This window comes from Xenopus laevis, chromosome 2L (genome assembly GCF_017654675.1).
Source record: "Xenopus laevis strain J_2021 chromosome 2L, Xenopus_laevis_v10.1, whole genome shotgun sequence".
Taxonomy (NCBI): domain Eukaryota; kingdom Metazoa; phylum Chordata; class Amphibia; order Anura; family Pipidae; genus Xenopus; species Xenopus laevis.
The window spans coordinates 168,716,404-168,771,823 of record NC_054373.1 but is presented as its reverse complement, the minus strand read 5'-3'; the positions used below and the strand labels follow the sequence as shown (position 1 = coordinate 168,771,823).

General features: G+C 39.6%; 1 protein-coding gene across 1 annotated transcript; it reads left to right on the top strand.

Annotated features, from left to right (window-relative positions):
* The first annotated feature begins 12,746 nt into the window (after positions 1 to 12,746).
* tmem123.L (transmembrane protein 123 L homeolog) lies at positions 12,747 to 47,287 on the top strand. Its single transcript, XM_018247756.2, has 5 exons — positions 12,747 to 12,982; positions 31,372 to 31,527; positions 39,224 to 39,331; positions 43,545 to 43,695; positions 44,612 to 47,287. The coding sequence occupies exons 1-5, from the start codon at positions 12,889 to 12,891 to the stop codon at positions 44,634 to 44,636; spliced, it is 534 nt and encodes a 177-aa protein (XP_018103245.1). The 5' UTR covers positions 12,747 to 12,888; the 3' UTR covers positions 44,637 to 47,287.
* The last annotated feature ends 8,133 nt before the right edge of the window (positions 47,288 to 55,420 follow it).

The window sequence follows — 55,420 nt, the reverse complement described above, 5'->3', positions numbered from 1 at the left end:
GACGCACTACAGTTTTGCCACGAGCGACTATTCTGACGCATGTCCAAATTTTTTTGCCGCTGGTGAATTTTTGCTGCAGTTTCTCAAATGTATTTGTCAGCTGCGAAATGTGGAAATTCGTGACAAATTTGCACCTGCCCAATTTATTCCCCCATCACTATTGGGCACTGCTGCACCTATTGGTCAGGAGGTGCCGGTAGCTCCATGGTCCCCTCAGTGTCCTATGTCATTGGCCACAGTGAGTGCAGTTGGTCCAACAGTATTGGGCACAGGTGTCACTCAAACGCCAAACTCTGACGGGCAGACTTAAAAAATATTCAGAGCAATTTGCACCCAATTTGCAAAGAAGTGCACATGCAGTTGCATCTTTGCACCAAGATCACTGGCAAGATCACTGTGCCTAGGCTGGAAGCTTAAAGTCTAAAAACTTGTTAAACATATTTGCAAGACCAAGATTACGCACATGCTCAGTGTGGTCTGGGCTTCATTTGGGAGGTTAAGCTTAGGGATCGTCAAAAATAATCAAAAAAGCACAAGCCAAATAATATCTGCCATAGAAGTTGATACAGCAAGACTGATTAATAATCAGAATATACAGACTGCAGTGGGTCTGCGGATACAAATCTCTACACGGTCGCCGCCTGCTTTACAGGGAAACAAACAAAGCTGCTCGAGGTCAGGGAAGTAAGGTGGTGGGGGCTCCCCCCCCCCACTGTTTGAAAGTATGATTGTTTCCCTGCAGAGCAGTTAGGGACCATCTGAAGTTTCCTATCTGCAGCTGTCAGAGTAAGTAAAACAAAGGGAGAATTTCACTGCATACAGTCAAGTTTATTATAAAAATGGTAGACATTTTTTAAAGTATATTGGAGATATTGCTCAAGGAATGGAAAGAAGGCACTCCGGTTAGATAAAAAAGGTGGTTTATTCCATTCCATTCCTTGAGCAATTACTATTTCAGTGAGGACGCTGATGGCAGAGCACCCGGACTACAACAACTAAAAAATGGAGCTACACTAAGAAGAACACACAGGGGGTGAGTTTGGAGTGGCCTAAACCTTTTTTGTACAATATTGGAGATAGATTTCTTTTTCATTAAAGAAAGTAAAAATGGGATTTTATATTTTTGCCTTTACATGCCCTTTAAGGAGGGTAGCCGAAGGGTGATTATATAAGAAAACCCATTCCCATTTTTTTCTACCCCCTCTTCTACTCATTTGTAGACTGTATTGTATCCATTTCTATGTTATACGCGGATAAACTTATCATTAATCAATGCTGAGCACAAATACAGCAGATAAATCATTCTTTTTCCAGGACTGAGAAATAGCTTTGTTAGACTTATTTCATGTGCCTTTTTCCTTTCTTGCAGTAGAACACAAGCCGGATGGGGCCAATGTCAGTGCATGCATGTAATTTATAGGTTTACACAAGTCACGGCAGACCTAGTTAACATGACTGATCTTGCCGAGGTCATTGCCACAAGGCAACAAACAGAACTGGAGACACAGTTGCTGAATGATTCTCCAATTTAGTTTGTGATTAACCCCTTTCACTTCTGTTTTAGCTCTCTGATTCTTTTCTTCCTCATTTCCCTTCTTTCTGCCGAACTCCTCTTCTGTCTCTAACATTTCTTTATCCCTTCTGCTTTCTCTCCTGCTCTCCTCTCCTCACTATATTATATATATTATATTATATTATATTATTATATATTTGCTCTCACCAACGCCCTTACCCTTTAGTCTTCCTTTATGCTGTCCATACCTATAGTAGTCGTTGAGATTAATAAAAACACATGGTCATCTGGTTTAACTTTGTGCTCAAATGAATCCTGCCAAACTCCTGGATGATAAGGTAAATTATCATGGAAGGTAAATTCTAATGTTAAATGCTCCAGTCTGGTGTTCAGTCTGGCAGCTCAGTGATTCAGATGCAGATTCTGAACTGCATTTGCTGCATTAGTTGATACATTTCTCAGCAGCATCTGTGAAGTACTAGTGACTATTGTATCAATTCTAACAGCTGCTTTTAATGAAATTCAGGGATTCTGCTCAGCAGGGACAAAGATAAGAAATGTATCAACTAATGAATCCTTTTGAACAGTTACAGAGTCGGTGTACCCCCCCCCCCCACCGTACAGCTGCTTTAGAAAAATGAAACTTTAAAATTCATTCCAGCCTTCCCATCATCTCTGGCATTGAGCTTTTCTCCTTTATGATTCTCTCACCATCATCCATTCAACATTCTAGATCAGTAACAAGATAATTTTCGCCTGCTCGCTCTTTCCTAATAGCAATAACTGTTAGGGGCACATTTACAAAGCTCGAGTGAAGGATTCGAATTAAAAAAACTTCGAATTTCGAAGTGTTTTTTTGGCTACTTTGACCATCGAATGGGCTACTACGACCTTCGACTACGACTTCGACTACGAATCGAATGATTCGAACTAAAAATCGCTCGACTATTCGATAATCGAAGTACTGTCTCATTAAGAAAAACTTCGACCCCCTAGTTCGGCAGCTTAAAGCTACCGAACCCAATGTTAGCCTATGGGGAAGGTCCCCATAGGCTTGCCTGTGTTTTTTTGATCGAAGGATATTCCTTAGATCGTTGGATTAAAATCCTTCGAATCGTTCGATTCGAAGGATTTAATCGTTCGATCGAACGAATAATCCTTCGATCGTAGGATTAGCGCTAAATCGTTCCACTTCGATATTCGAAGTCGAACGATTTTAGTTCCTAGTCGAATATCGAGGGTTAATTAACCCTCGATATTCGACCCTTAGTAAATCTGCCCCTTAATGTTCATATTCACACATCCAGCTTCAAATACAAATTATTGTATAAAACATAACGATGCACTAAATTCAGGATTGGGTTCGGGATTCTGTAAAATCGAAGCCTTTTTCAGCAGTCAATTTCCAGGCACAAGGAGGCTTTGGATTTGGTTCTGTATTCTGTTGAATCCATAGAAGAGGATTCATCCAAACTCTGATTAGCAGGATTTGGTGTATCCCTACTAATAGACACCCATTTAAATACAGGAAAGGAAAAAGTATTCCTGTCCTGAAACCCGTCTGACATGGTTGCGGGGGACTGCATTGGTGGGGGCTTAAAGGAGAAGGAAATTCCCTGGGTGCAAAAACCCTCCCCCCTCCGCTGTGTTGCCCCCCCTCCCTCCTCCCCCCTGGCCTATCTGTCCCGCCAGGCAAATGCCCCTAACTTGTTACTCACCCCTCTGCGCAGGTCCAGTCTACGGAGTTCACAGGCGCCATCTTCTCCCAAGCGATCTTCTTCCTGCTTTGACCGGTGTTTTTGGTGCATGCGCAGTAGGAGCATTTCGCTGGTATGGATCTACTGCGCATGCGCCAAAAGTCATGAAGTTTTCCAATTTCACTTTGCGACTTTTGGCGCATGTGTTCGATCGAACTAATTGCAGTAAATCCTTTGACTTAGATATTCGAAGTTGAAGGATTTACATTCGGCATTAATTAATCCTCGATATTCGACCATATGTAAATCTGCCCCTGAGTGTTGATCTGAGAATTTTAATTAAATTTCTAGTGGTTTTCGTGGTTCCATGGAATGGCAACATGCAGCCCACCACTCCCTCTGCAAGCAGCCTTCTATTTAGAGTGGTGCATCACTTTGAACTCCGTTATTGGGTGCAAGAAGCTTTGTGTCCGTGGTTGCCCTATTGTATGCCTATTTGTTTGGCACCACTAGAATAAACTGAAAAGCAACAACTTGTCTCCTTGACCACTGACAGATTAGCAACGCAGTGTACAAATATAATAATCATGCTTCAGTGCTTATGAGGCCCAAGTCTGCATTTGTGTAACATATCAGGTCACAGTTCTCTAGTTTTACTTGGCAGTTTTACAGATAATTTTCCCCAAGTGAGAAAGAAGAATAAGGACCGCACCAGCTCACCGTTTTCCCCACGATTCAGGTGCTCAGTCTCACAGTGTCCCCACTGTGGAAGCAGCAAAGATTCGAAGAAGCAGACGGCACTTCTGAAAATGGGGTTTATTGGAGTAACTGCTGATGACACCTTACGCGTTTCGGGAGTTATCCCTTAATCATAGGTAAACCTATAAATATATATATATATTGCAAATAAAAATTCACCTGACTTCAGAATGCTATAAATGAGAGTAAACATTCAATTCCAATGAAAGAGTTTGCACGTGCAAGACGTGTGCAAGTTTGCTCCACACAGTGCTTGAATTGGAATGAAAAAGTATAGGGATGTACACATGGCGTGCTAAAACAAATCCCTCCTGCAAGTATAAGCTACACCCACTGTTTTAACAAGCCTCACCCACCAACAATTTGGTATTTCACGCACTTACAAGCAAAGCCATTTTTCTTTTTTCATTTTGGTATTTCTTTCTAATGAACAGTTTGATGCCCAGTATGTAGAGATTTACCTACAGTAAGGGGCAGACTTATCAAGGGTCGAATTTTCGAAGTAATGGGAGTTTTTTTGAACTCCCATAACTTCATAATTCGAATAAATAAAGATCAACCGAAACTGAATTTTTTTCATGGTTAAAACTGTCAAATGTGATTGGAAGTTATTCAAATTCTATTCAAGTTCTATTAAAAAATTAGATTCTCGATTTTCGAGATTTATCTTACTCTGGCCCTTTAAGAACTTGGATTTGACTATTCACCACCTAAAACCTGCCGAATTGCTGTTTAAGTCAATGGGAAAGGTCCAGGAATCAATTCGCAGTTTTCCTGACATTCGAGTTTATAGAATTTTTAAAATGAATTTGATTCAAATTACTTTCGAGTTTTTGGGTCGATTTAATTTATCCGAGTTTAAAAAATTAGATATTATTAATACATTTAGATTGGTCTAATTTCAAAATTTATGGGAGTTTAGGGGAGTTTTTAAAAATTCACATGAATTCGAAACTCAACCTTTGATAAATGTGCCTCTAGGTGTATTCAATATGTGTCTGACTAGGGTCGAAATAAAGTGTGGGGCTGGCCACCCTAGGGAGGCCTGGAACAGTTGCAGAGAGGTTTTGTTGCTGTTTTGAATGAAACACCTTCCAAATTGCTGTTTTAGGCTATGGGGGATCTCCTAGAACCTATTTGGAGTAATTTGGTGGACTTTGAAAAATCAAAGTTTTTTTTTTTTTTTAAATACTTCGAATCAAATTCATCGAATACATCCTATTCACTCAAAGTTAAAATATTTGATTTTTTAAATACATTTTGGTGGGTCTTTTTTTATTCGAATTTTGAGTTGATAGGAGTTTAAAAAACTCCCATCACCTCGAAGTTCGACCCTTAATAAATCTGCCCCTTAATTGTTGTCTGCTGAATGCCTTATTTACTAATGTTTCCTAATGTTTGTTAGCAATTAAGGGGAGTGTTCTCTAAAGGTTAAAATGCCAAAAGGGTACTTGTACTGAAAATGTCCAACAACCCCTGCTATAAAGAATGTCTGTACTAAAGAATCCAATAAAATGTCTTTCTATAAATCGAAATAGGAAGAACTACTTTTTAGCTGGGGGCAAGGCAAAGTCTAAAATATAGAGGAAGAAAGCAACATGTTTTTTTACTTTGCATTTTGCCCCCCTAAAAGTTACAGTGACTGCCCACAGTAGCAACACTACACAAAACAACGGAGCATTAAAGGAGACTTGTTACCCTAATGAAAAATTCTTTTCTATCATCTTAGTTGAGCAAAATAAACTTTATTTACACTAAATTTATTATTTAAATGTTGTTTGCTTCAGTCTTGGAATTACACAATCACAGCTAGCAAGTTATTAAGACAAGTTGTGTATCACCCCAAAATATTGTGTATGCACCAGAATGGGGGCCTTAATGCCCATGTGCAGTGCCCTAGACAATAACAACAGAGTGTGAGGAGGGAAGGGGAAATGTGAGGAGAGCAGTGACATGTGGGAATTGCTGAATGGAAAGCCAAACTAATTGACTCAGGCATAAAGGTGGGCCAGATAATATTTGATTGACAGCTCAGATATTTAAAAACCTTTACAACAGGTTTGGAATTTTTAATGAAAAAAATAATTTGAGTTCCCTGTTTAATTTGCAAAGGACTTTCATTATGCAGCTTTTTATGTGTAGGTGGCAGGTCCACTTTAAAGAAGAAGGAAGCTCAAATCCAAATGGGGTGCTAAATGTTAGGGCACAACCAAGGATTGTAAGGATACCCCAAGCCGGTGCTCTGGTTAGGAAAAGACTGCACCCCAAGCAATCCTCTTCCTTACGCACTTCTTGATGTACAGTAGAGTTAAAAGACAGCTTTTTCACTCTTCTGATCATGGGTCAGCCTCTTGATTTTGAAGAAAGAAGGGAGGAAGAGGATCTCTTTCTCGAAGTGCCACGAGCCAGTGTAGTTTTCTGCCCAAGGGATCAGGTAAGTAATTGCAGTCCTTTGGGGTTACAAATACATTTGGAACCCCTTTTGGATTTGAGCTTTTCTTCTCTTTTAAGTACATGGATATTAATACACGGGATGCTTTAATTAGCCCAAATAAAAGGAGCCTAAGCTCCCCTTGAAACCATGTGCAAGCATTTGTGCCAGCACTAGTCAAGCAATAGTTACCATTGGGTGAGAGGTTAAAACACTGGTTTAAAAATCCCCAGGATTATCTTTAAAATAACTTTAAGTTTGATGAGTCATGAATAATGCCCTGAGGAGGCCCTTTTGAAGTGCAGGGAATGTACTTCCAATAACTGCAGGCTAATTGCTGGTTTATGACTGGTATTGACATGAACAGGAACTACGTGGCACTCCAGATAAATGGCCATATTCTACGTGGAAATGCATTAGCTTCCTAAACTCTGTCTTATAATAATAGGAGTCATAAAGTTAAATTTTTAGTGCTTTCCTTAAGGATGTGTTAAAAGTAAACATTAGGAAGGAACAGAACAGGAAAGAAGGAACCAGAGCTCATTGCAAAAGAAATGTATCTAAACAAAGTGGAGATAGCGTCTCAGATAAAATTAGCTATTTTTCCATCTTATTTTCATTTCAGCTAAATGGTAACCTGGAAAGGATGGATAAGAACTTTTATGGTCGAGGAAGTGGCCGGTAGCCACGAACCGCGTAAAGTGGGCAGCCTACAATATGTCCTGGGCATGCCTTTACCATTTTTAATGATACTTCAATAAATTTCTATTTTTTTAACAGACGAATATTCGGCTCCTTTGGTGCTCCATTTTTCTCGTGCTCCATATAGTTTGAGATTCCTGCAAATCTTAACACTTTTTGTAGGATCGAGATTAGGCCAAATCCTAAACTAAACTGAATCGGATCCATGTGAAATCTTTAGGAGTCTCCCTGTTTGGTCCTTTCTCAAAAACGCTCACCCGTGGCAACAGCCCAGTCACCTGCTCCCTGTAAATTGTGCCTGAATTACAGTTCTGATTGTACAAGTTCTGATTGTACAAGCTGAATTACAATTAGCACTGCTGTTGCAAAAATTTGCCGCAGAAAAATTTGCCGCAACAAAACATTTGCCGAGAAAATGCCCATAAGAAAAAACACCCATTGACTTTAATGCATTTGAACAAAAAAGTCGCCATAAGTAAAAATGCCCATTGACTTTAATACATTTGGACAAAAAAGTCACCATGAAAAAAACCCATTGACTTTAATTCATTTGAACAAAAAAAGTCGCCATAAGAAAACAAAAACATTGACTTTAATACATTTGGACAAAAAAGTCACCATAAGAAAAAACGCCCAATGGCTTTAATACATTTGGACAAAAAAATTTGCCATAAGAAAAAACGCCCTTTGACTTTAATGCATTAGGACAAAAAAGTCACCATAAGAAAAAACGCCCATTGACTTTAATGCATTTGGACAAAAAGTCGCAATAAGAAAAAAAGTCCATTGACTTTAATGCATCAGTACAAAAAAGTCGCCATTAGAAAAAACGCCCATTGACTTTAATGCATTTGGATAAAAAGTTGCAATAAGAAGAAAAATCCATTGACTTTAATACATTTGGACAAAAAAAGTCGCCATAAGAAAAAAATTCCCTTTGACTTTAATATATTTGGACAAAAAAGTCGCCATAAGAAAAAACGCCATTGGCTTTAATACATTTAGGCAAAAAAGTCGCCATAAGAAAAAACGCCCTTTGACTTTAAGGGTCTGGCCACAAGGGCAGATTAAGGGAGATTAGTCGCCAGATGACAAATCTCCTCTTCTTCACTGCGACTAATCTCCCCGATCTGCCTTCCCCTGCCTACCGCCGGCTAAAATGAAAATTGCCTGGGGGCAGACACTCGGAGCGCTTCGTTTTCAGAAGTCGCCCGTAATTGCCTCACGAGGAAACTTCGGTCGATTTCGGAAAATTAAGCGCTCTGAAGGCAGATCGGAGAGCTTAGTCACCGCGAAGTAGAGGAGATTTGTCGCCTGGCGACTAATCTCCCTGAATCTGCCCGTGTGGCCAGACCCTAATGCATTTGGATAAAAAAAGTCGCCATTAGAAAAAAACGCCTATCGACTTTAATGCATTTGGACAAAAAAAGTAGCCATAAGAAAAAACACCCATTGACTTTAATAGATTTGGACAAAAAAGCTGCTTAAAGGAAAAACGCTTATTGAATTTAATGCATTTGGACAAAAAAGTCACCATAAGAAAAAACACCTGTTGACTTTAATACATTTGGACAAAAAAGTCGCCATAAGAAAAAACACCCATTTGCTTTAATATATTTGGACAAAAAAGTCGCCATAAGAAAAAAGGTCCATTGACTTTAATACATTTGGACAAAAAAAAATTGCCATAAGAAAAAACGCCCAATGACTTTAATGCCTTTGGAGCGAGAAAAATTGTTTCATGTGTAAAAAATTGTTGCGGCTTAAAAATGTTGACACCCATTGACTTCAATGCACTTTGTGAATTTTTCGTAGTTTCGCAAATTTTTCAGCAAAGCGAAACGGGATAGATTCTCTTATCATTACCTTTAACCATTTGAAGATGTTTTTTGCCTTCTTGATTTTTGTTTTTTTTACACTGGTTTGTGCTGGAAAACTCCATAAATTCGAGGTATTCAAGTTTTTTCCCATAATTGCATTCAATTGAGTTTTTCACATTTGGATTTTTTCATAAATAAACAAACATTCGAGTTGTGAGTTTATTCCAGGTAGAAAAAAACTCACAAACCTCACAAACTCAACCATCAAAGTGTTCTGTACCATGTTAACCAGTTATACCAGAAACCAGAAAAAGTTATAGGGTAAAACTTTTGATGACACATAGCAAACGTGGTGTAAAGATGATACCTGTATTGGCCAATAAAGATGATAGTTATAGCAAGCTTTTAGAACATTGCAGTTCCTTTTTCAAAGCTGATCACAAAGAAGCTATGTTGGCTATATAGTATGGTGAATAAATCAACCCCCCTATTGTAAAATAAAAGGATATTATAAGTTACAGAGGAGTTCCATAACTATATAAAAGCATTGGGCCGAAGAACCCCGAGGTGACTTCTAGGCGCAGATTTACTAAGGGTCAAATTTCGAAGTTAAAAAAAAAAAATCAAAATTCGACCCTCGAATTGAAATCCTTCAACTTCGAATATCGAAGTCGAAGGATTTTTAGCGTATTCGATCGAACGATTTTTACAGATCGATCGAAAAATTTCTATTCGATCAAAAAAGGAAGGTCCCCATAGGCTAACATTGCACTTCGGTAGCTTTAATTTGGCGAAGTATGAAGTCGAAGCTTTTTTTAAAGAGACAGTACTTCGATTATTGAATGGTCGAATATTCGAACGATTTTTACTTCGAATCGCAGTTGAAGTAAATTCAAAGTCGTAGTATCCTCTTCGATGGTCGAAGTATCCAAAAAATTACTTCGAACTTTTTTAACTTCGAAGATTCACTCGAGCTTAGTAAATTTGCCCCCTAATATCCTCATATTTTTTTTTTTTAAAATATGTTTTTATTAAATTTTCACAACAAACAAATTAAAATAAGAGTAAAATAAAAATACAAAGGAATTTGGAAATAAAAAGAAGAGATAAATGTAGTATGTTGCTAGTATACATTGGTAATAGCAAAAATCTTAGTGTCTTCATCACTCTTCGTTTTGAAGCATTATACAACATTATACTGTACAACATTATTTCCCTCATACACATTTAAAGGAAATGATTAGTAGTGCCTTGTTCTCAGCATCTGGTTTATGTGGTGGCTACTGGGGGGCGTTCGGTGACTTTGTTCTTGTAAATTTTGAATATATTGGTCTGTTTCTTGGATAATGATATTGTCGAGTAATAATTCCATGTCATACCACGTAGTATGTCGGAATGCATAGATTGTGAGATGTCTAATATGTGTTGGAAGCGATTGTATGTAGCTCATCCATGTTGTGAAAAACTTGTCAGTGAATTGCTCTTTATTTGTGGTAGATTCCAACCAATCCATATGGAAAATATGGTGGAGTTTCTGTTTGACCAGGGATAATGGGGGTGCGGATGAGGAAAGCCAGTGATGTAGAATGGTTTTCTTTGTAGCAACCATCAACCTTTCTGCTAAATGTCTTTCAGATCGTGTGAGTTTTGATTGTGGAGGAGGGGTCCCAAAAATTGCCCATGTTAATGTGAATGTATTTGTTTGTTGAGTTAAAGATTTCCAATATTCCTGAACTGCCCCCCACAATTGTTGGATAATAGGACATTGCCAAAGACAGTGCACGAGGTCAGCCCTGGGTTGGTGACATCTCAAACAGTTATCCGAATTTAAAGTACCCATGTGATGTCTCCTAAGTGGTGTAAGGTAAGAGCCATGCAGTATCTGTAAGGCCATTTCTTGATATTTACTGGCCGAGATGGTTTGCATTGTTTTTGCATGATATTGGAGTATGTGGGAGGCTTCTGTTTGTGGGATTACGGAGGTCCATTTGAGTAAAAAGGAATCTGGCGATTCAGTTGACAATGTGGTCCTAATAACACGATAAATCTGAGATGTAGTTTTGTCCGTGTTGTGTCTAGGCCACAGTGCATTGAGTGAGTTGTCTTTATCTGTCTGAGAAAGATGTCTTAACACAGTTGTAGTATAATGGATAATTTGACTCAACAGCATATAGTCATTCACCAGAAACGGGAACTTCTGGATTAACTGTTCCCTTGTTAAAACAGTAAAGGTGTCACTGGTGATGTCTTTAACTGTTTTCAAATTTAGATTATACCATTCCGCTAAAGTTTTATTATTTTTCCCCATCGGAAATGTTGGATTGCCAATCCAGGTAAGGTAGGTGGAGTAGCAAGGTGTCAGTTTGAATCTGCGTCGTACTGAGCTCCATGTCCTGTAGGTGTCTATAAACAGGGGATGTTCCTGCATATCTCGGGGAATGATATCCTCATATTTTGCAACAGAGTGATGTTCTGAGACAATTGCCAATTGGTTTTCATTTTTTATAAATTGTGGTTTTTGAGTTATTTATCTTTTTATTCAGCAGCTCTCCAGTTTGGAATTTCAGCAATCTAGTTGCAAGGGTCCAAATTACCCTAGCAACCATGCATTGATTTGAATAAGAGACTACTCTTTCACATTTAATGTTTACTCAAAGGTGAACAACCCCTTTAAATAAACAGCTAGGCCAGCTGAGGTGTGCAACACGTTACCACTTCTGTTACAACTATAAACATCTGCTTTTATATATATATATAATACACAAAAGCCATGAATATCTTGTAAATTATATCCTTATAAACGGTGAGTTCTGATGTCATCAGTTATAAACGGTGAGTTCTGATGTCATTTCTGTCACATGACTCACTAAAATTTGTGTATTATAATAAATAAAGTACCCCCAGTTGTAAAATATGAGGATATTATAAGTTACCTCGGAGTTCCATGACCTGTATAAAAACACTCTGCCTTCGGCCTCGTGTTTTTATAGGGTCATGAAACTCCTCGGTAACTTATAATATCCTTATATTTTACAAGAGGGGGTACTTTATTCACTATATATATATATATATATGTATATAGTGAATAATATATATATATATATAATATATAGTGAATAACAGTGGCGATCCTAGAGGGGGGCGGGCCCTGGTGCGTGACGCGCAACCGGGCCCCACCCCCCCTCTATACGGCCGCATATGCCGGCATTCTCAGCGGCGAACGGACTGCCAGGGGGCCCTGAGGGGGTGCGGGCCCTGGCCCACTCGCACCCCCTACTCCCCCGGTAGTTCGGCCAATGGTGAATAAAGTACCCCCTCTTGTAAATTATAAGGATATTATAAGTTACCAAGGCGTTTCATGACCATATAAAAACCGAAGGTCGAGTGTTTTTATACAGGTCCTGGAACTCCGAGGTAACGTCTAATATCCTCATATTTTGCAACTAGGGGTACTTTATTATAATACACAAATTTCAGTGAGTCATGTGACAGAAATGACATCAGAACTCACCGTTTATAACTGATGACATCAGAACTCACTGTTTATAAGGATATAATTTACAAGATATTCATGGCTTTTGTGTATTATATATATATATATATATATATATATATATATATCTGAATGTACACGGGTCTGGCTTGTACACTTGGTGCCTAAACAGCAGCTTCAAATGATCCTCCCAGGCGCCAACACTCTGTCTGGCAAGTGCTGCTACAAGAGAGATAAACAAGCTGTAGCCTCGCTGTGACACAACGTGACAGACTCGGTGGAACGCATACCCACGTGGTTTTGAGCAGCTGTTTGCGTTCCAGCGAGAGCCGCGCTCTGGAGTTGGAGGGTGCGTCACGTGGCGCGCTCCCGCTGAGTTAGGCCGGGTCTGGCTGCTGAGGAAAGTGGTTGAGAGTTAGAGCAGCGGGCGCTTTAGGGATAAGTTTGTGGCTCGTGATTCTAGTGGGACCAACATGAGACTGGCCGGGAATAAGTGGCTGGGGGCAGCGCTCCTGCTCCTACTAACTGTCTCGTGTAGCGGGCAGACTAGCGTCGATTCACCTCCAGGTAAGTGTGTGTGCGAGAGGGGAGTGCGGAAGAAGCATGGCATTGCCCTGGCTCTGTGATTGAGACTGCGCTTAACTCATCATAGTAACACCTTCAGGGAAAAGAAACATACGAGAACATAAAATGCCCAATAATAACCTGCTAAATACGTCCTTATATGGTGCTTAGTGGTGTCATCTTTTTAGTTGTTGCTTAGTGATGTCATTTGAGGATTAGACTTCACCTGTAGAGTTCCCTGACCTGTTTAAAGCTTTGTGTCTTTATATGGTCACAGAACCTGTCCCTGACTTCTAATATCCTTATTATTGGGGTACAATATCCCTTATAATACATTAGTGACACTCACAGTATCTTTATATGGTCACAGAACCCCTGAGTTACCTCTCATATCCTTAGCAAGAGTTTAGTCAGCACTCAGACCTCCAAAATTCTTCTCATCTGGTGCAAGTCTCAGTTTCCACCACCGACTGGTTTTCGAATCTTTTGTATCACAGACAGCACCATTAACTAATGTATTTTCTTAAAACTTCTTTATTTAAGACATAGGCTCTTGACCCAGATAAAACACAACGTTTCAGACCTCCTTTTTCAAGCCCCTCTAATATCCTTATCATTTACCGTAGGGGGTACATTATCCCTTATAATACATGAGTGATACTCAGAGTTCCCTGTATAACTCAGCCTGCAGCCTTGTGCCTTTATATGGTCACAGAACCCTTTAGTGACTTCTAATATCTTTATTGACAGTAGGAGGTACATTATCCCTTACAATACATGAGTGATACTCCGAGTTCCCGGTATAACTCAGCCTGCAGCCTTGTGCCTTTATATGGTCACAGAACCCTTTAGTGACTTCTAATATCTTTATTGACAGTAGGAGGTACATTATCCCTTACAATACATGAGTGATACTCCGAGTTCCCGGTATAACTCAGCCTGCAACCTTGTGCCTTTATATGGTCACAGGACCCCTCAGTGACTTCTAATATCTTTATTTACCGTAGGGGGTATATTATCCCTTATAATACATGAGTGATACTCAGAGTTCCCTGTATAACTCATCCTGCAGCCTTGTGCCTTTATATGGTCACAGAACAACCCCTCAGTGACTTCTAATATCCTTATTTACAGCAGGGGGTACATTATCCCTTATAATACATGAGTGATAGTCAGAGTTCCCTGTATAACTCAGCCTGCAGCCTTGTGCGTTTATATGGTCACAGAACAACCCCTCAGTGACTTCTAATATCATAAAAATTTACAGTGGGTGGTACATTATTTCCTATGTTACAGTATGAAATAGCTGTAAGATATTTACAGTCATCACATATGTCCTAGACATACCCCCACCCTGGGGGGATTTTTTTTTTTTTTTTCAAACATTGCCAAGGCCTCTTGTTCCCTCCCTCAGGCTCTGAAAAAGGGAGGAAGCCGCTGATTAACCTTGGCTCAGTATAAATTATAAAAACTGTTGTACGTAGATCACACACAACTGCAAGCCAACATAAGGCCCCTGTTATTGATGCAAAGTAGCTGAACTGCTTCTGTTCTTGAAGTACAAATGTCAGCTGTCATGTGACCTCTGTTTATTAATATATAAGGGGTCTCTAATCCAAAGAGCTTGCAATCTTTAGATTCTAAATACTTTTTCACTAGGTGTAAAACGTTTTCATATTAAAGCAGCTTAGTGGCACTAACATGAGCTCTTTTGCCCTCTAGAGTTCAGGTTTTGTAGAGTAGCGACATGGGAGATGACAAAGGGCATTACGGCCTGACACTGCCCAGGAGATTAAGCAATTTTTAAAATTCCATTAGTTGCTTAATAAGGTTTTTAGGGAATTAAAAGGGTTATTCACTTTTAGTATGATGTAGAGAGACAATTTGCAATTGATTTTCATTTTTTATTATTTGTGGCTTTTGAGTTCTTTTTCAGCAGCTCTCCAGTTTGCAATTTCAGCAATCTGGTTGCTAGAGTCCACATTACCCTAGCAACCATGCAATAATTTGAAATAGATATATGAATAGAAGAGAGCCTGTTTGGAAAGATGAGAAATAAAAGTAAACATCTGTAGCCTTACAGAGCATTTGTTTTTGGATGGGGTCAGTGACCCTCATCTGAAAGCTGGAAAGATGAAGAAGAAGAAGGCAAATAATTAATTTTTTAAGATTATAAAAAAAAAAAGACAAAATTAAGACCAACTGAAAAGTTGCTTGGAATTCTATTACATACTAAAAGTTAGCTTGAAGGTGAACCCCTTTATAGTTGGGCAACGCGAAAGAGGAGAAATATATTATAAACAGAAGTGAGTGCTTTCTCTTGCTTTCCCCTTGTTAGTTCCTTAACCACTTAAAATAGATACAAACGGGAATAAAAGGCAGAAGTCACAGTCTGTCATTTAGCTCACAATTGTTAAAAGTATCTCCACCCCAAACACAGGTTTTTTATCTTCCTTGCGTAATGAAAGAAAATATAGCTTTCCATTATACATTTGTTATACATTTTCTATGCTTTTAAAGATATTTGTAAATGTAATTGCTATTGGGATCATTCTCAGTCTGGAAGCAATGTAGCAGATGGCCTGGAGGACTACTGACCTCTGATTTATACTGTTTCAGAGAACATAAAGGGATAAACAAACATTGTGAACAAAAGTGATTGTATATAGGGAAAAAAGCAGATTAAAATGACTTTTCTTTATTATGGCAAAAAAAAATTTGGGGGTTGTGTTCCTCTTTAAAGTAATAGTGACTTGAACATTTTTAATACAGTGACCTAGAAAGCTTGCGCTTTTTGTGTTCCTTTTTTTCCCTTTTTTATGGCTCTCTGATAGGTTGGTAAACCTATGCCATCAGCTAGAGTACTGCATCCTGGGTTGGTTACTCCCATAAACGTGGGTAAACTGCAGTTTGCAGGTAGGAATGCGTCTTGCCCCCACCCACTTTTTATGATGTCCCATCCTGTTTGCAGCAACAGCCTTTCCTGTTTAATGGTGGTTAGCGGTTTGTGGATTGGGTTGTGGATAAGTCAGTTGTTGGTTGGGTAGCAGGTCGAAGCAAGTAAAAATGGGGCCGTGAGGTTGTGTCCCGGTTTCAAAAATTGGTTCTGCGCAGGACTCTACCATCATACCAGGCTTAAGCTCTCAGTGAAGACAGCCATGTTTGGTCAGACGCATGCTCATAATGAGCACATCTCCTGGCTCGGTCGTTATGTGCAAATGTGTGACATAAAAGTGGGGATTGCTCCTTGATCATTCCTCATAGTGATGTCCGACCTGAAACCCGCGGATCAGGCTGGTTCGGGCTGGCTACCACAAAAAAACTTTAAATCTTGGGTTGGTTTGGGTTGAGCGATTCCCACCAGTGACCTCACGCTTCCGGGCCTTCAGTTTATAGACTAGCGCCTGCCCATCTCTTTTGTGACGTAAGGCGAGGCGGACGTGGGTCTATAAATAGTTACATAGTTAAATCGGGTTGAAAAAAAGATAAAGTCCATCAAGTCCAACCCCTCCAAATGAAAACGCAGCATCCATACACACGCCCCTCCCTACTTTCACATAAATTATATATACCCATATATATACTAACTATAGAGCTAAGTATCACTATAGCCTTTGAAATTCTGTCTGTCTAAGAAATCATCCAAGCCATTCTTAAGGTGGCAATACACGGGCCGATAAAAGCTGCCGACAGACCGAGTCGGCAGCTTATTGGCCCGTGTATGGGGCCCCCCGACAGGCTTCCCCGTTCGATCTGACCGCCCTGGGGCCCACGATCGGATCAGCCTCAAGGTGGGCATATCGGGGAGAGATCCGCTTCTCTACCACTTTATTGTTCGGGTAAGCAGTGGTGAAAATAGATATTACTGGGCTCCACAGTAAATTAAATTTACTTTTTTTAAATTTGACCTTTTGTACCATGATATATTGAAATTGAGCATCAGTGATGGCATGACCGCACCCCTCTACATTTCTGGGCCCCCCTGCAAGATGCTTGGAAGGAGAAACATTTCTGTAAAAATAAAGTTGGTGCATGGAAATATGGAACATGAGTACAGTGAGATCATGCTGAGCTCGTGTTAATGGCCTGGTCAGGGCTGACTGTGGAAACTCCAGATACGTGGAAAAGGCACGGAAAAGACAGTTTCTAGTTCAGTCATCATGTAACCCAGTCCCTGAGTCGGAGGGACAGCTGAGAAACGAAACCGTTTCCTATTCTCACGTTCCTTACATCTTGTTTTACATGAATTGAGATTGGCTTGGGCAGACCTGCAGCTGCCTTTATTTGTAGCTGTATTCTTTTCACAGCTATTTTTTTGCACTATAAGAAAAAGAAGTTTTCTAAATTACATAAATCAGTCAAAACTCCACTTATGTATGATTTTGGATTGTAATAAGGAAGCTAATTATTGGGCCCTTTCATTTTCCAGTGCTTAAACCAAAATAAAAATATTCTCTCCTTGTAGGCATCTATTACAACAATGTTTCTTGCATTTTCGGCCTAAAATCTGCCCGACAGTTTGTAGTGCGTGCTGAACAGGGGGCAGATTGTCCCTTTCCCCGCTAATGATGGAAATTATTCATTTTACAAAAGAAAAGAAAGGCCTCTTTCTTTCTTTCTTTCTTTCCCTGACAACTTCCTTGACTACTTGGTGGTCAGACTGGTCAGAAACTGACCAGCAGGTGGTACTGTTAGAACTAAATTCATTCATATTAACAACACATGTATCCTTTAATATCTTGGAATTTAAAAAAAATAATCAATGTACATTGCAAAAGTGCTTAGAATAGCCCCCTCATCAATTTTCCATTCAGCCAGCGAAAGGGCATTTCCTAGATTTTTTTTTTCTCCTGCCCACTGAGCTGGGAATTTTCGCATTCAAAATTTTTATTTGTTTTTAACTGTAGGTCTTGATCTGGCATACGTTACCAGGGCCAGACTGATATTTTTTTACATCTGTATTTTAACATGCAACAACTAATTGTATCAAATTTTCACAGTAACATTGGATTTGTTGCAAACCATGCAGCTCTCCAAGTGGGAGTGTAACCACAAGTTCCACCCAATTATGTTAGCTGGAGGTGGATGTATGAGATGTTGACATGATCTGGCATGGACCTATGGGTGTGCCTGTTGAAACCAAAATATAAAATGGTGGAAAAATTGTTTTAAAGCACAAAGGTGACCCCTTAGAGCAGTGATCCCCAACTAGTGGCTCAGGCGCAACATGTTTCTCACCAACCCCTTGGATGTTGCGCCCAGTGGCCTCAAAGCAGGTGCTTATTTTTAATTCCAGGTTTGGAGGCAAGTTTTAATTTCATAAAAAACAGGTGTACTGACAAACTGAGCCCCACTTAGACTGTCAGTCCACATAGGGGCTACCACTAGTCAATTACAGCCCGTAATTGACGCTCCCAGGAACTTTATTCATGTTTGTGTTGCTCTCCAACTTTTTTTTATCAAGCATAATGAATATTAGTTTGGCTGCACGCATTTCATGCCATTTAAATCACAATTTACAGATTCTATATTAAACATGCGATTTCCTGTTAGTTTCTAATCTTAAAAATGCATGTAGCTGCTACAGCTCTCTGGGGATATATTTATTATTGAATGTGTTTATGGCTTCCGCTGCCACTGTGGTTAGACGTTCCCCACAAATCTCTTGCACGACACGTTTTGTTACAGTTTGTGTATGTCACAATAACATCTCCAGATCCTGGTAGTGTTATCATTACCAACACCAATGTTTATATTTTCAACACACAGTATTTGACTTTTGGGAAGGAGGTGGGAGATAAGCAAGGAATTCGAGCTTGTTTGTGAACATTTGGCCAGTGCTGATCAGGGGACTTTTTCAGTCATAGGAAGGGACAGATTTAGCCAGATGCTCCTTTATGGGTTCACTTCCAACAACTTTTTATGCCAGTATGATCCAGTGGGAAGGGCTGCATCAGTATATACAGCACAATGTTATTCCTCCGAGGGCCACAGCGGTCAGAATGCCCTACCAGTTGCTTACCATTGTATTGACTGCTCCCCCCTGCATTCAGTTATCAATTGTAAATGATAAAAGTCAGCTCTCCCTGGCAACACTTAGAAGCACATTTATCAACGGTCGAGTGAGTTCATTCCCTTAAATTTGAATATACTAAAAATTAGACAGGGGGGTTATTTAATCAAAAATTGAATATCTAAAACTCGGACGAATTTTACAAACCCGAAAACTCGAATTGAATTTGTTGCGAATTGAACCAAACTCGGAGAAAAACTCGAAAGTCAGGAAGGCTACAAACATCTCCAAATTGGTCACTGGACCTCTCCACCATAGATGGTGAATAGTCGAATTGTTAAAGGGCCAGAGTTTGATAAATCTTGAAAATCGAGTTCTAGAATTCCCTAGTTGAACTTGACGGTTTTGACCATAAAAAAATTAGAATTTTCAATTTGACCCTTAATAAATCTGCCCCTTAAAGACCCTGTAGTGTTCAATAAAGGGACAAATTCTCCATTTAGCAGTATTATGCAATCTATCAAGCCCACCTAGAGAAGTCGTATGCATTGGTAGGGGGCCCAGACTGGAAGTCTGTAGACTAGGTTGAAGGTCGGTAACCAATGGTGATATTTGGGAGGTAGACCCTTATTTTCTGTAATAGACATTCGTGCAACTATGGCCAATGTTTTCATATACAGTATCTGTAACCTTTTTATATTTGGATCTTTTTATATGTAAGTAGACATTTGTGTGAGTTTAGTCGTGGTTGAAAAGAAAAACACTCAGATTTGAATTTTTATAAACCGGCTTATTTATTAATGGTCAAATTTTAGTGGTTTGAGGTTTTTGAAACCATGACTAAACTAACTTTTTCTAAAACTACAAAAGCCATGACATTTATTAAACGATCCGAATAAAAAAACTATGAATGGAAATTACGTTGAACAATCCAGAAAAAAATATGAATACCTCAAAACATTTGTTTTTCGGACAATTCCTAGCTAAAAAAATCTGAAAACATATAAAAGTCAGAATTGATTTAAACCGGTGCAATAGGATCAACGTAACTCCTTTTGATGTCTATAAGACCTTGACAACTTTTACCTGGCGAAGTTTTGTATTCAAGGTTTTCATGGTTTTTACATTCAATACATATTATTTTTTTAGAGCTTTTTTTGAATTAAATGGGAATCCACACATTTTTGAGATTCATGGAAGAAAATCAAAAGAAAATTTTGAGTTAATGGGCCCCTTGTTGTTGCTTACATTATTTACTCATGAGTTCTTCACACTACACTAGCACTGATGCAAGCTATACTTTCGGGATGCACCGAATCAGGATTTAGTGTGGGAGTCGTCCAGAATCACATGACTTTTCATCACACAAATGAGAAAGTGGAATTTTTTTTTTTTTGTTAAACCTTCCTTTCCGTATTTTGCACATAGTTTGCATATGGCTCGGGATTCAGCCAAATCTTTCATTAAAGATTTGTCTGATAGGCGGCAAAAGATTGTAAATTCTTTTTAGGGTACCTGGCTTCCCCCCTACATTTCCTAACATATGACACATAAACTATACAGTGGGCACATGTGTAGGGCATTTTAATAACTTTATTTTATTTTATTAAGCTTCCCTGGGCTTGTGTAATGTATTTGCTGCAACATATACGTCCGTTGAAATCCCACCGTATGCAAATTAGCCAACGCTAACGCAACTTCGCTTTGATTGCCGAATTAATGCTAGCGAAACTTCACCATCGCTCGGCGCCCTGGACGCAACTTCGCATTTTAGTGAATTAGCATTGCCCTGGCGATTTTTTTGCCTGGCGATGTGAGCGAAGCCGTCGCTGGCGAATTTCCACAGGTTAGTGAATTTGCCCTTTAGAGGCACATTTATCAAAGGTCGAGTCAGTTAATTCCCTTAAATTTGAATAAACTAAAAATTAGACTGGGGGGTTATTTAATGAAAAAATTGAATATCTAAAACTCGGACGAATTTTACTAACCCGAAAACTCGAATTGAATTTGTTGTGAATTCAACCAAACTCGGAGAAAAACTCGAATGTCAGGAAGGCTACAAACATCTCCAAATTGGTCACTGGACCTCTCCACCATAGGTGGTGAATAGTCGAATTCTTAAAGGACCAGAGTTTGATAGATCTTGAAAATCGAGTTCTAGAAATCCCTAGTTGAATTTGACGGTTTTGACCATAAAAAAAATTCTGCCCCTTAAAGACCCTGTGGTGTTCAATAAAGGGACAAATTCTCCACTTAGCAGTATTATGCAATCTATAGGACACGCCCACCTAGAGAAGTCGTATGCATTGGTAGGGGGCTCAGACTGGAAGTCTGTAGACTAAGTTGAAGGTCGGTAACCAATGGTGATATTTGGGAGGTAGACCCTTATTTTCTGTAATAGACATTCGTATAACTATGGCCAATGTTTTCATATATCTGTTACTTTTATTACAACTCAAGTATGGCCCCTGACCAGATATTGGACCTCAGGGGGAGTGTGAAAACCACAAAAACTCTAGTACAAAACTTCTCCATCTAAAACCTGGCGAGGTCATGTAGAAGATAGTGGAAGCTGTGCATTTTGTAAAATCGTTCTTTGATTTGAGCTCTTAGAGGTTTTTAATTTTTTTTAATTTTCTAATTGCATGGAAATTTTTTGCAAAAAAGAGAATTTCGAGATTTTTTTATTTGGATTTGTTCCACATTTTGATTTGTTCTTCTTTTTTATATTTGGATCTTTTTATATGCAAGTAGACATTTGTGTGAGTTTAGTCGTGGTTGAAAAGAAAAACACTCAGATTCAAATTTTTATAAACCCGCTTATTTATTAATGGTCGAATTTTAGTGGTTTGAGGTTTTTGAAACCATGACTAAACTAACTTTTTCTAAAACTACAAAATCATGAATGGAAATTACGTTGAACAATCCGGAAAAAAATATGAATACCTCAAAAAAATTGTTTTTCGGACAATTCCTAGCTAAAAAAATCCGAAAACATATAAAAGTCAGAATTGATTTAAACCGGTGCAATAGGATCAACGCAACTCCCTTTGATGTCTATAAGACCTTGACAACTTTTACCTGGCGAAGTTTTGTATTCATGGTTTTTACATTCAATACATATCAATTTTTTAGAGCTTTTTTGAATTAAATGGGAATCCACACATTTTTGAGATTCAAGAAAATCAAAAGAAAATTTTGAGTTAATGGGCCCCTTGTTGTTGCTTACATTATTTACTCATGAGTTCTTCACACTATACTAGCACTGATGCAAGCTATACTTTCGGGATGCACCGAATCAGGATTCAGGAGTCGCCCAGAATCACATGACTTTTCATCACACAAATGAGGAAGTGGAATTTTTTTTTTTTTTTTTGTTAAACCTTCCTTTCCGTATTTTGCACATAGTTTGCACATGGCTCGGGGTTCAGCCAAATCTTTCATTAAAGATTTGTCTGAATCCCAAATGAGTGGATTCGGTGCATGCCTAATATAATGTAACCACATTTTTATGTGGGCGTTAAAATAAGCACCTTCCAACTTTGTAGGATTTTCAGGTATAATTAAGGCTTCTGGATCATTTCATTCTGTGCCAACAAATCCTGTCGCAACTGGAGTGAAAGAGGGTTAAAGGGATTCTGTCAGGATTTTTATGGTGTAATTTTTATTTAGAAATTACACTAACGCTGCAAATAATTCACTGTAGCATATAAAATGTAATTCCTGAACCAACAAGTATATTTTTTTAGTTTAATATTGGTGTGTAGGTGACATCTCAGGTAATTTTTTCTGGTCATGAGCTTTCAGAAAGATCCACCACATTAGGATATGAATGCTTTCTGTCAGGCTGTTGTTTCTCCTACTCAATGTAACTGAATATGTCGCAGTGGGACCTGGATTTTACTATTGAGTGCTGTTCTTAGATCTACCAGGGAGCTGTTATCTTGTGTCAGGGAGCTGCTATCTGGTTACCTCCCCATTGCTCTGTTGTTAGGCTTCTGGGGGGGGGGGGGTGATATCACTTGCAGTTAAGAGTTACTGAAGTTTGTAAGAGCACAAGTCACATGACTGGGGGCTCCTGGAAAACTGAAAATATGTCTAGCCCCATGTCAGATTTCAAAATTAAATATAAAAAAAAAATCAGTTTGCTCTTTTAAAAAAACAGATTTCAGTGCAGAAATCTGCTGGAGCAGCACTATTAACTGATGCGATTTGGAAAAAACACGTTTTCCCATGACAGTATCCCTTTAATTATGCTGGAGACGTTCAGCTGGATGAGCAACTTTTGTTCCATACTCTGTTTTTATCTACTCCTTCCTCATTGCCTTTTGATTTTGTTTCTGTTTGTCACTTTACTAGTGTTTTTGCCTTTCATTCTTGTACTTTTACTGAGCTTTTAATATGCCTTTTCTAAAGTTCTAACGTCTTTAATGAGAGGCGTTAAAGTCCATATTTGGCCTCCTCCCTTGTTATATAGTTTTCGTGTCATGCTTTTTCTTTCTGGGATCAATGCTTTCTGGTAAACAGTGTCCATAAAACTGTTTTAAAATAACTCTAAAATCAAATGGAGGAATCTAATAATAATAAAAAAACTGTAAAATGTGCTTTTTCTTTTAAGAATTAAAGGCTTAATCATTCACAGTCCTGGTCTGCTGGTCTCTGTTAGTAAAAAATTTTTTGACACAATCTCCTACCGACTTGCAATCACTCAGGCTAAGTCACAACAGAAGGGGAATGTTTTGCTGTGAAACTTATTTTAGGGATGGAAGGATATGTCCGTCAACTGGGGGGCAGGAACAACAGATGAGTCAGTCTTGTTTTGACATCAAGAGGTCCTTGCTGGGGAAGGCAAAGCCCTTCCTATATGAGTTCTATCTAAGAACAGCCCTTAAGTTCCCCTTTGGGAAATACCAAAAATTATTTTTTCAAAATCTAATGTATTAACAAATTGCGTTTTTTTTGGTATTCGTAATTTTGAACCAAACCCTTTATATTTTGTCACCTTTAGGTATTGATGCACCGAATCCAGGATTCGGTTCGTGATTTGGCCAGGTTTCGGCCTTTTTCAGCAGGATTTGGATTCAGCCGAATCCTTCTTCCTGGCTGAACTGAATCTGAATTTGCATATGCAAATTAGGGGCAGAGAGGGAATTGCATGACTTATGTGTCACAAAACAAGGAAGTGAAAAATGTTTTCCCCTTTCCACCCCTAATTTGCATATGCGGATTCGGTTCGGCTGGGCAGATGGATGCGGCTGAGTCCGAATCCTGCTGAAAAAGGATTCTGTTCGGTATTCGGCTGAATCTTTCACGAAGGATTCGGGGGTTCGGCTGAATCAATAATAGTGGATTTGGTGCATCCCTACCTTTAAAGTTATGAAGTCAGTGACGTTTCCCTTAAATTATTGCAACTGGGTGCCAGAACGGGATGGTGCACCCAAGAAAATATAATCTATTTGAGCTAATGCCAACAGATACATGTTGAGTGGAAAGCTCAACATTAATCCAAATTGGACCTGGAGTTTTCCGGAGAATGGATCTTTCCGTAATTTGAATATTGATACCTTAAGTCTACTAAAAAATAATGTAAATATTAAATAAACCTAATAGGCTGGTTTAGCTTCCAATAAGGATTAATTATATCTTCGTTTAGATCAAGTACAAGCTACTGTTTTATTATTACAGAGAAAAAAGGAAATGATTCTTAAGAATTTGTATAAAATGGAATCTATGGGAGACGGCCTTTCCGTAATTCGGAGCATTCTGGATAACTGGTTTCCGATTGAATGGCTCCCATACCTATAAATAGATTATTCATTCTACACTAAATGTTGTGCTTTTTTCATTTTACACCAAAGTTTGCTCTTATTCTTTAAAATACACCCCATGTGCCTTATTCCTAATAAAGAAACCTATATCTGTGTGTTTCTGACCTTGATTGGTGTTCTTCATTACATTTCTGTGTTATCTTGTGAAACCCACAAGACATGTCTAATAAGTTCTTTTTCTTTTTTTTATGTTTGGTTTCATTTTTTTTTTTTTCAATTAAAGAAATAAATGAAGTGTCTGAAGATTGACCCAAAGCAGCATCTGTATATTATTGTATTATTACTAGGGCTATCATTGTTGTTGTATGACGAGGCAGTCCATATGTATGAATACGCATGTGCAGCTAATGAATGGATTTTACACAATGTGTTGGGGTGTTAGTAACTGACTATACGCAAGCTCTCTGCCAAGAACAAAGAGCCGAGTGTAATTGTTGATTTTTGTAATGCAGTGCACAAGCGATTGTTTGAAAGGGTGCAGTGTATCTCAGTAATAAAAACCACAACAAAGAGGCTATGTTATTCAATGGCAGCAAAGTTCTGCAAGGAGATCATTAGTAAATCACAAAATAATATATATGATATATTATATATATATATATATATATATATATATATATATATATATATATATATATATATATATATATATATATATATATATATAATAAATATATATATATATATATCTATATATATATATATATATATATATATATATATATATTATATTAATGGGATTGTGGGTATATAAACTGATTTGGATGTTTGACATGGTTGCCTTGAGAAAGGTCCCTGAGTGGACCGAAACGTCACGTCGGCTTTGCATGTTTTTTTGAATACACTTGAACTATTCACGAAATATCTCGGTGTTGCTGGTCATTTGTCTTCATATATTATATATATATATCTATATATCTATATATTATATATATATCTATATATTATATATATATCTATATATTATATATATATCTATATATTATATATATCTATATATTATATATATCTATATATTATATATATATATCTATATATTATATATATCTATATATTATATATATATATATATATCTATATATATATATATATCTATATATTATATATATATCTATATATTATATATATATCTATATATTATATATATATCTATATATTATATATATATCTATATATTATATATATATATCTATATATATATATATATATATATATATATATATATATATATATATATATATATATATATATATATATATATATATATATATATATATATATATATATATATATAAAATAAAGTGACCCCTATTCAGGGCTGTGGAGTCGGTACATAAATCCTGCCTACTCAATCTCCTCATTTTATGGGATCTCCGACTCCTCTGTTTTTAAAAGAACAGTAACACCAAAAAGTAAAATTGTATGAAAGTAATGAAAATAAAATGGAGTGTTGCTCTGCATTGGTAAAACTGGTGTATTGGTTTCAGAAAGATTAGTATAGTTTATATCAATTAGTTGTTGTGTAGCCATGGGGGCAGCCATTCAAGCTGGAAAAAAGGAGAAAAGGCACAGGATACACAGCTCATAACAGACAAGACCTGTCCAATACAATGGTGTTTTATTTGTTATGTAATCTGTGCTAGTTACAAAAATTATACTCCAAAAATGTTTCGTTCAGTATTAAAAATCAATATTTATTCAATACAAAATTTTAAAAAAGTAAGCATACTGACCCATTGATGCTCCGCCTGTAATTTGTGCTGACACACCAGTGCATGCTAACCAGGTCCAGACTGGGATTCACAATATTCCCTGGCATTCCGAGTACACAGAGGCCCAAGCAGCCCCCCACCAGCCCAATAAATAGTGACTGTCTATGTCAGTGATCCCCAATCAGTGGCTCCTGAGCAACATGTTGCTTTCCCACCCCTTGGATGTTGCTCCCAGTGGTTTCAAAACGGGTTCTTATTTTTCCATTTCTGGCTTGAAGAAAAGTTTTAGTTGTACAAAAATCATGTGTACTGCCAAACAGAGCCTCCTGTAGGCTGCAAGTCCACATAGGGGCTACCAATTGCCAATAACATTCCATATTTCGCACCCTCTAGCAACTGATTGTGTTGCTCTCCAACTTATTTTACATTTAAATGTGGCTCACAGGTAGAAAAGGTTGGGGACCCCATGTCTATGTCAATTTACAGCAGCCCCTCTGGCATTTGTCAGAACCCACAGATTGCCAGTCCGGGCCTGATGCTATATATATGTTAATTACTTTAAAACTCTTTGATGATACTGTTCCTTTAGGGTGGTGGCACATGGGGAGATTTAGTTGCCCACGATAAATCTTCACAACTGCAGGTGACTAATTAACAGATATGTTGTTTTAGGTTTTCCAATTGTTTTTGGTTTATGTAGTTTAACTTTGATTTTGGAAAATCAACATGGAAAATACATACATTAGTAAATTAAGGATGGTGGCAGACAGGGTGATTTAGCCGCCTCAGATAAATCTTTGCTACTGCGGGCGACTAATCTCCCCGAAATGCCTTCCCGCCGGCTGGATGGCATAATCGTCGTTTTCTGAAGTCGCCCCAAGTTTCCTTGTGAGTCAACTTCAGAAAACTGAAATGAAGCTTATGCCATCCCACCAGCGATTCACATCGTTGCTAGTGGGAAGGCATTTCCGGAAGATTAGTCGCCTGCAGTAACAAAGAGTTATCGCGGGCGACTAAATCTCCCCGTGTGCCACCACCTCATGAAACTTCGGAAAACAAAGCACTCAGAGTGCCTAGGCAGGGGAGACAGTTCAGGGAGATTAGTTGCCCTGAAGAAGAGGAGATTTGTCACCGGGCGACTAATCTCCCCAAATTACAGCGTGTGTCTCTGCCCTAAATATACTAATGTATGTATTTTCAGTGTTGATTGTTGATTTTACAAAATAAAAGTTAAACTACATAAACCAAAAACAATTGGAAAACAACTTTTCTATTAATTGAACTTGGCATATAGCTGTAGAGTAGCTGTTAAATACAATCACAAATTAACTAAAGTATTGTTCTTAGAAACAGCATTGCTTCTGCCATATCCTCCTTCATAGACACTCTTAAATCTAAATTGATTATTTTCAGTGCTTGTATTTAAATTTATTGGGAATCTAAATTTTTGGTAACAAGGATATTATAAGTCGCCGAAGAGTTCCATGAGATTATAAATGCACGAGTGTGTTTATACAGGTCATGGAACTCCGAGGTGACTTCTTATATCCTCATGTTTGTCAACAGGGGGTACGTTATTTATTATAATACACACACCGCAGTGAGTCATGTGACAGAAATGACATCACTAAGCTCCGATTATAACCAATGACATCACTAAGCACCATTTATAAGGATATAATTTACTGGATATTCATGGCTCTTGTGTATTAAAATTAGATTTTTTACAGCTTTTCTTTATTGCAATTTAATTGCCTGATCAGTCACATTTTAGGGTTGAATTTTATTTAATAGTATGTCTTTGGGCAGTGAGAGCAAACAGGAGCTCCCAGAGGAATTGCACACTCTTGTATTACGTGGCATGTAACAAGAGCACGCCAAACATTACTGCAAACACCATTGTTGATAATTAGATGATTAAACCAATACACCCAGTACCAGGTTCTAGACCCTGTACGCTGTTAATAAGAAGTATTAGCCATGAAAGGATAAGATATTCAGCAAGATAAGCCCCACTTGTCTGCATTTGTGATATAAAATCAACATTGTGTAAGACTTGTTTACTCTTGGTGTTGCCTTAAGCCGATTAGTTTACCTCAAAAAGAATGTTAAAACTACCGCAAAATAACATTGTTTTTCTTTCTTTGATTAAAGGGAAAATCTACCTAGAAATGCTGTTTTTGTATGCCACTAACTTGTTTGTAGGGGTTTTTCAGCTGCTTGAATTTCTGCTCTGCTCCTTTGAAAGTTGGAGATCAGAGAGAAGCGTTTCTATACAAGTTAGGGCAATGGCTCACGTAGAGATTCCGGGGAATTTTGTCGGTTGGGTGATGAATAGCTTGGTGGTCAGCGTTCCGATCAACAATCCTCTGACACCCAGGGGCACCCATAGTTACATGTGATTGAAAAATGAAGCTGAGTGATTCTGGGCACCTTCCTACAAAGATCTCCTCTCCTAGATTTAGTGCCAGTGAAGGGTACCATACATGTGGGATATAGTTCTCTGCTTTGGTCCAGAGCAGAAGATTCGAAAGTCTGAATCTGTTATTTTATCACTGTGACAAGGTGGTCCCTTGGAAATGTGGTTAGTCGAGGGCCACTGTTAATACAAGAGCCTTTCTGGTCATTGTATCGGTTGCCAAACAAGAGATCTTTACCCAATTCACCCATCCCGTGAGTCAGCCGAAATGCACTGATCTAAGGTTCATACCCCTGAGATTAGCACTGAAATACATGGGGAATAAAACAAAATATGATCAGCAGCAGACCTCAACAAATGCTGTCCTCGGCCAGTAGAATTTTTCAGTGTAGTAATCTTTATTATTGGCCTTCAACATGATTGCTCTCTACTGGTACCTTTCCATCATTATACAAACAAGCACTAATCACTCCTATCCTCAAAAAACCTTCCCTTGATCCCAGCTCTCCCACTAACTATCGACCGGTCTCCCTTCTTCCATTCGCCTCCAAATTACTAGAAAGGCTTGTTTATAAACGCCTGATCCAGCATCTCACTCACAACTCCCTCCTCGACCCCTTGCAATCTGGCTTCCGCCCATCACACTCGACTGAAACTGCCCTCACCAAAGTAACCAATGATCTTCTATTGGCAAAGTCTAAAGGTCATTATTCCATTCTAATCCTACTAGATCTCTCTGCAGCCTTTGACACAGTTGACCACACACTCCTCCTTGACTTTCTACACTCATCTGGCATTCGGGACACTGCTCTTTCATGGTTTACATCTTATCTGTCTGACCGTTCCTTTAAAGTTTCCTTCTCCAACTCTACTTCTACTACTTTCCCACTCTCTGTTGGAGTTCCTCAAGGCTCTGTTCTTGGCCCCCTGCTGTTCTCGCTCTATACAACTTCACTAGGAAAACTCATTCAGTCATTTGGACTTCAGTATCACCTTTATGCTGATGACACCCAACTCTACTTGTCTACTCCTGATCTTTCTAATTCTGTCCTTTCTCAAGTCACAGACTGTCTCTCTGCTGTCTCCTCCTGGATGTCACAGCGCCACCTGAAACTGAACCTTTCTAAAACAGAACTCATCATATTTCCTCCAAGATCTTCCCCTGTCCCTCAGATATCACTCACCGTAAACAACACCACCTTTCATTCCACCACACAGGCACGCTGCCTAGGAGTTATCTTAGACTCTCATCTGTCTTTTTCACCACACATTCAAACACTTGCAAAATCTTGCCGTATTCAACTGCGCAACATTGCTCGAATACGACCCTATCTCAGTTCAGAATCAACTAAAACACTGATTCAGTCTCTCATCATCTCCCGCCTTGATTACTGCAACTTACTCCTCACAGGTATTCCAACAAGTCACCTTTCACAACTCCAATCTGTTCTAAACGCGGACGCTAGACTCATTCATCTAGCTCGCCGCTCAACATCAGCTGCTCCCATATGTATGTCCCTTCACTGGCTCCCAATCTCTTCTAGAATCAAATTCAAATTACTTACACTCACATTCAAGGCCCTTAATAATGAAACCCCTCCCTATATTTCATCTCTAATCTCCAAATACACTCCTTCACGAAACCTACGCTCTGCTTCTGATCTTCGCCTCACTTCTCCTCTGGTCACTTCTGCCCATTCTCGTCTACAAGACTTCTCTCGGGCTTCTGCTTTTCTCTGGAACTCTCTGCCACAAGCTGTCAGACTTTCTCCTTCCTTCCAAACTTTCAAGCGCTCCTTAAAGACCCATCTGTTTAAAGAGGCCTATTCGTTGTACCTTAATTAATCATTGCTGTATCAAAAATGACAAAGTGTTTATATGATCCTTTTGTCTCAATTGTACCCTAACCTCTTAGTTTGTAAACCCTATTGTACTCTGTAATCCTTGTCTGTTAGCCACCATTTATTCCCTGTTTGCTATAACTGCAGTAAAGCACTGCGTATCTTGACAGCGCTATATAAATAGATGATGATGATGATGATGATTGGCCAGATTAGAATCCGTATCGTCATTGAACTCTCCAAGCCCCATTCTAAGCTTTAATGAGCTGCAGACAAATCTTCTATTAAGAAAAAATGTCTTCGGTTATAGGCCATTAGAGTCAAGGTGAGAGTTGGACTGCACACAACTTCCTACATATTGGTTCAGTTCTTAGTGTCAGTATTTGGTATGGGTGGAAAAATCTTGTCTCCAGTGCCTCCTGCACAGGGAATTCAGCTTTATAAAGTACTGTCGTTGAGGAACTGAAAGGCAATATTTGCTATACTGTTAATGACGTCATGAGATTCCTGTTTGTAGCTGAACTTGGTTATTTCAGATGATGGCCTCTCTTCTGATCGACTTTTAATTTATGATTACAGCACAAACATCAGCACCAACAAGTGGTCCCGTCCAAAGTACCACAGGCAGCAATACAACAGAACCTGCTACCAACACCACCAGCCCCGCAGCTCCAACTTCAGCTGTGAGTAGCACCAATCAATCCACATTGGCGCCACCAACTTCTGCCACTACAGGTAATCTGACTTAATTATTATTACATAGATAGATGAGTCTAGAGCAGTGCCTATAGCCACTGGGGGGGGGGGGGGTGATATCACTCCAACTTGCAGTACAGCAGTAAAGAGTGACTGAAGTTTATCAGAGTACAAGTCACATGACTGGGGGCATCTGGGAAACTGACAATATTTCTAGCCCCAAGTCAGGAAGACTGAAGGCAGAGTTCGTATGGCTGATGGCTGAGAAGGGAGGGCAGAGGACGGAGGTATGACTGCAGATTTGGAGGATGAGTGACAGTTAAAGCACCCGATGCAGCGTTCCTAAGCCGTAGGACATCGCATGGAGGACAGGGATTTTCTGGAGGATGTCCTAAAATGCGTTCCGTACAGCCAGCTCAGCAAAGTAGTCAGACAGATCAGCAGGAGAGCATGGGGCTAGGCTTAGGGAACTGTTCCAAACCATTAACAATCATGACAAGTCTGCATATTTTTTTAATTGATGTATATTGCAAAGTTGCTTGAAATGGTTTACTTTTCAAAAAGCTAAAGTTAAGTTTTGGTTGGAGTTCCCCTTTAATTATTAATATAACATAAGAGGTCCTTTCAGCAACAGTCCTTCCCTGTCCAACCAACCCAGCTGATTGGATGATGTGTCTAGTGTTCCTGCTAGCCAAACACTATTGAGCTCTGTGTTAGTGTAACTTGCCCCACACTGGAGCAAACTAGACCAGATACAGGGTCATGTTGGGCTGTGGACCAGTGACCTAAATGATCTATTATCTCTTGGGTTAATGATACGCTGACTATAACAGTTATGCAGCAACTGATTAACTCCGAAGGACAGGCTTAGTTTTGTGCCAGAGAAGAACAAGTTGAGGCTGATGCTACCCGCATGCTGCCTGTTAGTACAGGAATTCCGTGGGAAAGAAAGATCCTTTGTGCTTGTTAAAGGAGAACTAAATCCTAAAAATGAATAGGGCTAAAAATGCCATGTTTTATATACTGAACTTACTGCACCAGCCTAAAGTTTCAGAATCTCAATAGCAGCAATGATCCAGGACTTCAAACTTGTCACAGGGGGTCACCATCTTGGAAAGTGTCTGTGACACTCACATGCTCAGTGGGCTCTGAGCAGCTGTTGAGAAGCTAAGCTTAGGGCTCGTCACTAATTATCCAGCAGAAAATGAGGTTGGTCTGTAATATAAGCTGATGCTACAGGGCTGATTATTAAATTCTGATGCTAATTGCACTGGTTTCTGTGCTGCCATGTAGTAATTATCTGTATTAATTACTAATCAGCCTTATATTGTGACATTTCTATTCTATGTGTACTGTATATTGTGAGTGTGTCCCTAAGCTCAGTAAGTGACCGCAGCACAGAGCATGTGCAGTGAATCAGCAGAAAAGAAGTTGGGGAGCTACTGGGGCATTTTTGGAGACACAGAACTTTACTGCTAAAGGGCTGTGGTTGCCTTGGGCTGGTACAGAAGCACAAAACATAATGTACAACATTTCTACCTTTTACCTTTTTAACTTTGCTTGTCCTTTCAAAGCATACTGACACTGCTTCGTTATTTCACTAGTGCCATCTCCAGAACCCAATATCCTGGTGGTGGCATTTTATATTCACAGAGCTTATTTTCAGAGATTCATCAGCCCAAAAATAAAAGCTGGACTACCAAGGGGCACTTTAGGCAGTCTGGTGTTTATATATTCCCTCAGAGAATAACAGGCAGCCACCTGAAGGGTGAAAAAGGACCCTCCCCAACATATCCAGACCTACAGATGCATGACTGATGTATGTTTTTCAGTTACTGATAAGTATATTGTGTGCATTGCTAGAGATTTATACTTTGATTATGCTTCTGCTTAGCTGCCGGGAGTAGATTATCAGAACATTATCTGATCATATTTGTTGATTCAAGCCTTGTGACCAAGATAATATTCCCCAGTTCTGAGCCGTAGGCAAGTAATAGTGTGTTTTTATAGTTCTGCTACTTTTATCTTCATGGGAAAATCTATTAAATTTATAAAAAAAATAAATGAAGACGTATGAGGCTCTGTGTGCAAAATATAGTAGGTCAGCATCACCAGCAGTCACACAAAGATTGTTTTGGGGTTTTGTTTTCTTATTTTTTGGAGGGATGCACCAAATCCAGGATTCGGTTCGGGATACTGCCAGGATAAGGCCTTTTTCAGCAGGATTCTGATTCGGCCGAAGTCTTGTGCCTGGCTGAACCAAATCCTAATTTGCATATGTAAATTAGGGGTGGGGAGGGATATCACGTAACTTTCATCACAATACAGGAAGTAAAAATGGTTTTCCTTTCCCTCCCCTAATTTGCATATGCAAATTAGGATTCAGATCGGTAATCAGCTGAATCTTTCACAAAGGATTTGGGGATTCGGCGCATCCCTAATTTTTTGGCACCGTGCTAAAGCTTCAAACTGAGTGTCGGTGTCCAAGCTGACCAAGTGTCCATGGCAAGCAGATCATAGGAACTCTTGCTTATGTTCCTAAATCGGAATCTGCATATTGAACCTCAGATCTGAATTTGTTGCCTTGACGTCCAAGAGTAGACTAAATCTTGGAAGCAATGAAGAAGTAACATCAAAACCAATTTTCATATCTACTATCATTTCGACTTGCAAGAATACTCTCACGCAACACCCTGCTTGTGCCTCCCATCATGGATTCTTTTCCACTTTGGGATCTTAAAGGAGAACTAAAAATTAATATGGCTTCAGACTCTCTCTTCTTTTCTCTCTCTTCCTCTATCTTACCTACTCTTCTTCATCTTTTATGTATATGTTGTTATTCTATGTTCTAATAATATGAGAAAAATAAAATCTTTCAAAAAAAAAAAATGTAATATTGCTAAAAATGGCAAATTTTATATATTGAACTTATTGCTTCAGCCTAAAGTTTCAGCTTGTAAATAGCAGCAAATGATCCAGGACTTCAAACTTGTCACAGGGGGTCACCATCTTGGTAAGTGTCTGTGACACTCACATGCTCCGTGGGCTCTGAGCAGCTGTTGAGAAGCTAAGCTTAGGGCTCGTCACTAATTATCCAGCAGAAAATGAGGTTGGTCTGTAATATAAGCTGATGCTACAGGGCTGATTATTAAATTCTGATGCTAATTGCACTGGTTTCTGTGCTGCCATGTAGTAATTATCTGTATTAATTACTAATCAGCCTTATATTGTGACATTTCTATTCTATGTGTACTGTATATTGTGAGTGGGTCCCTAAGCTCAGTAAGTGACAGCAGCACAGAGCATGTGCAGTAAATCAGCAGAAAAGAAGATGGGGAGCTACTGGGGCATCTTTGGAGACACAGATCTTTACTGCTAAAGGGCTGTGGTTGCCTTGGGCTGGTACAGAAGCACAAAACATACTGTACAACATTTCTAGCTACTTCTTTATTTAGGCTTTAGTTCTCCTTTAATGGGAATCCTTGGTACATCAGAAGGCTCTCTTTGGACCTCTCTAGAAATAAAATCTCTCATTGTCTTGACAAAAGGGGTATTTTTGGCACCCATCTGTTCCACTAGGGTGGTCTTGGAGTTGTGTGCGCTATCATTTAGGTTTCCTGATTTAGTTCTTCAGTAAGATAAGGAGGTGTTGGGTTTGTCTTTTCTTGGCACTAAGTAACAACTGGGGAAGACAAGGACACTCAGTCTGGTATTTAGGAAAGGAAGCCCCCCCCCTGTCTCTAGGTAACCCTTGCAATACCTGTCTCTCCCATATGGAAACTGTAGAAAAAAGTTATACAGGTATGGGACCTGTTATCCAGAAAGCGCGGGACCTGGCATTTTACGGATCTTTCCATAATTTTGATCTTCATACCTTATTGCTTCCAATAAAGATTAATTATATCTTAGTTTGGATCAAGTACAAGCTACTGTTTTATTATTACAGAGAAAAAAAAGAAATTATTTTTAAAAAATGTAGATTTGGATAAAATTATAGTCTATGGGAGACGGCCTTTCTCTAATTCTGAGCTTTCTGGATAACAGATCCCATACCTGTAATAGGAAGGGCAAACTTCTCTTCCCCCCCCCCCCGACTCAACTCATTCCTCATAAACTCGTGACGTTGCCTTCGTTTGATTGCAGCTCTCTTAAAGGTGTAAACTGATGATACTTGTATGCCTTGTGGAATAGCCCTGTTTGAGAATAGTGTTATTCTTCTCTTACACATGCTTCCTAAAGGATCTCTCACTGACGCAGTGCACTCTGCAAGGTAAGAACGTGTGCTGCCAGGTATAAGGCCTCCGCATCCCCTTCATGAGATATTTGACATCGCAGTTCTATAGACCATGCCTCAACTTGTTTTTTGTTTTTTTTTTATTTCATTGAGGAATTTATAAAACGTTTTTTAGACACATCCCTGGTAAAAGGAAGGATCTGGTCAGCCTAGAAGCCTAGCCCTATATGCACTAGTTCGTATGATTTTTGCTATGCGTAACCCATGGATCCCAACAGATATCCACATTAGTGATGTGCGTGTTCCTGTCCAGAAACCCGCGGGTTGGGCAGGTTCGGGCCGGCTGTCACATCAAATCTTTGGGTCGTGGGCAGTTTTGGGTTGAGCGGTTCTGTCCACTCTCCCTGCCCATGACCTAACGCTTCCATCTCCTCCATTTACAGAAGCCCAAAAACATAATGTACAACATTTCTAGCCTAGTTCTTTAGTTAAGCTTTACTTCTCCTTTAATGGGAACCTCAGAAGGGTCTCTTTACACCCCTCCGGAAATAAAATCTCTCATTGTCTTGAAAAAAGGGGTATTTTTTGCACCCATACCAACAGATATCACGTTAGAGATGTGCGGGCCTGTCCCGAATCCCGCTGGCGGGGCTGGCTTTCACATCAAATCGCGGGTAGTTTTGGGTTGAGTGGTTCCTTCCACTCTCCCTAACCATGACCTAACGCTTCCAGCTCCTCCATTTACATAAGTCCAAAACATAATGTACAACATTTCTAACCTAGCTCTCCTCCATTTACAGCTTTGTGCCCCTTTCGTGATTTCACTGCGGGGCAAGCGTGGGTCTTTAAATGGAGGAGCTGGGTGAGGACAGGTTAGGGTCGGTTGCGGGTCCAAAGAATTCTGGCCCTGCACATCACTAATCCAAGTGCTATAGATATTGGTTGGTTCGTTGATCAGGCTGGTTTGGAAATGTCGGCTGGTGCATCGATAGGGGATGAAACGCAATTCTTCTTCTGATCATTCTGGCCCAAACAAACAGAATAGAAAGGCAGCCATAGTAGTCATGCTCCTTCGTATGGTCTCTTTCCAGTCAACCAGAGGCGAAACTGTCCGATACAATACAGGGTTGAGCTGTGTATGCCACTGTGTGGGTACAGTAGAGTTTAATCCTATTAGGATTGTCAGATCCTCTGACCTTAAACAGGTTGTTTACCTTTAGATTAGCTTTCAGTATGATGTAGAGAGTGATATTCTGAGACAATTTGCAATTGGGTTTCATTTTTTATTATTTGTGGTTTTTGAGTTATTTAGCTTTTTATTCAGCAGCTCTCCAGTTTATAATAAATAAGTAAGAAAAAGCAGTAATAAAAAGTGTGTAGCTTTACAGAGCATTTGTTTTTAGATGCAGTCAGTGACCTCCATGTGATAGCTGGAAAGAGTTAGAAGAAGAAGGCATGCAACCCAAAAACTATATAAAATAAAACATTTAAGACCAATTAAAAAGTTGCTTAGAATTGGCCATTCTGTAACATGTTAAAAGTTAACTTAAAGTTGCTTTAAAATCCCTTTAACTTATACAGATATACATGCACACAGAGCAGCGCTATATAAATAAAAAGATAAAGGCGTATGTGTTTTATTGATTTATGCAATTTATTGCCGACCTCTGGTGTCCATTTTTATCTAAAAATCTCCTTTTCATAAAGTTTAACTGGGCGGCATAACGTATCGTTAATATTAGGGATGCACCGAATCCACTATTTTGGATTCGGCCGAACCCCCGAATCCTTTGCGAAAGATACGGCCGAATCCTAATTTGCATATGCAAATTAGGGGTGGGAAGGGAAGAAACATATTTTACTTCCTTGTTTTGTGTCATAAAGTCTCGCGACTTCCCTCCCCACCCCTAATTTGCATATGTAAATTAGGATTCGGTTCGGCCGAATCCTGCTGAAAAAGGCCGAATCCTGGATTCGGTGCATCCCTAGTTAATATATATATGGGTTGATGTTCAGCTGGATTGATGCTGCAAGTCCGCCTTAATTGCTGTCCATCCATTTGGCTTGCAGCAGAAGTAATTCCTCATTATGTACAGTTACAACCTTTCCCTTGAAAAGAAAATCTTCAGATGTGCACGACCCCCCCCCCCCCCAAAAAAGAAAAAAACAACAGCATGTGTGAACGTTCATACCATTTGATTCTGAACCCACTCCACTGCATCTTGGGGATTTGGTTAATATTTAATTACAAACGGATGAACTGCAGGACGAGGTTTCTCCTGTTTAACCCTTTACAGTGCAAGTAAGTAGTGGATTATTATATTTTGGGGCAAGATTGGTTTATTCCACTAATCTCACCTCTGTAACCAAACTCAGAATGTTATTTTGTTTCAGTGCACAAGAACACTGGTATGCAATGATTTTGGCTCATATTAGCCCACTTCACATAGCCCTTGTCATTTTTGGAAATGCTAGGCCAGTTCTATGGTGTTCCAGCTGTCGTGCCTCCTGCCTGTGAGAAGCCCATGAGCTGGTAGTCCAACAGGCTGACTAGTTCAAAGAATCTTTTTCTTTGGGGGGCATTGTAGCTGTTAATCCCAAGATTTATACAGGCCCCCCTGTAGGGAACATGAAGTCTGCAGAAACTGCAGGGATGATCGTGGGACTGCAGCCTAGACTGCCAAAACACACATTCACCTTCAGTGCAGTATTTCCACGTAAAAACCACATTGTTAGATAAAAAGATTGCTGTCAAGTTCAACGTCCGGAATCCTGTTTTTGCTCGCTCAAACTAACAGCCTAAACAAAATCTAGATATACCTCATAAAGAACTGATATGTTTTCTCTAAAAGCCTTAGGGCAGAGACACACGCAAAGATTTGGGGAGATTGTCACCCGGCAACAAATCGCCTCTTCTTCGGGCAACTAATCTCCCGGAAAAGCCTTCCTTTCAGCTAGAATCTAAATCGCCGTAGGGATGGCACTCAGATTGCTTTGTTTTCCCAAGTCGTCCGAAGTTTCCTCATGAGGCAATTTCGGAAAAAGAAGCTCTCCGAGTGCCATCCCACCGGTTATTTCGATTCTAGCTTCTGGGAAGGCTTTTCGGGGAGATTACTCGCCCGAAGAAGAGGCGATTTGTTGCCGGGCAACTAAATCGCCTGAGTCTTAGCGTGTTAACAAGGCAGTTAAATACATTACCAGTGCAGATCTAAACCTTCTGCATATGTAAGCCTAAAGAGTTGCAGGGAAGGGATGGGGTTGTTTATGCAGAAATTATCATTCCTAGTTAAACTTACAGTACGTACTAGTTAAAGTGTGAAAGCAAAACAATTTGCCATGCATGTATTAAAAGACTATGTATTTCCAGCATGAGCTCTATTTGTTTTGCTCAGTGTATAGAAGGAAATACATTTCAGGCTTATGTGTTTGGATGATAGTTGCCTTGATGCAAAGGTTCTAATTTTGCACAAGAACTTTAAATAATGTCTCTTGTAATTGTAGTGAAACCTGTGGCTAGCACTTCATCTTCAGAGGCAACGACCAAGGTACCGGCGAAAACCTCAGCGACAGCCTCGGCCTCAACATCCGCTGCAACTTCTGCCGTGACAAGTATGTGTGGGAGGGGGGTTAATGGCCTCAGTGCATGTAAAAGAAAGCTTTGGCATTTGACCAGAAATGTTATAGCATAAGCTTGTTTGGGTTTATATCTTCTCATAAACAGCACGTGATACACCTCCCTTTTATAGGAGTATCTGCAGCCTGCACGTCTGCACCTCCACATGCGAAAATTAAATTTAATATAAGCTTCATCATACTGAAATAAGAAACGTGCTAAATACAATCAATTAAAAATTCTGCATCATTTCTGAAATAATCAAGTTTATCTTCACTATTTCTCTCTCAGCATCTGTTTCTCTTTATTCTGTCTTCATGCAGCAGTTGGGGGTCAGATAATCATTGACAGTTAGATCCAATATATCTTTTGTGGGGGCTTCTTTCCTAACAGATTAGAGCTCACTCAAATATGTGATTCCAGTACAAACAAAATCTAACAAAACAACTGCCTTTTGCACAAATCCTGCATGTAGAGAGACATGATGTCTGGTGATTTTAATAGAGTGAGATCTAATACATCTTCTAGGCAAAAGGAGCCCCCCTATAAGATATATCGGATCTAACTGTCAATAAATATCTGACACCCAACTCCAGCATGAAGACAGAATAAAGAGAAACATACTCCAAGTACCTGCATTAGCATCAGCTGTGTCACTTTATGAACATTAGGGGCAGCCGGCATTTTCTATTAAAATGCCTTGTACCTCTTCTCAACAATTTTTTTTTCAGATTGTTCACCACAAATAAAGCCTTTTTCAATTGCTTTCTGTTTTATTTTATTTTTTTTACTGTTTTTTAAAAATTCAAGTTTAAAGTTGAATGTTCATGTCTCTGGTGTTTCAGTCTGGCAGCTCAGTGATCCAGATTCTGAACTGTTGAAATTTGCTCCATTAGTTGATACATTTCTCAGCAGCATCACTGGAGTATTAATAACTATTGTATCAATTGTAACAGCTGCCTTTAAAGGGGTTGTTCACTTTTGAGTTAAAGGGCATGTAAAGGCAAAAAAAATAAAATCCCATTTTTACTTTCTTTAATAAAAAAAGAAACCTATCTCCAATATACCTTAATTAAAAAATGTGTACAGTTTTTATAAGAAACCTGACTGTATGCAGTGAAATTCTCCCTTCATTTACTGCTGTGGATAGGAATTGTCAGTCGGTCCCTAACTGCTCTGCAGGGAAACATTCATACTTATGAACAGCAGGGGGAGCCCCCACCATACTTCCCAGCCATGCAGAACTCAAGCAGCTTTGTTTGTTTCCCTGTAGAGCAGTTGGCGACTGTGTAGAGATTTGTATTGGATTTTATTTTTGCCTTTACATGCCTTTTACTGTTTCCAACTCCAGCTGCAGGAACAAAGATCATGGAGCCAGATTTAAACAGATAAACTGGGATTCTATTTGGAGGATTATTTTGCTGCAGCCACTGGTTCTGCAGAGTTGGAGAAAGTTTGTATTAAACAATACAACATCTATAAAATCCACATTCGATTACATGGACCCAGTGCAGCCTGTATATTCTGATTATTAATCAGTCTTGCTGTATCGGCTTCTGGCAGATATTATTTGACTTGTGCTGTTTTGATAATTTATGACGATCCCTAAGCAGCCCAGACCACACTGAGCATGTGCACAGTCTTGTCTTGCAAAGATGTATAACAAAGTTACAAGATGGTGACCCCCTGTAGCCAACTTTGAAAGCATAAATTATTTGTTTGATTAGGCTTGTGGTGCAGTAAGTTCATGTTTATTTTTAATATACAAAATACAGCATTTTTAGCCTTATTCTATTTTAGTTTACTTCCCCTTTTTTTTAGTATGATTTAGAGCATGAAATACTGAGACAATTTGCAATTGGTTTTCATTTCTTATTATTTGTGGTTTTTGAGTTATCTAGCTTTTTATTCAGCAGCTCTCCAGTTTGCAATTTCAGTAATTTGGTTGCTAGGATCCAAAGTACCCTAGCAACCATGCAGTGATTTGAATAAGAGACTGGAATGTAAATAGGAGAGGCCTGAATAGAAAGTCGAGTAATAGAAAGTAACAATAAATGTGGAGACTTACAGAGCATTTGAAAACTGGAAAGAGTCAGAAGAAGGCAAATAATTAAAAAAAAATATGTAAAAAAATATATATATAATGAAGACCAACTGAAAAGTTGCTTAGAATTGGCCATTATATAACATGCTAAAAGTTAACTTAAACGGTGAACCATCCCTTTAATGAAACTCAGGGATTCTGTTCAGCAGGAACAAAGATAAGACATTTTTCAACTAATATATCAATTTAGAACAGTTACAGAGTCGGTGACCCCCCTCTTCCTCCCCAGAGCTGCTTTAGAAAGACAGAAGAAGGTAGAAAGCAATTGTTTATTTCTGGAAACAACTGAACTGAAAAAGTGTTGGAAGGTGTACAACCCCTTTTAATATAAATCCCAAAAGACAGGATGCTCTGTACAATTTGTAGTGGGGGGGGGTAGAGTCCTGCAGCGGGTTTGGTACCCACGTGTTACCCGCAAAAAAGCGAGTAACCTGCTGGTTGAGGCTAGAAGTTTCCAGTGTGCGTATAGACGCTAGTCGGCGGTTTTGCAGGTCGGGCCGCGGGTTTTCTCAATAGCAAGTTTTACTCCTTTTTTCTGATCACGCCTACTGCCGATCTACTTCTAATGATGTCACTTCCGGGTTTACAATGACAGCACTTCCTGATTCTTGAGCGAATTGGGTTGCTGATAAGGTACTTGCAGGTCGGGTAGCGGGTCCAAGCGGGCAAGAATGCGGGTCTGAGTGCAGGTTGCAGGTTCGGGTTTAACAAATTCGTTCCGTGCAGGGGGGTGGTCATATATCACTTTAATAGTATATGTTAAACTTCATTGATGCTTAGGATGTATTCTCCTTTTAAGATTCCGTGATTTGCCAAAGGTAAAGCAGTTGTTTTTGTGACAGACTAGTGTGAAAGAACTCCTCGTTTTCCCCGTCCATCCCCATTGTTTCTTGGAATTTCATAGCTACGTGCTGTCTCTGTAGACTTTTCACATATGTATGTGATCTTTACTGAGCTGCACTAATGTCCCATAATATTCCCCTGGGGGGAAAATAATCTGTAAGACGCCCCATTCCTTTTATGAGGCAGAACTGTCCAACATATGGAGCTCAGCCAGGCCTACAGCTAAATGCAGTATTTGGGTACTGAGGTGAATTATCCAGAAGGGCCACAGGTTTTAAAATTCAATATACAATGGATAAAGTACCCCCTCTTGTAAAATATAAGGATATTCTAAGTTACTGAGGAGTAGGGATGCATTATTTTGGATTCGGCCGAACCCCCGAATCCTTCGCAACAGATTTGGCCGAATACTGGACTGAATCCTAATTTGCATATGCTAATTAGGGGAGGGAAGGGGAAAACATTTTTTACTTCCTTGTTGTGTGACAAAAAGTCACGCAATTTCCCGCCCGTCCCTCATTTGTATATGCAAATTAGGATTCGGTTCGGTCGGCCAGAAGGATTCGTCCGAATCTGAATCCTACTGAAAAAGGGCGAATCCTTAACCAAATCCTGGATTCAGTGCATCCCTACCGAGAAGTTCCATGACCATGTAAAAACATAAGGTCAAAGGCTGAGTGTTTTATACAGGGCATGGAACTCCTCAGTAACTTATAATATCCTTATATTTTACAATAGGGGGTTCTTTATTCATTATATCATTCTACTGGCTAGAATAGAGTGATGGAAGCTAATGGTTGATTGGTTGCTCTGGGTAATTGCTATCAATGTGCGGGCCGGCCCGATACCTGCGAGACCCACGGGTTGGGCGGCTTCGGCCTGACCTCGCACACTTCTTCGCGGGCAGTGCGGGTTGAGCTCTTCTCCTGCTCTACCCGCCCGCCACCATCAAATGCTTGCTTCCGACTTCCGGGTTCGTCTTTTATCGCCCCACCCCTTTTATGACATCATCGGTGGGGCGCCGCAGGTCTATGAAAGCAACCCGGAAGTGCGGACGGGTGCGGGTCGGGGGGAAAATCCCAACCTGGACATGACTAGTAACTACACTGAGGCACATTTACTCTTTCAGTTGGTTTCCATACCATCATTTTAGCATATCATTGTTTTTTTTACATTCCTTGTGCATATTGAAGTTGAACAATTTTATCAGTGCACTTGCCTTTCACCAGTGAGAGAATAATGGTGATTTTATTTCCACACAGGCTCCATTGCTTCTCAGGTATTGCCGAAAATTTCTGGTTTTGATCTGGGCAGTTTCATCGGTGGCATCGTGCTAACGCTGGGCATCATAGCTGTCCTCTTCTTCGGCTGCAAGTTCTTTAACTCAAGGAGAGGCGTTCGATACAGGACCATGTAAGTCGTTTGATCACAATAAATATACAAACTGTAATTCTTTTTATTTTTTCTTATTCTGAAATAGGATTTTCTTTTTCAAGTGACTGAACTGGTTGTGCTGGGATCAGACTTCCCAAAGAGGCTTAAAGGGATTCTGTCATGATTTTTATGATGTTTTATATTTCTAAATGACACTGTTTACACTCTACTCTATACAATTTCATTCCTAATCCAATAAGTGTATTTTTTAGTTGTTATATTGGTGTGTAGGTGCATCTCAGGTCATTTTGCCTGGTCATGTGCTTTCAGAAAGAGCCAGCACTTTAGGATGGAACTGCTTTCTGGAAGGCTGTTGTTTCTCCTACTCAATGCTACTGCATGTGTCGCAGTGGGACCTGGATTTTATTGAGTGTTGTTCTTAGATCTACCAGGCAGCTGTTATCTTGTGTTATGGAGCTGCTATCTGGTTACTTTCCCATTGTTCTTTTGTTTGGCTGCTGGGGAAAAGGGAGGGGGGGTGATATCACTCCAAATTGCAGTACAGCAGTAAAGAGTGACTGAAATGTATCAGAGCACAAGTCACATGACTGGGAGCACCTGGTAAACTGACAATATGTCTAACCCCATGTCAGATTTCAAAATTAAATAAAAAAAATCTTTGCTCTTTTGAGAAATGGATTTCAGTGCAGAATTCTGCTGGAGTAGCGCTATTAACTGATGACGTTTGAAAAAAAAAAAATAGTATGATAGTATCCCTTTAAGGAGTGTAAGCTTAACTATATGATTGTATCTATGAAGTCGCAACAAACACAATGCACGGTGTATGTTATTATACTACTGTTACTTTATTTCATCTGAAAATAGAATAAAACAGTTTAACTAAAAAAATACATTTTCTGGCAGCTTAATCTCTTTTTCTCTTTTACCTTTGCAGAGACGAACACGAGGCTATCATTTAATATGAAGGGCCCCAAAAGGATTGATATTCTCCAAAGGATTCTCCTCTGTCAGCTTTATTCTGTATAATTGCACCAGTTTCGCACGGACAGTTTTCTGGGTAGAATTTGATTCTGAATATCTTGGAAACCTTGTTTGTTTATATTGTGTACTGAAGCGGGAAGTCCCACTGAGGTTCTTACACAGAAGGTTACTAGGCATTGGTGTCCCCCTGTGTAATGATTGTGTATTCATAGCCGGTCACACGGGAATAATGATATGGCAAATGCTTTTCTGCTGCCTCACCTGAGACAAATCAATACTTGCACTTTTACCTGTCGCATGATAAGGAAATGAAACTTGCTTTTCTCTTTGCATCTATTTCTAGGCTGCTTTATGGCTTTTATTTGTCTAAAGTGCATTTGTCTGTGCCGTGCTCTCATTGGATGTGTTTGACCTGCAGTCGGTGACGTCCATATGGCTTGCGATTGTTTATCAAACCCACCAATCATAACAAGGTTTAGGCATAGGCTGCTGTAGAATGGCATTTTCATCCCCAGCCATACTTCCAGAGAGGTGATCCAAAATCCCACCTACAAACTTTACAGTTGCATCAAATATAAAATATACTTCAGGTTATTGTGTTTATTGACACAAGCTCCCTAATTATCACACCGTATATTCTTGGAAGCAATTCTGCATGATTTATGTTTCTTTTATTTGGGTAAAGATCGTGTTCCTTTTTGATGTAACATATCCGCAACTGAACTGCAGTTCTTATAGTTTGGAATTCTTCACTGCTTCCTATAGGGGTCGCTGTTGGCATTATTGTGACTGGATTGTGCCGTTGTGCTCCCCAAATATTGAATATTATGTGCAAGCAAAGGCTTCATGCTTTGAGGATTATGTTTCTGATGATTTTGGCTTCATTGGTGCCTGCAACTGACCTGCAAATATGTTGGATAAATTTGTAGCTTGTAATTCTCTACTGCTTCCAAAAGGTGTCACCGTAAGCTTTTTTTTTTTTTTTTACCAATGATTCTACCAGCATGCATAAACAAAGGGACTTCACGTCCCAAAATCCATCACTTAATAATAATAATAGGTGGAAAATCCAGTTAGAATGAGCTTATGTAGTAGTGATGTGCGGATCACAAAAAAATTGGACCCTAACTCGATCCCTCCGAACCCTACTTGTGGTGCGGCAGCTCATCTGACCCGCCGTCTCTGATGTCACAAAAAGGGGTCAGGGCAGACACTTAGCTTCAAATAGAGGCTGGCGCCATCAGTGTATTTACTGGTGGAGAAAGCAGAAAGAAGAGCTCAACCCAGAGCCTGCGACCCTGCAATAGTCTGTGGAAGTCGGTTCGAATCTGCCTAACCTGCAGGTGTCCGCACTTTAGTGATGTGCGGCCTGGCCCTATACAGGCAGTTTACCCGTGGAATGGCCAGGTTCGGGCCGACTCCTGCAGAAAATGTTCGGGCGGGTCCAGGTCGACCTCTTCTCCTGCTCTCCTGGCCCACGACCTAGCAGTTTCGGCTTCCGGTGTCGGAATTTATAGACGGGTGGGCGTGGGTCTATAAATATAGGGCAGCAGCGGTGGCAGGTGCAGTTTTGGGAGGGGGCGGGTTAGGGTTCGGAAGCGGGTTGAGAAATTCTCGATCCGCACATCACTACTATGTAGGATATATTACCTTTTCTAAGGTTAATGTTGCACGTGGCCAACAACAAGGGGCAGATTTATTAAGGTTCGAGTTTCCATGAAAAATTTGAGTTTTGAAGGTTATTAAAAAAAAGCCTTGAATTTTCACGTTTAAAGAAAAAAGAAACTTGAATTTTTCAAGCATATTTTTTTTTTTTTAAACTAGAATTTTTCAAGATTGGTTATACCCCCCAACCTGGAAATAGCTTGAATCCGAAAAAAACACCAAGGTTTCGTGGGTTTCACCAAAAACTTGATCAATTCAAGTTTTCTAGTTGTCAACCCCCAAACTTGCTGATTCAAGTTTTTTTCTTAAATAAGAAACTATTCGAGTTGTGAGTTCATTCAAGGTTTTAAAATAAGCTCACATAGCTCTGAAATTAACCCCCCCTCCCCCCAAAAAAGTGCCTTATACCATTGGCATCAAGCTTATCCACCAATCATGAAGTACCCTGGGCTGAAATCTGCACAGTTACAGGTGGATGCCATTAGTCAGTGGCTTAAAGCACTCACCATTCCATAACGGTTACGTTCCTAAAACAAATTTTATATTCACTCGGGACAAAATAGATTTTGTCAGCCCTTTAGGGACATGTCAAGTCATTTCTACCAAGCTACGACCAAATCGTTCTCCTGAAAGTCGGGGACTGGTGTCTGTTTGTACATTTTGTATAACCCTAAACTTTCACTTTCTTTATGAGGAGATTTATTATACAAAGCTATTGTTTTGGGAGTGGAAAATAGTTTGTATTTTTTAAGTAATTTTGTAAAACGCTTTTAATTTTCCCCCTCCCATTGTACAGTGCAATATCCGGAAGAATTTAATTTGCATGACAAAGAAATGGGAAACAATTAGCTGCTCAGATATATGGCTTTCAGCAGTTTATATTTTATATGTGACTTTTGCTTTAAGGAATATGTGAATATAATGATCCTGAGTTTTGGTTTAATAAAAAGGATAATTTGCACTAGTCTGTCTTGGGGTCCATGTTTTGAATTCGATTTTTTTCTTACTTGGATATATAAAGTACACGCTGGTCCCTATTTGGAACGGTACAGGAGATCTATATAATAGTCTCAAGAGAGTTTTATATCACAGCAAGAGTTTAGCAAACCTATACAGTGATTTCAACTGCTATCTGATTGGGCAGATTTATGACTCTCCACTGTGAGCCAAGTAGAACCGTATTGCTGATTTGGCCCGTTTTGGCAATGCCATAATCGGCCATACCTCCACTCTGATTGGTCACTGTTGAGGAACTGATCGCTTTACATGCACAGACTAATCTCAAAAATGTTTTAACTGATACCAATAGTAAAAAGTTGTAGGTTCAGAGTGTGCACAATCAATTCTTTTCTTTATTGAATTTATTTTTCTTTATTGTATCTAATTGAGGAGTCGAGTAATCTGGGTGGCTTAGTAACAAATAAATAAATATAAAGTTATTTACTTCGGATGTAAAAGTATGCAGCCAATTATACCCTTGTTGGCTAATTAACTTGGCTGTAGCAAGCCATGCCAGTCAGCAGCAGGAAGGGCAAACCAAGTATTGATCTTTATTAAAGGGGAAGAAAGGGACATTTTCCCTCTTAACTAAGCACTGGTAAGGCCCCATTTAGAATTTGCTGTGCCATTTTGGTGTCCAGTGCTCAAACGGAATATAATTGTATTTAATAAAGGCCAAAGAAGGCCTTAAGGGGGGATATAATAATTGTGTGTAAATATAGGATGACATAATTATTATTAACAAGTATTTTTAGAGCCCCAACATATTGCATAGCCCTGTAAAATCAGTCCTTGCAAAGTCTTGAATGTGAGCATGTGAGGAGGTAATGAGAGAAGAGTTGAGTAGCAGGTCAGTAGAGGAACGTAGTAAGCGGTTGGGTGAGTATATAGAGATGAGTTCAGAGATGTAGGGAGGGGCAGAGTTATGAAGTGATTTGAATCGGGCCAGGGCTGGCCTACTTTGACTCCCAGTTCAGATATGATGAGAGAATTAATATAATAACCTTCCCGGGCCTTTATTTACCAGTAGGTCCTTTTAGAAAAAAGGAGATTCTTGATATTCAGAAAAGGTTTGTTACAGTGAGAGGTGTGAAGATGTGGAATTCTCTCCCTGAATCAGTGGTACAGGCTGATACATTAGATAGCTTTGAGAAGGGGTTGGATGGTGTTTAGCAAGTGAGGGAATACAGGGTTACTGAAGTTCACTCACAAAGCTGACGCAGGGACTGCTACAATTGTCCTTTTAGACTCAGTAAGGAACTTTATTCCTTTAAGGCTTTTCAAATATTTTCTGAAATAACCAGCAGGTTCCAGAAAAAAAGTTAAACTTGCTAAACGTGTTTTTTTTTTCCTGCCTAAATGTGCAATCTGATCGCTTGAACCCCACTGGCCAACCATATCTTCTTGTCCTAGAGAAAAGGCATGTGGACGAACAGCATGTGACAAACAGAACCACAACTGTTTACATGCACTTTAAGGTTGAACTTCGCGGACGTGTGTTTTTTCAACCTAACTTACTATGTAACTTTAGAGTCGAACTCCGGACCCCAGTGCTGCAATTCAGCACTACTGTGCCACCCACACTGGGTATATAAATGCTGCCCCAGTATAAATTCCCCATTATTACCCAGAATACTGCAGGACAAGTTAAGTCATAGTGAATCATGGTGAAGAACCTCATTGCCAATTGCTGTAATTCAAACCCCATTATTTATTTTGCTTCTCCTGTGACTAGTCGTGTGACTCATTCTAGTTGTGGCTACGGTTGGACTCGGCATTACTAAGCACGAGGTCTAATCCTATAACGCCTCACTTAGGTTATTGTATGTTGAGCATATTTGACCTTAGCAAACATCTAATTAATGCAATGCAAAATACACTATTTGTAACTGGGTTGATTCAAACTTTTTTTTCGTTAGTTTTGTTGGGTCTTGGCTGGATATTAAAGGACAACTAAAGCCTGCAGCCACTAAAGGCATCCAAAGCCATACATGAACATATCAATGTAAACGACTGTATTTATTAGTTTCATTAGCAATATTGGTATTGATACTGGCTGCTCAAACAAACCGCTTCTTACACCTACACAGCCTCCATTTTCATTTGTCTGTGCTTCTTACGGTCCCTCTTGGCTTATTTGTGCCACATGTTTGTGTGTCTGTCAGACCTGGATTGCAGATCTGCGCACCCCGAGGCCGATTCGCGCCACAGGGTCCTAGTGCCCAGCATCTACCCGCCTCAGAGTCCTAGCACCCGACAAATTCTCGCGCAATCCCCTGCAGGAGCATGTGCACTTAGAGTGCCTCCCCTACAGACTTACCTCCCTAGGCCTGGGCCTTTGTGTCCTTGCCACAAATCCGGCCCTGGTGCCTGTACAATCGTCCAAAAAGTTTTGGTCCAAAACAGAACTCGGTAACTAATACTGAAAGTAGGGATGCACCAAATCCACTATTTTGGATTCAGCCGAACCCCCGAATCCTTTGCGAATGATTTGGCCGAATCATAATTTGCACATGCAAATTAGGGATGGGAAGGGGAACATTTTTTTTACTTTCTTGTTTTGTGACAAAAAGTCACTCAATTTCCCTCCCGCACCTAATTTGCAAATTCGGTTCGGCTGGGCAGAAGGATTCCGCCGAATCCTGCTGAAAAAGGCCGAATCCCGAATCGAATCCTGGATTCGGTGCATCCCTAATTGAAAGTGCATGAAATGCTTAGTGCATCATGAAAGAAGCTAATGTTTTTGCAAAAAAAAGTCTATACAGGTATGGGATCCGTTATCCAGAAAGCCCAGAATTAAGGAAAGGCCGTTTCCCATCGACTATTTTATCCATATAAACCAAATTTTTAAAAATGATTTCCTTTTTCTCTGTAATAATAAAACAGTAGCTTGTACTTGATCCAAACTAAGAGATAATTAACCCTTTATTGAAGAAAAACCAGCCTATTGGGTTTATTTCATGTTTACATGATTTTCTAATAGACTTAAGGTATGAATCCATATTATGGAAAGATCCATTATCCGGAAGCCTCAGGTCCTAAACATTCTGGATAACAGGTCAATAGTAGCAAAGGTTTACTGTTTGGAGCAGAAGGACTTCTCTACCCATTTTTAATTCCTCAGAACTGCAAAAATATACAGTGTGGTTACGGTCAGCTTCTCGTTTCTATAATTAAAGAGGATCTATCACGAAAAAGAACATTTAATATAAGCTTCATCTTGCTTTAAAATGAAACTTTATAAATATAATCAATTAAAAATTCTGTACCATTTATGAAATAATCAAGTTACTCTTCACTCTTCCCCCTCTGAGCAACCTGTCTCTCTTCATTCTGTCTTCATGCAGTAGGTGGAGTCAGTTTTTGATTGACAGATCTAATGCATTCTTGGGGTTCACCCTTAACCCAGGTGCTGACTCTTTAAAAATAACCGGCTCTGATGAAAATCCTGTTTCTCTGTGTGCAGGGTTATATGCCAGGGTCTGTTATTTTTTTGTGCTGGAGTTGGTTATTTGAGTTATTGTGCTAAGAAATGGAGCCCCCCTAAATGATTGTATTTAGAAAGTGTCATTTTTCACCAGCGAACGTTCCGCCACACTTCGCCAGGCGTAAATTCGTTACCACTACACTGATTCAAATACAAAATAAAGACAAAAGAGATCCTCTAATGTCAGAGACATGAGCCCACCCTAAAAAAAAATGTGACATGCCCCTCAAATTGGTTAAAGGATAAGTAAATCTTTAAAACAAGTGAATGTAAAATTGATGAGTGTTATTCTAAGAACTTTCACAATTTACATTCGTTATTTATTTTCTTTTAATTCCAAGATATTAAGGGATACATGTACTGTTAATATGAATGAATTTTGTTACAACAGCTCCACCTGCTGGTCATTTTCCCACCAGTCTGACCACCAAGTAGTCAAGGAAGTTCTCAGGAGAAAGAAAGAGGCTGCTCTGATGTTCTTCTGGTTAGGAAAATAATTAGAAACCTTTTTCAAATCGTTCCTAAGCAGAAGAACATCAGAGCAGCCTCTTTCTTTCTCCTGACAACTTCCTTGACTACTTGGTGGTCAGACTGGTGGGAAAATGACCAGCAGGTGGAGCTGTTGTAACAAAATTCATTCATATTTAACAGTACATGTATCCCTTAATATCTTGGAATTAAAAGAAAATAAATAATGAGTGTACATTGCAAAAGTGCTAAGAATAGCCCCCTCGTCAGTTTTACATTCACTTATTTTAAAGGTTTACTTATCCTTTAAAAAAAATTAACACAAAAATGTTTAATAGTTAGAAATTTGGAAGACAACCCCGTTTAAAACATGGAAAAACGCCAGTGTTTTTTAGAGCTTTTATGCATGTGCGGCACACAGGATATGATGTCACTGACATACAGTAAGATTGAGGAGGAAGTAGCTTCAGCTTGTCAGTTTGCCAGGTCTAAGGTGGTGAAGGAAACTCAGTAACTAATTAATCATCGTGAAACCATCTTGTCCAGCAGGAAACAATCAATCAATCAGTCAATCAATCAATGATGAGAGGAATGTACCACTACCTTCCAGAAAGGTATTTAACTCACATTTTTGTTTGATTCAAGAGAAGGAAGTGGTCTCTGTGGTGCAATACAATACAGGAACGTTTTATTTTTTTAATCATAACGTTATCGGCTTGTGATGATGACTTATTTACTCTTTATCTCCTTTCCTTCCTGCAACTCAATGTTCTGGCGGCTTAATGTCTCTGAATCACTTCTAATAAATCCACTGCCTGCCTTAAAGGACAAGGAAAGTTAAACTAAAGAAGTAGCTAGAAATGTTGTACATTATGTTTTGTGCTTCTGTACCAGCCCAAGGCAACCACAGCCCTTTAGCAGTAAAGATCTGTGTCTCCAAAGATGCCCCAGTAGCTCCCCATCTTCTTTTCTGCTGATTCACTGCACATGCTCTGTGCTGCTGTCACTTACTGAGCTTAGGGACCCACTCACAATATACAGTACACATAGAATAGAAATGTCACAATATAAGGCTGATTAGTAATTAATACAGATAATTACTACATGGCAGCACAGAAACCAGTGCAATTAGCATCAGAATTTAATAATCAGCCCTGTAGCATCAGCTTATATTACAGACCAACCTCATTTTCTGCTGGATAATTAGTGACGAGCCCTAAGCTTAGCTTCTCAACAGCTGCTCAGAGCCCACTGAGCATGTGAGTGTCACAGACACTTTCCAAGATGGTGACCCCCTGTGACAAGTTTGAAGTCCTGGATCATTTCGCTATTAAGAAGCTGAAAATGTAGGAAAATATAAAAGATGGCATTTTTAGCCATATTCATTTTTAGGGTTTAGTTCTCCATTAAGTTCTGTATCAACACATTCATTTATTTTTGCCCCTTCTTATATATTAAAGAATATTGAGGAGCAGATTTATCAGTATGTGAGTTTAGAATTTAATAAATAGAAACTCACCCACATTCTATATCTAGTATAATTAATTCTAAAACAACTGGACTTGCTGATTAATCACTGAAGACAACAGGCTCGGACTGGCAATCTGTGGGTTCTGGCAAATGCCAGAGGGGCTGCTATAAGGTGCCATAGAAAGTCACTATTTAGGGGGCTGATTGGGCCTCTGTGTACCTGAAATGCCAGGGGCTATTTTAATTCTCAGTCTGCACCTGAAAGACAGGGTTGGACTGGGGGTCCCACCGGGACTTCTGTTCAGGGCCTCCCTCCGAACTCCCCTGGAGCGCCGCCGAGCGTAACCTCCCAACCCGCCCCCCCCCCGGCGCAGCACACTTCATTGTTTCGTGTGTCGCAGCAGGAAGCCGTCTGAAGATTGCGGATCTGGTTCTTCGGGGGCCCACAAAGTTTTTCCACTGTGTCCCACTGGCCATGTCTGTCCCTGATTGTCACATCATTGACGAAATAAACGTGCAGGGGAGATCCCCGCTACACTGACCTGTGTTGTTTGGCTATACCTTCTTTACTGAATTCGTTGGGAGAGGCGCCGACCCCTCCAGCCAGCACCGGGTAATTATCCTCAGGAGAGACTCAGGGGAAATTAGGTAATTGTGTTGTTGCTTGTCCCTGATTGAAGACATTTCACTACTCATCCGAGCAGCTTCTTCAGTTCAACTGACTGGTGTGGGAAGTCCTCGGTATAAACTCTTCCACTAATCCAATCACAATGGCACATTGTAACTCTTCAGTGGAAGAGTCTATATGCCGAGGACTTCCCACACCCAGTGTCGAACTGGTATGCCAGGGGCCCACCAGAAAACTTTAGACCATGGGCCCACCAGAAAACCTTTGACCATCGGCCCACCAAAAAACCTTAGGCCATGGGCCCACCAAAAAATCTTAGGCCATGGGCCCACCAAAAACCTTAGACCATGGGCCAACCAGAAAACCTTTGACCATGGGCCCACCAGAACACTTTCGATCATGGGCCCACCAGAAAACCTTTGACCATGGGCCCACCAAATAAATTTAGACCATGGGCCCACCAGATAACCTTTTACCATGGGCCCACCAGAAAACCTTTGACCATGGGCCCACCAGAAAACCTTTGACCATGGGCCCACCAGAAAACCTTTGACCATGGGCCCACCAGAAAACCTTAGACCATGGGCCCACCAGAAAACTTTAGACCATGGGCCCACCAGAAAACTTTAGACCATGGGCCCACCAGAAAACCTTTGATCATGGGCCCACCAGAAAACCTTTGATCATGGGCCCACCAGAAAACCTTAGACCATGGGCCCAAACTATTATTCCTCCTCACGCAACCTCTTTATTCTCCTGGTCTTTTATATCTACTCTACTGTATTCTTCCATTTTTGTCCCATAAAAAATAGGGAATGACCATGAAATAGGCCAAATGGTTAGAAGAAAGGCCCACTGACATCTGCACCCACTGGGAGTTTTCCTGGTATTCCAGTGGGCCAGTCCGATACTTCCCACACCAGTCAGTTGAACTAAAGAAGCTGCTCGGATGAGTAGTGAAACATCTTCAATGATTACTCAGCAAGTCCAGTTGTTTATAGATTAACCTATACTAGATATACCATGACCTGGATGAAGGAACACCTTCATAGTCACCCACATTCTATTCATTCCTATGGGATTTTTTGGAAGCGTATTCATCAAATGGTGAGTTGCACTCATTGATAAATATCCTTCTAAGAATCCCATAGGAATGAATAGAATGTGGGTGAGTTTTTATTTATTAAAATCCAAACTCACATTTTGATGAATCTGCCCCTATATGTACATTTACAGGCTTTAAACGGGTTGTAAAATCAACTCACTATAATCCTTTAAAATATGCAACTGTGCAGCTGCAATGGATTTTTTCATTTTGTACCTCTCCCTTGTAGCCTCGGGTGCCCCTCGCTTGCTCAGAACAGGTAAAACATGAATCACATAATTGTGCAAAATTATCTCTGATTCCCATGGGTCCCAGTGGCAAGGCTGGTTCATACGGAGTTCATGGACAGGGAGGGCCATAGCCAAAATCAGACTCATCTGTGACCCCCATAGCATTGCGTAAAAACTTTCCACCTGCGGGTTTCAGGGGCAGAGTTATCAAGGTTTGAATTGAAAGTCACATTTTTAAATTTCGAATTTCAAGCTAATTTTAGGGGCAGATTTATCAAGGGTCGAAGTGAAAATTTGAAGTAAAAAAAATCGAGCGATTTTTTTCTGTACTTTGACTAGGGAATAGTCCAAATTCGATTCTTATTTAAATATTGAAATGTATCATGTACTGTCTCTTTAAAACTTCGACTTTGACCATTCACCATCTAAAACCTGCTAAACTGCTGTTTTAGACTATGGGGGACCTCCTAGAACCTCTATGGAGTCAACTGGTAGACTTTGAAAAATCTCCATTTTTTTCTTTTTAAATACTTTGAATCTAATTCGATCGAATCCAATCTTACTTCAATTCAAACTATCGAATCCAGCCTATTGGCCTGCTAAAAAAAAACTACCTTTTTTTTTTTAATTAAATTTTGGTCTTCTTTTATTCGAATTTCAAAGTTATGGTACTTCAAAAAAAAACTTCCATTACTTCGAAATTCAACCCT

Coding starts and splice junctions, on each gene's coding strand:
- tmem123.L (XM_018247756.2), top strand. CDS start 12,889: ATGAGACTGGCCGGGAATAAGTGGCTGGGGGCAGCGCTCCTGCTCCTA. Junction 12,983..31,371: donor TAGCGTCGATTCACCTCCAG/GTAAGTGTGTGT, acceptor TTATGATTACAG/CACAAACATCAGCACCAACA. Junction 39,332..43,544: donor TGCAACTTCTGCCGTGACAA/GTATGTGTGGGA, acceptor ATTTCCACACAG/GCTCCATTGCTTCTCAGGTA.